We start from the raw sequence: 71,932 nt of genomic DNA, 5'->3' as shown, positions 1-71,932 counted from the left end.
CTGCTGTCTTTAAAATCGGAATTGATCTCCACATTTGGTACTAAATCTTAAGGAAACAGATTGCTTTCTGTGGTCCGTTGCACTCCCAAAATGGCTTTATTTGGAGGGCCGGCTGGGCACGTTAGTTTCCGCCGCTCAGCCGGGCGGCGACTGGGAAGAGGGTAGGTATCCCAGAGCCTGCCACTCTCCTGGGCTCTCCTCAGGGCTACCGAGGAGAGGATCGCCACAGCTGCCTGGGAAGTGGAGACAGAGAGAGGTTGACTCAACAATCAATCGAGCCAGTCCCCGTCTGACGGGTGCATTTACTCACAAGATTCCCTCGGCAGATCTGAGAGGCTGCAATTGTATTCCAGAGTCGCAGGTATCCCGATGGTTAGAGCGGGGGAAGAAAGCCGAGAGCCCCCCCCCGGTTTCCTTTTTCCTTCTCCTCCTGGTCTCTCCCACTCCCTTCTTCCCTCCCTTCCAACACTGGGTTCTTCTCTTTTGTTTCCCACCCCCAGACCGGTTGCAAAACTAGAGAACATGACTGCTTCCTCTCCCAGTTTGAGAAGCAGTGTGGCCTAGTAGAAAGAGCATGGGACTGGGACCCAGAAGGATTTGGGTTCTAATTCTGACTCCACCACTTATCTGCCGTGTGACCTGGGGCAAGTCAGCTCACTTCTCCGTTACCTCAGTTACCTCATCCGTAAAATGGGGATTAAGACCGTGAGTCCCACACGACACGTGGACTGTGTGCAACCTGATTAGCCTGTGTCTACCCCGGGACGTAGGACAGTGACTGGGCACATAGTAATCTCCTGAGAAATACTTTAAAAAATACATAAATGTATATCTACTTGCCCCCCTACGAGAGTGGGAGCCCTGAAAGATAAGGACTGTATCCAATCTACTTTCACTGTAATCATCCCAGATCTTAGCTCAGCGCTTGGCACGTAGTAAATGCTTAACAGATACCACATTCGTTATGATTTTTAACATCATTTTTATTCTCATTAATAAGAATAAAAAATTCGAGTCCTTGAATCTAATCTCTCTGACCGGACCCACCGTTCAATGAAGATGTCTCCAAGCTCTCCCCGGTTTCCACACAGTCAGCGCTTGGCACACAGTAAGCGCTTAACAAATACCATCCTTCTAAATCTTCAGTAACGGAGGCCGAAAATTCAGGTCATGGACCTCCAAGTTGGGGCTTTCATTTAGCCGAGCACTCTCCTCTCTGGCCCTCGGGGGTCCCACCCTCCTGGCTCAGGGCGAGCTCCAGACTGTTCCAGGAACAAGCCTCCCGGGAGAAAGGGATAAGAACCGAAAACTATCTCCTCCCCGCCACGGGGTCAAGGGGAGAAAGTAGATACGGACCCCACCTCCCACCGGGGAGAAATGCAGCTGACCAGATTGAGTCCCCGCTTTCAAGGGAAGAATTTCAGGCCTGGAAGCTGAAGTTCGTCTCTTCTAATGAGGCTATTAGGCTCAGTGGGGGCCTCCAGAGATATTTCCATTAGCGTGATTGTTTTATCGACCGGGCGGGAGGGAACCAGGGGCTCGGAGGCGGGGCCGTCCGGAGAGGCCGGTCGGTCACTCTGGAGCGGAACGGGGGTCCGAATGGACGAGGGAGACTCTTCCTTCTGGATCTGCGTCCCCCCACCCCCATCTTTCCCCGGGTTGGAATCCATGACTTCTGATGCTTGGGTCTCTGCTTTCCCAGGGGAGCTAAGTCATTTACTGGCATTTACTGAGTGTTTATTATGTGCAGAGCACTGTTCTAAGCGCTTGGGAGAGTACAGTATAACAACACGCAGACACATTCCCTGCCCTCAGTGAGCTCTGCAGTCTAGAGCTAAGTCTCTGCCCAGAGCTCTGAGGCAACGAGCGGGAAGGGGCTGCGGTGAAAGTATGAAACCCCTAGCTTTTGGGAGGATACTCTTGGATAAATAGAGAAGGAGCGTGGCGTAATGGGGAGAGCACAGGCCTCGGAGTCAGAAAGTCGTGGGTTCTAATCTTGGCTCTGCCACATATCAGCTGTGTGACCTTGGGCAAGTCGCTTAACTTCTCTGTGCCTCAGTCACCTCGTCTCTAAAATAGGGATTAAGACTGTGAGCCCCAACCAGGACAGCAACTCTGTCCCATCCGATTTGCTTGTATCCACTCCAGTGCTTAGTACAGTGCCTGGCACATAGTAAGCGCTTAACAAACACCACGATTAGTATCACCGTTACCTTCGCCCTGAACAGCCTGCCCAGGGGAGATAATAATTAGAGAGGTAAGTCAGAAAGAAAGTCTCTAGACTGTAAGATTCCCTTTTGTATGGTACTTTTTAAGTGTTTACTATGTGCCGGGCGCTGTGCTGAATCCTGGGGTAGATACGAGACAATCAGGTAAGACCCAATCCCTGTCCCATAAGGGGCTCATAGACTAAGTTCATTCATTCAATAGTATTTATTGAGCGCTTATTATGTGCAGAGCACTGTACTAAGCGCTTGGAATGTACACATCAGTAACAGATAGTTGGTAGAGGAGGATTTAATCCCCATTTTAGGGAAGAGATAGAGGAACAGAGAAGTGAAGTGACTTGCTTAAGGTCACACAACCGACACATGGCGGAGCCGAGATTAGAACCCAGGTCCTCTGACCCCCAGGCCTGTGCTCTGACCACTAAGTCACGGTGCTTCCCTCCTTGTGGGCAGGACATGTGTCTATTAGCTCGGTTGTACCGTACTTTCCCAAGCACTCGGTATAGCGCGCTGCACACAATAAATGCTCAATAAATACCATTGATTAATTTATCAATCGACCAGGTCTGGGCCCCAGGAGCCTCTCCTTCTTCCCTTAAACCACACACCGTTCTTCCCCGATTTGACTTCACTCCCTGGAGGACAGAGGAAGCTGTCCCATGTCAAGAAATCTCAGATGTTTGGTGATCTTAAATCTTCTTTTCTCCAGTCGAAACCCTGATAAAGCAAATGTGCTTTAATGAGCTGGCTCGTTTCCTCCGGTCAGTAAGTAGTCCATGGCTCAGTGGAAAGAGCCTCACTATGGGGATTAACTGTGAGCCTCACGTGGGACAACCCGATTCCCCTGTATCTACCCCAGCGCTTAGAACAGTGCTCTGCACATAGTAAGCGCTAAACAAATCCCAACATTATTATTATTAAAACCTCTATACGCCTAGTTCGTTCTTTCTTCTCACAAAATCTCTTGTGCTCCGTCGCAAGCTTCGAATCTAGGTCCCTTGGTGTAGCGCTTGCTCCCTTTCTTATGGTATTTAAGTGCTTGCTATGTGTCGAGCACTGTTAATAATAATAATAATAATAATGTTGGTATTTGTTAAGCGCTTACTATGTGCAGAGCACTGTTCTAAGCGCTGGGGTAGACACAGGGGAATCAGGTTGTCCCACGTGGGGCTCACAGTCTTAATCCCCATTTTACAGATGAGGTAACTGAGACACAGAGAAGTGAAGTGACTTGCCCAATAATAATAATGTTGGTATCTGTTAAGTGCTTACTATGGGCAGAGCACTGTCCTAAGCGCTGGGGCAGATACAGGGTCATCAGGTCGTCCCACGTGAGGCTCACAGTCGATCCCCATTTTACAGATGAGGTAACTGAGGCCCCGAGAAGTGAAGTGACCCGCCCACAGTCACACAGCTGACAAGTGGCAGAGCTGGGATTCGAACCCATGACCTCTGACTCCCAAGCCCGGGCTCTTTCCACCGAGCCACGCCGCTTCACGTTCTAAGCTAGTCAGGTTGGATAGAGTCCCTGTCCCACATAGGGCTCACAGTCCAAGTAGGAGGGAGGAGTATTTAATTCTTATTTTACAGTCGAGGGAACTGAGGCACAGAGAACTCAACCGACTAGCCCGAGGTCACCCAGCAGACTAGTGGCGGAGCCGGGATTAGAACCCAGGTCGCTTGACTGCCAGGCCCAGCGCCCTTTCCCCTAGGCCACGTCGCTGACTTGCCCGCCGCATCCGGGGCTCCTCTACTCCATTGGACGTTTACGCCATCTTGCAGGGTTGATTTTTCTACATCTATCGGGTAATAGCCCTTATTGGAGCGTGGGAGCCGTGCAGCCGGATCATCGTTCTAAATCAGAGCCGCTCGGTGATCTCTCCCGGTTAGGTAGACGACACGTTACTTATTTACCGTTGGAATTAGCTGCGGGTGGGGAGAGCTTGCTGGAAGAAAGCATAAACTCCACAGTTTCTGCCACCTCCACTCTGGATTGTGGTAATGGGACTGTTTTCGTCTAATTACCAAACGGTAAAACAACTCCTCGCTTATAAATAGTTACACATTCGCAGAGTGACTGCAAACCAAGGGGTCCGGCGGTTGCGATTTTCTCCACGTCCAAGCCCCAAGACTCATGGCAACAGTAACGCTGGTAATAGGAGTAAAAGTAGTATCTAGTGAGCGCTACTTGGTATGGCGCACCGTACTAGACGCTTGGGAATAACAACGATATTTATATTTAAGTGCTCACTACGTGTTAAGTACTGTTTGAAACACAAGGGTGGGTACAGGTTAATCGGGTTGGATTCGGTATTTGATCTCCCTCCTAATAATGATTATGTTGGTATTTGTTAAGCGCTCACTATGTGCAGAGCACCGTTCTGAGCGCTGGGGGGGGATACAGGGTCCTCAGGTCGTCCCACGTGAGGCTCCCGGTTAATCCCCATTTTCCAGATGAGGTCACTGAGGCCCAGAGAAGTGAAGCGACTCGCCCGCAGTCACACAGCTGACAGGCGGCAGAGCCGGGAGTCGAACCCGTGACCTCTGACTCCGAAGCCCGGGCTCTTTCCGCTGAGCCGCGCTGCTTCCTACTTAGACTGCGAGCCCCATGTAGGACCTGATGATCTTGTACCTACTCCAGGGTTTAGTAGAGCGCTTAGCACGTAATAAGCACTTAAAGAATGCCAGAGTTGTTAATCCCAGCTCTACACCCCTTGTGTGAACTGTGGGCCTCTGGTGTGACTTCGGGGGAGTAAATTAGTTTCTCTAACCTCAGTTTCCTCATCTCAGTGGAAAGAGCACGGGCTTGGGAGTCAGAGGTCACGGGTTCGACTCCCGGCTCTGCCGCCTGTCAGCTGTGTGACTGCGGGCGAGTCGCTTGACTTCTCTGGGCCTCAGTGACCTCATCTGGAAAATGGGGATTAACCGGGAGCCTCCCGTGGGACGACCTGATGACCCTGTATCTCCCCCAGCGCTCAGAACGGTGCTCGGCACATAGTAAGCGCTTAACAGATACCAACGTTATTATCTGTTAAAAAATGGAGATTGAGTATCTCTCCTCACTCCCCCTCACACTGGGAGTTCCATGTGTGATGGGGACTGATTATCCTGGATCTACTCCAGTGTTTGACGTGTATTCATTCATTCATTCAATAGCATTTATTGAGCGCTTACTCTGTGCAGAGCACTGGACTAAGCGCTTGGAACGAACGAGTCGGCAACAGGTAGAGACGGTCCCTGCCGTCCGACGGGCTCACGGTCCGATCGGGGGAGACGGACGGACGAGAACGATGGCGACGGATAGAGTCGAGGGGAAGAACGTCTCCTAAAAACAATGGCAACTTCTCCCCTTTGAGACAGTAAACTCGCTTTGGGCAGGGAATGGGGCTGCTAATTCTGTTGTAGTGTACTCTCCCGAGTGCTAAAAATCCACCCTCTCCTCTCCGTCCAAACTGCTTCCGTATTAAGAATAATACTAACGTTGGAATTTGTCAAGCGCTTACTACGTGCGGAGCACTGTTCTAAGCGCCGGGGTAGACACAGGGTTGTCCCACGTGGGGCTCACAGTCTTCATCCCCATTTTCCAGATGAGGTAACTGAGGCCCAGAGACGTGAAGTGACTCGCCCACAGTCACCCAGCTGACAAGTGGCAGAGCCGGGAGTCGAACTCGTGACCTCGGACTCCAAAGCCCGTGCTCTTTCCACTGAGCCACGCTGCTTCCCGTTAATCCAATCACTCATCCTATCCCGCCTCGATGACCGTATCAGCTTTCCTGCTGACCCCCACCCCCCCGGCCTCCTCCTCCTCCCTCCATACTTCACTCTGCTGCCCGGCTCATTTTTCGACGGAAACACCCAGGCCGTTTTTCCCCGCTCAAGAAACACCAGTGGTGCCCATCCATCTCCGTGCCAAACAGAAACTCCTCACCCCTTGCTTTAAAGCATTCGATCACCTTGCCCCCTCCGACCTCACCTTGCTACTCTCGGCGTGGCTCAGTGGAAAGGGCCTGGGCCTCGGAGTCGGGGGTCACGGGTCCGACACCCGGCCCTGCCACTTGTCAGCCGTGTGACCGTGGGCGGGTCACTTCACTTCTCTGGGCCTCAGTTGCCTCAGCTGTAAAATGGGGATTAACCGCGAGCCTCGCGTGGGACGACCTGATTGCCCTGTATCCACCCCAGTGCTTAGAACGGTGCTCTGCACATAGCGACATTATTACTCTCCTACTACAACCCAGCCCGCACAAACCGCTCCTCTAATGCTGACCTTCTCACTGTACCTCAAACCTGCCTATCTCACTATCAACCTCTCACCCGTATCCTCTCTCTGGCCCGGACTGCCCTCCCTCCTTAAAATCTAACAGAAAATGACTCTCCCTCCCTTCAAAGCTTTATCGAAGGCCCATCTCCTCCAGGAAGCCTTCCCTGGCTAAGCCCACCTTTCCTCTTCTCCCACTCCCTCCTGCGTCACCCTGGCCTGCTCCCTCTATTCGTCCCCGCCCCCGGCTCCGCAGCACTTACGTATACATCTGTCGTCTATTTATTTGTATGAATGTCTGACTCTCCCTCTAGACTCTAAGCTGGTGAGCCGGGAATGTTTATTGTCGTATCGCGCTCTCCCAAGCGCTCGGCACGGTGCTCCGCGCACAGTAAGCGCTCAATAAATACCTAGGGATCAAGTGCTTAACGAATATCGCGATAATAATCATTATTATTACGACTGTTACTGGGCTGCGGGTGGACCGTGTACTTCGAAGCGTATCTCTGCGGCTTGGGAATAGCTTTCTTGAAACTCTGACACTCAAAACCCATCACACGAGGTGGGACAATCAAAATCCTGCTGCCCCAGACGAATAGGGCTATGAACAGCTCCTTCTCCGAGAGGACCACGGACCGTATACGAACAGCTGCTGTGCGGCGAGCTGAAGTTGGATGACTTCAAGATGGGCCAGGGCAGTGCTGGAAAGCCCAACCTCAGACATTGGAATATCACAACTGAAAATAGGGAGACAGCGGCAGCAGGCAGAACACCCTGGCATCCCGCGGTCGAGGAAGTAGGATGGCCCAGCGGATAGAGCGTGGGCCCGGGAGTCAGAAGGACCTGGGTTCTAATCTCACCCTGCCACTTGTCTGCCGGGTCACCTGGGGGAAGTCTCTTCATTTCTCTGGGCCTCAGTTATCGAGTCAGAGGTCACGAGTTCTATGACCTCATGAATAGTGAGTCAAGAATAGTGAGTCTATTCTTCACTCCACTGCCCGGCTCATCTTCCCGCAGAAACGATCTGGGCCTGTCACTCCCCTTCTTAAACAACTCCAGTGGCTGCCCATCGACCTCCGCTCCAAACAAAAACTCCTCTAGGCTTCGAGGCTCTCCGTCACCTCGCCCCTTCCTACCTCTCCTCCCTCCTCTCTTTCCACCGCCCACCCCGCACGCTCCGTTCCTCCGCCGCCCGCCTCCTCGCCGTCCCCCGGTCTCGCCCGTCCCGCCGTCGACCCCCGGGCCGCGTCCTCCCGCGGTCCCGGAACGCCCTCCCTCCTCACCTCCGCCAAACTGATTCTCTGCCCCTCTTCGAAACCCTACTTAAAACTCGCCTCCTCCGAGAGGCCTTCCCAGACTGAGCTCCTCTTCTCCCTCTACTCCCTCTGCCACCCCCCCTTCACCTCTCCGCAGCTTAACCCTCTTCCCTCTGCTCCTCCCCCTCTCCCTTCCCATCCCCTCGGCACCGTACTCGTCCGCTCGACTGTATGTATTTTCATCACCCTATTTATTTTGTTAATGAGATGTACATCGCCTCGATTCTATTTGGTCGCCATCGTTTTTACGAGACGTTCTTCCCCTCGACTCTATTCGTCGCCATCGTTCTCGTCCGTCCGTCTCCCCCGATCGGACCGTGAGCCCGTCGGACGGCAGGGACCGTCTCTACCTGTTGCCGACTCGTTCGTTCCAAGCGCTTAGTCCAGTGCTCTGCACAGAGTAAGCGCTCAATAAATGCTATTGAATGAATGAATGAATGAGTTCGAATCCCGGCTCCGCCACTTGTCAGCTGTGTGACTGTGGGCGAGTCACTTCACTTCTCGGTGCCTCGGTTACCTCATCTGGAAAACGGGGATTAACCGTGAGCCTCACGTGGGACGACCTGATTGCCTGTATCTACCCCAGAGCTTAGAACAGTGCTGGGCACATAGTAAGCGCTTAACAAATACCAACATTATTATTATTATTATTAAGCGCTTACTATGTGCCCGCCACTGTACTAAGCTCTGGCACTGTACTAAACGCTATGTGAGCCCCATGTGGGACACGGACTGTGTCTAACTTAATTATCTTTTATCTATCCCACCGTTCAGTACAGTGCCCGCTACAAAGTAAGTGCTTAACAGATGTCCTAAACAAAAGGAAGGAAATACCTCGGCAGGAGGATAAGGGAGGGGAAAGTAGGAGAGGCTCCCCCTTGCCCCCCGAAGATGGATTTCTGTGGCTCCTCCTTTGGACAAAGGAGTTGAGCTCCTTACTCTTCTCTGTGCTCTTAAGAATTGCAAACGCAACCTTCCTCTCACTTTGTTTTTGATCGATACATCAACGATTCGGGTGGTAGGACTATTCAGCCAGAGTTTCTCACAGAATAATAACGTTGGTGTTTGTTAAGCTCTTACTATGTGCAGAGCACTGTTCTGAGCGCCGGGGTAGACACAGGGGAATCAGGTTGTCCCACGTGGGGCTCCCGGTCTTAATCCCCATTTTCCAGATGAGGTCACTGAGGCACAGGGAAGTGAAGTGACTCGCCCACAGTCACACAGCCGACAGGTGGCGGAGCCGGGATTCGAACTCATGACCTCGGACTCTGGAGCCCAGGCTCTTTCCACTGAGCCACGCTCTCTGTGCCTCAAGCTCCTCCTCCCTCAACTCAGCTTTGCTCGGAGGAAACCGCCTTCCGTGTCCTCGACCGTTGTTATTAAAGACTGCAGAGCCGAGGAACTCAGGTGCCCCCCGAACCCAGATGGCTCACACGCGGTCCGTTTAGAAGGCAGTTCGACGTGATGGCAATGCCATTTGCAGGAGTGCTTTCTAAAATGAGTTAGCGAAACTAAATTGTATTTGTATAAGGCTCTTGTCAGCTGGCACTTAAATCCTAGCATCCTCCACTCCCGTTGCTCCCCTGCCTAGGGAGAAGATGCGGTCAACAGAGGGGACGTGATAATAATAATAATGTCGGTATTGGTTAGGCGCTTACTGTGTGAAGAGCTCTTTTCTAAGCGCTGGGGGAGATCCAGGGTCATCAGGTCATCCCACGTGAGGCTCACAGTCCCATTTGACAGATGAGGTAACCGAGGCCCAGAGAAGTGAAGTGACTCGCCCACGGTCACACAGCCGACCAGTGGCAGAGCCGGGAGTCGAACCCATGACCTCTGACTCCGGAGCCCGGGCTCTTGCCCCTGAGCCACGTACCTAGCCGGCGAAAACTGGGCCATATTGAACGGGGAATAGTTACTCACTGTGCCTCTATCTTGTCTATCTCATCACTGACCCCTTTCCTACACCTTCCCCCTCGCGTGGTACTTCGTCCCCCTCTACGCGTGCCAGACGACCGCAGTCCCTCCCCCCCCCCCCCCCAAAGCTTTATTACGGTCACATCTTCTCCAAAAGGCCTTCTCTGATTCAGCCCTCGTTTCCCCATCTCGCCCTTGCTTCTGAGTCATCCGTGAGCCCCGCACGTTTGATATTCGATATTTGCCCCACCCTCACCCCCAAAGCATTTACGTCTTGTCTTTTGCCGTCGAGCCGTTTCCGACCCGTGGCGCCACCGCAGAACGCGCCGCTCTCCGTCTGCCATCGCCCTGGTGGTTTATCCGTCGAGATTTCTCGGTGAAAGTTCGGAAGCGGTTTACCGTCGCCTCATTCCGCGCGGTGAACTCCGGTCTCCGTCCTCGACTCTCTCCCGTCCCGCTGTTGCAGATGGCCTTCCACTCGCTAGCCACTGGCCGCGCAAGGCGTGGAATGGAGAGGCCCCTGCTTGACTCCCTCTCCCGTAGCCGAGACTGGCGGAGTACTGGAAACTCTCCGGGTGCGACCCTGAGAGGGGCGGCGCTCGTGTACCTATCTCTAAATCATATATTATAAATGATTCATATTAATGTCCGGCTCCCCTCCCAGACTGCAAGCTCACTGTGGTCGGGGGACGTCTGCTAATTCTGTTCTATCGTAGCCTTCCAAGTGTTTAGTACAGGGCTCTGCACCTATTAAGCGCTCGGTAAATATCACCGATTGAGGAAGACTGCTGAAATGTACATAGGGGAAGCAGAGCGTGGCTCAGCGGGAAGAGCCCGGGCTTCGGAGTCAGAGGTCAGGGGTTCGACTCCCGGCTCTGCCACGTGTCGGCTGTGTGACCGTGGGCGAGTCACTTCTCTGTGCCTCAGTTACCTCATCTGGAAAATGGGGATTAATCGACTGGGAGTCTCATGTGGGACGACCTGATGACCCTGTATCTACCCTAGCGCTTAGAACAGTGCTCTGCACACAGTAGGCGCTTAACAGATACCAACATTATCACTGGCTTCCAAAGACCTTAGGGTTGTTTGTTGCGGCATTAAACGGGAGCTTGGTCTCCCAGCATCCTATAGGGACAGATCGTATGCTGAATTCGGGTATTAATAATAATCATCGTCACGGTCTTAGTTAAGCGCACACGATGTGCCGGGCACCGTTCAAGGTACTCGATAGTGACTGTGGTATTTGTTAAGCACTTATTTGTGCCGGGCCCTTTATTAACTCCCGGGCTAGGTAAAAGACAATCAGGTCAAATACAGTCCCTGCCCCACCACGGGCTCAAGTCTGAGTAGGCGGAAGACGAGGTATTGAATCTCCATTATACAGATGAGGTAACTGAGGCCTGGAGAAGTTAACTGACTGGTCTAGGCCCCTGCTTTTTCCACCAGGGCACGGTCTCTTGCCTCGAGTAGCCAAAAGCACCCAGTGCCCACAGCGCTAACGCAAAGAACTCAAGGTGGAAAAAAGTGGCCTTCTGGGACCCAGTGCTAGCCCGGTTACTGGCCACACTGGCCACGCTTACGCAAACTGGAACGGTGCATCAGATCCATACAGGAGCTCGATTTGGATGAGATGACCTAGATGAGCCCCTGCCCCCTCTTTTTAAATGATATTTGTTCCGTGCTTACTATATGCCCCACACTGTTCCAAGCCCTGGGTTAGATACAAATTTGTCACATTGGATACAGTCCATGTCTCGCATGGCGTTCACCGTCTCGATCCCCGTTATACAGATGAGGTAACTGAGGCACAGAGAATAATACTGTCCGTATGGGTGAAGCGCTTACTATGTGCAGAGCACCGTAGACCCAGGGGAATCAGGTTGTCCCACGTGGGGCTCACAGTCTTAATCCCCATTTTACAGAGGAGGGAACTGAGGCACAGAGAAGTTAAGCGACTTGCCCACGGTCGCACAGCTGACAAGGGGGAGGGGCGGGATTCGAACCCGTGACCTCTGACTCCAAAGCCCGGGCGCTTCCCACTGAGCCACGCTGCTTCTCGATTTTACATTCCCCATTTCCCAGATGAGGTGACTGAGGCACAGAGAAGTGAAGTGACCTGCTCGAGGTCACACCGCAGACAAGAGGCGGAGCTTTTCCCCAACTCGGAGAGTCGGTTGCCCTAAACTGTTTGGGAAACGTCCGTATTTCCACTTTATTTCGCAAGTGTAGAAGCATTCAGGATTTATCGGCCGTGCTGAAGCCAGAGCACTAAACTAGCCGTGCAACCTCAGGAAAGTCACTTGCCCTCTCGGGGGCCCAAGCTTTCCGTCTGTAAAAATCATTTCTGCTCCTGTCCTATTAATAACGATAATAATAATCTTAATTAAGGGCTTGCTATGTGCCAAGCACAGTACTGAGTGCTGAGGTAGACAAACACTGCTGGTGAGAAGCAGTGTGGCTTAGTGGAAAGCGCACGGGCTTGGGAGGCGGGGTCATGGGTTCGAATCCCCACCCTCCCCCTTGTCAGCCGTGTGACTGTGGGCAAGTCACTTCACTTCTCTGTGCCTCAGTCCCCTCATCTGTAAAATGGGGGTGAAGATTGTGAGCCTCACATGGGACAACCTCATTCCCCTGTATCTACCCCAGCGCTTAGAACAGTGCTCGGCACGTAGTGAGCGCTTAACGAACGCCGACATTATTATAAACCTGGCTCGCCGCTAATCAGCTGTGTGACTTTGGGCAATTCACTTAACTTCTCTGTGCCTCGGTTACCTCATCTGGAAAATGGGGATTAAGACTGCGAGCCCCACCTGGGACAACCTGATTACCTTGCATCTACCTTAGGCACTTAGAACAGTGCTTCGCACGTGGTAAGCTCTTACCAGATGTCATTATCAAGTGCTTAGTACAGTGCTCTGCACACAGTAAGTGCTCAATAAACGCGATTGTATGAATGAATGATGGATTGAACGGAATGAATAATCAAGTCCCACATGTGGCTCACGGTTTAAATCGGAGGGAGAGCAGGTATCGGATCCCCATTTTGCAGATGAGGGAGCCGAGACACGGAGAAGTCAAGTGACCTGCCCAAGGTCACGCAGCAGGTAAGCGGCGGAGCCGGCATTGGAACCCGGGTCATCCGACTCCCAGGCCGGTCCTCTTTCCACTTTTCTCTTTCCTCCACGGGGATGCTGCGAGGATAAGTAAGATCACACAGACAGGGTTTAACTTCCTGAGAAGGAGGCCACTGTGGAATATCCAAGCATTATTAAGCTCTGTTCAAACCCAAATCCCTAAATGACAGTGTAACTAAGTCTGCATAGACCGATTTGGATTATGGCCTTTTGTCTCTCATTACCAGTGCCTTGCATTGTAATGAAACGTATAAGCAAGGCCGTTGGTCGCTGTAGAAAAAAAGAGAAAAAAAAAAAGCATTTAAAATTACCGACGTCAGCCGAGACCAGTTGCAGCTGAATTCGACAGGGAAAGTGAGGAGTCAAAGCCAGTCTCCTCTGGAACTGAATTTGGAGAAGAAAGGCAATCTTTTGTAACTAATAACAATGATGATGATGTCGGTATTTGTTAAGCGCCTGCTATGTGCCGAGCACTGTTCCAAGCGCCGGGGCAGATACGGGGTAATCGGGTGGTCCCACGTGAGGCTCACAGTCTTCATCCCCATTTGACAGATGAGGTAACTGAGGCACAGAGAAGTTAAGTGACTTCCCCACGGGGGCGGAGCGGGGATTCGAACCCACGGCCGCCGACTCCCAAGCCCGGGCTCTTTCCGTTGAGCCACATAACTGAAACATTTCCATCAACTTAATACTACGTGTTGGTGCCCAGCCCTCCGTAGCGATGGGAACCGTTTGCTTTGAGAGTCTAGGAGCCCCCTCCCAAATCACTTTCTGATGGTGATGAAAGAAAGCAGGTGGCTATCAGACAATCTACTGTGTACCGTAAAGAACAAGCCAAAGTCAAGGGTCAAATCTAGCGGAAAGAGCACGGGCCTGGGAGTCAGATGACCTGGGTTCTAATCCCGGCCTCGCCGCTCGTCTGCTCTTTGACCTTGGGTGAGTTACTGAACTTCTCGGCGTCTCGGTTACCTCATCTGTAAAACCGGGATTAAGACAGCGAGCCCGTCTGGGATGAGGACTGTGTCCAACCCGATGATCTTGCATCCATCCGGCGCTCAGTACAGTGCCTGGCATTGAGTAAAGTGCTCAACAAGTTTCATCAAAAAGAAGATGGCCAAAGAACTAGTTCAGCTAAGGCTGAGCGTGAAAGATGGAAAAATCGCCTGAAGAAAAGCAACGGGACCTAATGGAGAGAGCACGGACCGGGGAGTCAGAAGTCCTAGGTTCTAATTCTGACTCTGTACCTTGTCTGCCGTGTGATCTTGGGCAAGTCATTTCGCTTCTCTCTGCTTCAGTTACCTCATCTGTAAAATGGGGATTAAGACTGTGAACACTATGTGGGATAGGGGGTCTGCCCAACCTGAATATCTTGTATCTACCCCAGCACCAAGTACAGGGCCCGGCACAAAGTGAGAGCTTAACAAATACAGTGAAAAAGAAAAGGAAGACAAAGATGAGGGGGAGGATGGGGAGAAGGGGAATTGATAAATAATAACAGCAACTGTGACATGTGGGAAAGACTTACTACTACTAATAATTATGGTATTTGTTAAACGCTTACTATGTACCAAGCACTGTTCTAAGCGCTGGGGTAGATACAAAATAATCAGGTTGTCCCACGTGGGGCTCAGTCTTAATCCCCATTTTACAGATGAGGTAACTGAGATACAGAGAAGAAAGTGATTTGCCCAAGGTCCCACTGCAGACAAATGGTGGAGCTGGAACTAGAACCCAAGTCCTTCTCATTCCCAGGTCTGCACTCTACTCACTAGGCCCCGCTGCTTCCCGTAAGGAAAAGCTGCTGTCAACTGACTTATCTCTCCGCCGGTCGTCTCCTCTCATGAGTCTGTCCCTCCCCAGTTTCCCTGTCCACCGTGCCTCATCCTCACCGATCCGTCTCTGGCCCCTTGCTCATTTCTCTCTCACCGTGCCTCGATCTCCCCTATCTCACCGCTAACCCCTCGCTCTCATCCTGTCTTTGGCCTGGAACACCCTCCCTTCTCAAATCTGACAATTAATCGCCCCGCCATAAAAAGCCTTAATTGAAGGCACATCTCCTCTAGGACTCCTCCTCTTAACTAAGCCTCACTCCCTCTTCTCCTTCTCCCTTCCGTGTCACCCTGACTTGCTTCCTTTGTTCTTTTCCTGCCCAGACCCGTGACGCTTATCTAGATATCTGTAATTTATTTTTATTAAAATCTGTCGTTCCCCCCCGTGGCTCAGTGGAAAGAGCCCGGGCTTCGGAGTCAGAGGGCATGGGTTCGACTCCCGGCTCTGCCACTCGTCAGCTTCACTTCTCTGGGCCTCAGGTCCCTCATCTGGAAAATGGGCATTAACTGGGAGCCTCACGTGGGACGACTTGATGACCCTGTATCTCCCCCAGCACTTAGAACAGTGCTCTGCACGTAGTAAGCGCTTAACAAATACCAACATTTGGAGAAGCAGAGTGGCTCAGTGGAAAGAGCACGGGCTTTGGAGTCAGAGGTCATGAGTTCAAATCCCAGCTCTGTCACTTGTCAGCTGTGTGACTGTGGGCAAGTCACTGAACTTCTCTGTGCCTCAGTTACCTCTTCTGCAAAATGGGGATTAAGACTGTGAGCCCCACATGGGACATCCTGATTCCCCTGTGTCTACCCCAGCGCTTAGAACAGTGCTCTGCACATAGTAAGTGTTTAACAAATACCATCATTATTATTATTATTATTATTAAACGGTAAGCTTGTAGTGGGCAGGGAGGGGTCCTTTTATTGTTGTTCTGTACTCGTCCACCGCTTAGGACAGTGCTCTGCACGCCGTAAGCGCTCAATAAGTGCGATGGAATGAACGAATGAATGAATTGTTATCGTTCCCGACGTTCTGGGTCTTTCTTTCCTCTCAGAGGCCGTTCAGGTTGGCAGATTAGGCAGGGTGACGGAACTCGGAGCTTCTCGCACAGCGAAGCGACCCCGAACCCCCGAGCGGCTAGAGACTGCCGTGCTCTCTGAGAGCACTGAGCAGCTGAGTGTCTGAGAGCGTGGCCTAGAAGAAAGAGCAGAGGCCTCTGAGTGAGAAGGAGCATGGCCTAGTGGATAGAGCCCAGGCTTGGGAGTCAGAGGGACCTGGGTTCTAATCCTGTCCCTGCCACTCTTCCGCCGTGTGACCTTGAGGAAGTCTCTTCACTTCTCTGTGACTCAGTTGCCTCATCTGCAAAATCGGGATTAAGACAGGGAGGCCCCCAACTGGACAGGGATTGGGTCCAACCTGACAAATTTGCATCTACCACAGTGCTTAGTACAGTGTCTGCGACTTTAGTAAGCACTTAACAGAAACAACAATCACTATTGTTATCACCGGGGTTCTAATCCCGGCTCCGCCGCGTGTCTGCCGACTGACCTTGGCAAACTTGCTTCCCTTCTCTGTGTCTCAGTTGGCTCATCTGTGAAATGGGGATTAAGGCACTGGGGCCTAAGCGGGACATGGATTGGGTCCAGATTGATTAGCCCGTGTCTACCCCAGTGCTTAGTAAGTACTCAACAAATAGCATACAAAAAAATACCTCCCCTTGCTCCCCGTGAGCACTGAGCGACTGAATATCAAACTGTATTTACTGAGCGCTTACTGTGTGCTAAGAGCTGGGGGGAGCGCGATATCTAAGTCATTCCATCCTCCCTTGGAGCAATGAGTCCCTGAGAGTCTAGGACCTCCCTTACTTACTTACTTACCTTACTCAGCCCCCCCGAGCATTTAAGGTGCGTCCTGCTCCCTGTGAGCACTCAGTATCTGAGAGCCTAGCGTGTTAATGTTGGCATTTGTTAAACGCTTACTTTGTGCCGAGCACTGTTCTAAGCGCCGGGGTAGATAAAGGGTCATCAGGTTGTCCCTCGTGAGGCTCACAGTCTTCATCCCCATTTCACAGATGAGTTAACTGAGGCCCAGAGAAGTGAAGTGACTTGCCCACAGTCACACAGCTGGCAAGCGGCGGAGGCGGGATCCGAACCCATAATAATGTTGGCATTTGTTAAGCGCTTACTATGTGCAGAGCACTGTTCTAAGCGCTGGGGTAGAGACAGGGTGATCAGATCGTCCCACGTGGGGCTCACAGTTTTAATCCCCATTTTACAGATGAGGGAACCGAGGCTCAGAGAAGTGAAGTGACTCGCCCACAGGCACACAGCTGACAAGCGGCGGAGCCGGGATTCGAACCCAGGACCGCCGACTCCCAAGCCCGGGCTCTCTCCACTGAGCCACGCTGCTTCTCCATCACCTCTGACTCCCAAGCCCATGCTCTTTCCACTGAGCCACGCTGCTTCCATGCTCTCCACGAGCACTGTATAACTGAACACGTAGGGTGTCCCTTACTCCCTGTGAGCATTCAGCCCCTGAAATGCTCCTCATGAGCCCTGAGCCGGCGTTAGCTGATGAATCGAAGAAATGCTTCCTTCAGACCAGTGCTTTCCGGGCTTCCTCTACGCTGTTTTCGTTTTCATGTCACACCTCCTCCTACCTCATCTGCGGCGCAACGGAACCGGATCTCCAACTTGGCAGATAGGGGATACGTGATACTGTTAGAGATCCAAATATGCTTCGGTTTGACATGGAAACGAACAGTCCAACTTTGCCTGTTACCCTACATTTTCAACACCAAATTTAAAAATAAAGGATCCCATCCCAAAGCGATCATTTTCAAAGATGGCTGTCACAGAAAATCTGTATGTGGAGGCAATCAGTGAGAAGTCTCCTGAGCATTTTATTCAGTGTAGAAGATGAAATTGTTGAGCTTTACACACGTCCTTGAGGCAAACATACACACATTTCTTCATCAGCTGCTTGCCCTACGTTCCCTCTGCCCTGGATGAACGGTTTCCTCCTGACTATTGACATCTGAAAAAGAAATGTCACATAGATGGGCTGAAATCAGGTATCTCAGTCTGTCGGTTTCAATGGGGAGGAGAAGGCCTAAGGATTCCAGGGTCGAAAAGGGCTGCAAGAGATCACCCTTTCCATTCCTCTGTCTCCCAACAAAATGGCATGTAAGGAAGGGAGAGTTGACTATTCTTCTAAGTGTGAGAGAAAAAGACAATCAGATTTCCTGGAACGTGACCCTCCACTGTTCAGTCATGAAGTTTTTGGAAATATCTACATTCTACATGCTACATTTTGAGCGCATTCTGCTCGGTTCGGCAGTGGAGAGCAGATATCCTCTACTAACGGTTCAGTGGCCCATTACGTGCCTGAAGCTCTATTATCCGTGTCTTTACTCAGCCTGTTCTTGCCTCTAAGTGCCCACAATTCTTTTAGGCTTCCCTCATGTGGACTACAACCCATTTCCTTCACCATTCTTCCTATGCTCCTTAACACCCACTGTCGGTTCCATACCTCTCGCTTACGTTATCGGGTCCCAAGCTGGAAACAATTCAATTCTTTAATAAAATCTAACAGCGCTGAAATCAGTGGAAACGTTACCCGCACACTGGAATCCCATTCAACCTCCCATTCACCTCCCATTAGGTATCATGCTTGATCTTTAGAAAGAAGCACATTCCACTGTGGACTGAGATTTCATCTGTGGTTCACTCAGACCTCCAGATTGCTTTCTGTCTCACTTACTGAGTTCAGAGCGGAGAAAAGAAAAGTTAAGGTGGTATTTCTCCATCTCTACTTTCCATGAGCTCGAAAACAAAGAAGATACAAAATTTGGTCATGGAATTGCCAGCCAATTCTCTTCTGGGAGACAAATCTGAAAAGCAAGAATGAAAGGGGATAGTCGTAAGCACAGGGAACTTTGGGACATCGATCTCAAAATGTGCTCAGTAACAGAACACCCTCCTGAGGACAAATCATTCATCTTTTGAGTTACTTAACTACTAAGACCATCTCTGATTAGTACCTTTTTCATAGTATTTGCTGAGCACTTACAACGTTCCAGGCACTGTACTAAGCTAATCAGATTGAACACAGTCCATGTCCCACATGGGCTTCATGGGCCTTGCTAAATGAGGCACAGAGAAGTTAAGCCACTCACGCAAAGTTACACAGCAGACAAATGCCAGATGGAGCCAGGATCGGAACCCGGGTTATCCGCTTCCCGGGCCCCTACTCTTTCCACCTGGTTGGGAACGGACTTTTTGCTGGCTTTAGGCTGGTGGAGTCTAGGATCTATTGAGTCTATTAACCTTTTGGATCATATCTAGTTTCTATGAACAAGTCGCAAACACCAGATTAGCCAGAATGTTTAGATGCTAGGGAAATAGGCTGATCATTTTTTTTCCACCTAGGAGGGAAGAGGGGTGGTTGAGAAATACGTGGGAGCGTCGGTAAATCTTAGGAGAACCCGAAGTGGATGTTTGTGTGGTAAAAACCCAAGGTGATGATCTATAAGGTGTAAAAACATCCCCGAAGCTTTGACTACCTTGACTAAATCAGCATGTGTCACTGTTCAGCCGCTGTGATCTACATTAGATCTAAAAGATTCAGCAACAAGTTTGGATCAAAGCAATTACCTGGCTGCCTATTCTTTAGGGTTTGTCTGAGGCATAGCAGTCAGAGAAATTGAACTGTCAGAAACTAATATAGGAATAATAACAGGATATTTTTTCTTCATTGGACACCAGAGATGAAGAGCAGGTAAAATAAAATTTTAAATTAAATTGAAAATGTATGCGACTTTACTTTTTGTTAAAGGACTGTAACATGAATAATGAATATATTAAAAAGAGAAGACCAGGCCTTCAATTTCTTTCAATAATGTTAGTGTTGTATATTCTGGTTTGAATAAAACACATTTCATAAAACACCTACACACAGTTCTGCTATGCATTATAGATGGCTTCTCTTGAGAAATCTTACGTCTTTCAATTCTGACATCGTGATAGAGCAATAATAGCAAATTGAGGCATACTATTAAGGCACATCTTTTTTTATATCTTACTTGGCTACACCGGCAGAACGGGAAGCCTCATCCCTGTGGCCTTTCAGATGGGGTTGTTGGTGCTTTCCCTTCGGCGTGTGGCGGACGGAGTCGTCCAGCTCGTCTCCTCTTCCTTTAGGAGGCTGAAGATTCTTGGCTGGGAGGCTCTTATTTGCTCGGCAGGATCTGAGCCCAGTTTTCTGTCGCTCTAACGTGGGGAACCACCGTGAAAATAAGCCCGCAGGCCTCCGGAAGACCTTCAAGCGGAGGGGAAGACACCTCTCCACCTATGTTGGGGGTGAAGCATTCAGTGAACACCCACCAACTCAGATGAAGATGCTTTGTTGGGCAATATGGCGGGGTGAGGGTGGGGCAGCGGACACGGCCTTCTGGAGTGTCAGCTGGGATCCCAGTGGTCATCACTCTGCTTCCCGATTCCCTACCGACAGGACTTCGGACATGGCCTTCAGGGAAGCAGCATGGCCTAGTGGGAGAGCCCAGGCCTAGGAATCAGAGGACCTGGGTTCTAATACCAGTTCTGCCATTTGTCTGCTATGTAACTTAACTTCTCTGTGCCTCATTTACCTCATCTGTAAAATGGGGATTAGATCTCCCTCCGACTAAGACCAGGAGCCCCTTGTAGGACAGGGACTTCATTATCTTGTCGCTACCCCTGCACTTGATATAGTGACTGATACTTGATAAGTGCTTAACAAGTACCATTAAAAAAATATATATGGTGGCCATGGGCCATTGTGCCTCCAGGTCTACACGTGAAATCGGCCGAACAATTAAGTACATCACTCAGTCACCTTTACCTCACTGATATCCTACTACAGCCCAGCCCACACACTTCACTCCTCTAGTGCCAGTTTACGTACGGCGCCCAAGTCTCATCTATCTCACTGCCGACCCCTTGCCCACGTTCTCCTCCTATCCTGGAACTCCCCCAACCCCGCCACATACACCGGACCACCACCGCTCCCTCCACCTTCAAAGCATTATTTAGGTCACATCTCCTCCAAGAGGCTTTCCCCATTTAAGCCGTCTTTCCCCCAGCTCCCTCTCCCCTCTGCATCAGCCTGTGCGTGCGGATCTGTGACCTTTGGGCATTTGATATCTGCCCCCCTGCCGTGTCACACCATTTATGTTCATATCTTTAAGTTGTATCATAAATATTAATGTCTCTCTCTCCCTCTGGACTGTAAGCTCATCGTGGGGAGGGAACATGTCTGCCAACTCCGAACTCTTCCAAACACCCGGGATAGTGTTCCGCGTAACGTAAGTGCTCAGTAAAAGCCACTGATGACGATCGATGATACGGAGGAGTTGCTAAGTCCTTGGGAGAGCACATTATCAAAAAGCCTCCTGGAGGAGAAAGAATTTCTGTGACTTACAATTTTCTATAAATTAACATGATCGTCCCCTTCAGACTCTAATGTGAGCAGTGAGTTGTCATCAGCAATGTGGCAAGCCGTAAAAGGTAAATATAGCCGGTAATTAGGAATCAAAATAGCATGTTTCTTCCCATCATACTGTCAATCTTAAATGAAGCGCTCACCATGCCAAATGACAGGATTTGGAGTGTCACCAGCCGACTCGTGGAGTTGCACAACCATTTTACAAAGAGAGAGCATAGTGGGTGCCTTTAGTTGAAACCATGTATGTGTCTCTTTCCCTGCACCGAATAGCTTCCCCCGATTTGGGAGATGAGGCTTTTTAAAAGGCACATTTCAAATGGCTTCTTGAGAGGGGCTAGGCCCGGCCAAGACGGAGAGTGGTAAGGAGGGGCTTCACAGGGGGTCGGCCTGGAGCTGATTTCAGAGTATCACCACGGCGTGGGCCCAGAGATTTTCTGGTTTTGGAGGAATCCCAGAAGCCCCTTGGGTCACCTGCCCCACCGCCCCTGTTCCTCCACTCGAGTGGCTTAAAACCTAAAGCTCAAAATATATGAACATGATACGATAAATATGACTGACTGAATGAATGGCAGCTGCAGGAGGAGAGGACGGAGCCCTCAGGGACTCAATTTTCTCCTCCCGGTCCGATCACAGAAGCTTGGCTCCCCAGAGATGACTCTGCCTCAGCCTTTCATTCATTCAATCATATTTATTGAGCATTTACTGTGTGCACAGCACTGTACTAAGTGGTTGGGAGAGTACAACATTCATTCATTCATTCAATAGTATTTATTGAGCGCTTACTATGTGCAGAGCACTGTACTAAGCACTTGGAATGTACAAATCGGTAACAGATAGAGACAGTCCCTGCCCTCTGACAGGCTTACAGTCTAATCGGGGGAGACGGACGGACAAGAGCAATAGCAGTAAATAGAATCAAGAGCAATAAATAGAATCAAGAGCAATAAATATAACAATAAACAGACACATTCCCTGCCCACAGTGAGTTTACAGTCTAGAGACAAGCTTATTTTTTGAGTGCTTACTATGTGCAGAGCACCTCTGGCCTCTCACCTGGCCATTCTGTATGCTTTCCAGGGGTGATGAAGTTCCTTTTCCCTTTCTCTTCACCAGGCTCCTCGGATCCGCTAAGCTTTCCCCACAGGAACCGTTTTCCATCCCTTTAATCATTCTGGCTGCTCTCCTCTGGATCCTCTCCAGTCTCTCTCGCTACATCATTTTCCAGGCATTTTAAGAATGTATTCACACTTCTGAAAGACCTTTTGAGACTCAACTGAAGAGTCATAAGAGGTAACTGACCCGTGCAGCGGGATTTGGCTTTCATGACAGCGTGAGTTTTTTCCAGGTAATTGCTCGGCCAGGACCAGGAGTGAGCCCGGGCCATCCTTGGGAGTACGATGCCGGGCTACGGACTCCAGGTTGATCAAGAAAATTCCACCAGGACCGGCTGGCCAGAGGCCTACCCTATGGAAACGGACAGAAATAGAACAGCGCCAGGTACGTAGTAAGCGCTTAACAAATACCAAAAAAAACCCCCAAAACCCAAAATACCCTTCCTGTGCAGATTTCCCAGGTTTCCAGAGAGCACAAATGGACCAGATTCTATTCCCGGCTCTGCCACTCGTCTGCTGTGTGACCTTGGGCCTTGGAATTAGAACCCAGGTCCTTCTGACTCCCAAGCCCGTGCTCCATCTGCTTGGTCACGCTGCTTCTCATGTGTGTGCACACACAGAGTACTGGTACGGAAAAAAAAAAATCTCTAGCCGAAAGACTGGCCGCCCCCTTTTCCCCCTGCTCCTCTGCCATGTCCCTTTTGCCCTAGGGGTGAGCTGGCTTTTTAGAGGTGTTGGTGACCAAAAAGACAGGAAAGCGGGTGCTGCTGTCATTCCCAGCCCTCACACCCTGGACTTTTTCTTATTCCAGAGCTGAGTTCCGGCTGGTTTTGCCTTACTTCAGCACTACTGACTTTTCGCTTTTCCTCTGTTCTGCCTTTCTGCTACCGTTCCAGTGGGGCCTTTATTTCTTTGCTTTTTTCCCCAGCCTATTTCTCCATCTCAACCCAACGTGGACGAAGGACTCTCGGAAGAACCTTTGCAGCTCCCCGCATTCCCTCATTCGGTGTTTGCAGGAGGGTCCTGGAGGTATTGGTTAGCGGCAGACACGTATTTTTGTTCTTTGAGCTGAGGGAGAGGGAGAAAGAGGAAGCTCCTTGTGGTCAGGGAACATATCTACCAAATCTGGTTGTAGTGGATGCTCCCGAGCGCTCGATACAGTGCTCTAAAAACAGTGCACAGTAAGTAGCACTGATTGACTGATGTATCCATGACGACAAGGCTGGAACAGGGTTAGACTGGGGAAATATGGGCAGTGACCAATCCAGACCCCATAGGCCAAAGGGAACCTGTGAGACCCCTTTGAAAATGATTTGCCAACTAGAAAGCAGCGTGGCCTAATGGGTAGAGCATGGGTCTGGGAGTCAGAAGGATCTGGGTTCTAATCTCATCTCTGCAGCGTGGCTCAGTGGAAAGAACACGGGCTTTGGAGTCAGTCAGAGGTCATGGGTGCGAATCCCGGCTCCGCCCCTTGTCAGCTGGGTGACTGTGGGCAAGTCACTTCACTTCTCTGGGCCTCAGTGACCTCATCTGTAAAATGGGGATTAAGACTGAGCCCCACGTGGGACAACCTGATTCCCCTGTGTCTACCCCAGCGCTTAGAACGGTGCTCTGCACGTAGTAAGCGCTTAACAGATACCAACATTGTTCTTATTGTCTCTGCCACTTGTCTCCTGGGTGACCTTAGGCAAGTCACTTCACTTCTCTGTGCCTTCGTTACCTCATCTGTAAAATGGGGATTAAGACTGTGAGCCCCATTGAAGACACGAACTGGGTCCCACCTGACTACTGTGCAACTCCCCATTGCTTAGAACAGTGCCTGGTACATAGAAAGAGCTTAGCAGATACCATAAAAAAAACCATACCTCACAGAGAAGTGACTGGCAAATGGTCACCCCACCTTTGACTACCTTTCCTGCTGCTGCAAACTCAACTTGCAGTGCAGACCAGTCCTCTGGCCCAACGCCAATCCAGGAAATCAGGAGGGAGAATGCACTTGTCTTCTCCAAGATCAGGATCCATTTCTACTCTCGGCAACCATCTCTTTGGGGGACGTGGGACGGAATCCTAAGATGGGGGTTAGGAATGTTGACTCTCTGATCGTTCTATTATTCTATTCTATTATTCGTTCTAATTCAATAAATAGAATTATCCTATTTGGGACCTTCTTGGGAAAGGGTAGGAGTACTGATATATCACTGTTAAAGAGGAGAGGGAGTGGAAACCTCCTCCTCTCTTTGCATCTCTGCAAGGTTGACCTGGAGATCCTCTGTCCAGCGCACTGTCCACTTAGAGTCTGATGAGATAATACGATCATTAGAGTTTTTGTTAAGCACTTATTGCACACCCAAACATTGTGCAAAGTGCTGGCAGTAGAATCAAGACAACCAGCTTGTCCCACCCGGAATTTGCCGACTTAAAAGGGAAGGGAGGTCCGGTCTCTTATCCCCATTTGACAGATGTGAAAATTTAGAAGCGGAGAGACTGAGACACGAGCTGACCCTAAGTCATACAGCGGGGCTGCAGAGCTGGGCCAAGAACCCAGGCCTCTTGCATCTCAGTCCCTTGATCTTCCTACTAGGCCACGGGAGTTGGGGAGATGGGGAGGGGAGAGGAAGGTCGGGATGAGGTGTTTGTGCATTTTTTTGTGTGTTGGTTGTTCCACCTGGTTACAAAGAGAACTTCAGTTTCTGGGCATTCCACCTGTAACTTCAAAAGCATTAAAGTTTCGTGGGTTTTTATTTTTTTTAAAGGTTGAAGTACGACTGCCTTGCGGAGGCCCATGTCTCAGAGAAGCAGGGAGACAAATGGGCAAAATTCATCATGTTGGAAAATTTCATTCTCCTATTTTAAAGTTTAAAAGCTTTAGTGAATGAAATGATATGAACCCAGAGATGAAAGCAAAATTAGAGTTCAGACTTCAGGGCCGCTCTGATGGTCTCTTCCCTTTTCTTGGGGGAAAAAGCGTCCTCTGCTAACTTCTATTTTCAGCAATCCAGTGCAGTTCAGTCCTTTTCAATCCCAAGGTCTTTTCGCTTTATTGATGTCATTTCCTATTGTTCTCTGGGAATGTAATGTATCAACTTGGTAGCAGTGCACTTGAAAAGAATTTGCGGCATTTTTTTATGAGTCTTTCGATAGAGAGGAGCGAAGAAGAGGGCAGATAAAATTGGAACCGTTCCCAACAGCATCAAATATGTAAATCAGCACTATAATCTACAATACTCGTTGAGAGCCTACCCTGTGTAGAGCACTATACTGGGTGCTTTAGGAACGGTCAACATATATTGATTACAGATAACATAAATAACGGCATGGTAACTGTGCTTTGATGTTTCTACTTTATGGTTTGATGTTTCTACTATATTAATTCAGGTTCCTGTATTTAAATAATAATAATAAGGATAATAATTGGGTGGGTTTTTTAGGTGCTCACTATGTGCTGAGGACTCGGACAGACACAGGATGATCAAATCGGACAGTCTCTGTCCCATAGAGGCGGATATTTACCCAACTGGGGTCTTGACCTGCTCTCTTCCCTCAGGGAATCCAGTAGAAGAAGTTTACAGTCTAATAATTACGATGGTACTTCTTAAGCGCTTATTATATGTCAAGTACTGCTCCAAACACTGGGATTGATATGAGATAATCAGGTTGGACATAGCCCCTGTCCCCCGTGGGGCTCCTAACCTATGGGGCAGGGAGAACGGGGTTTGAACCCCCATTTTACAAATGAGGAAATTGAAGCACCAGGAAGTTAACTGATTTGTCCAAGGTCATACAAGCAGGCAAGTAGCAGAGGTGAGATTAGAACCCAGGTCCCCTGGCCTCCATGTCTACGCTCTTTCCATTAGGCTTCACAAGTGGGCAAGTCACTTCACTTCTCCGTAGCTTGATTTGGTCATCTTAATGTATTCTCCCTCCTACTTATACCGTGAGCCCCATCTGGGACACGGACCGTGTCCGACATGGTTAACTCGTATATCTACTCGAGTGCTTAGAACGGCGTTTGACACATAGTAAGTGCCTAGCACATATTACGGTTATTATTATCGGTGCCCTTCATTCCAGTCCCCGTCCCCCTGAGGTCTTTAAACAGTAAAATCTTTTGGCGAGGAGGATGAAGCTGCTGCCAGGTTGAACACATTTTTATCTTTTAGCCTCAACCGAATCTCAATGAGGATAACATATTGCAGGGGTCAGAAGGTCCCAGATGAGAAGTTTGCTAGAGTCAGCAGCCCCACGGCATGTCAGGAATAGAGAGAGCTTGGCGATCAGACCGGAAGGGTCGCAGCCAGGTTTGGCAGAACGTATGGCAGCAGGCGGGGCCTGGAGATCCACTGTGTGCAAGAGACATCCTCAGCAGAAAACCAGAGTGGGTGGGTAATGAAGGCTGGAGTTGGTGGAATAAATTGTGAACACCCATGCTTCAGTGGAGCCTAGTATCAGGATCCTGCCAGGTTCTGGGTTTTCCACCAAGTTCCGACAGGCAGAGCGTAGAGAAATCCAATCTGGAGGTGATCAGAGTGTGAATCAGCAATTCATTGCCTTCTCCTTATCGAGGCTTTGTGCGGGTCGATCCGAAGAGAACCCTGAGGCAGCCAAATGATGTTTGAACCTCAAACCCGGGGAGAGGACCCTTCTGGACAGGCTGCTTTGGGCCAGTGGGGTACGGAGACCTTTTTTTATGGGGGAGGATCCTTCGCTGGATCTCTTGCTGGAGGTTTCTGTGACCCAGTTTCCTGTAGAGTAATAATCGTGATCTTTATTAGATGCTACGTGCCAAACCCCTCTTCTAAGCCTTTCACTAGGGACAAGATAATCAGATCAGACCTCACAGTTTAAAAGCTAGGGGATACAAGTATCTCCACAGTTGAGGAAATGAAGTACAGAGCGGCTAAAAGTCTTACCCAAGGTTACTATGCCAGCACGTGGAAGAGTTGGGAATAGAAGTGGGGTCTTCAGAGCCCACTCTAAAGTGCCTGAAGCAGTTCCAAAAATGTCTGCACTTTTGTGTTCTGGCGTCTAGTTCATGCTACTCACATTGGCAAATGCCAAAATGAATGCTTCGTGTCACAGGACTCCAACTGCCAAAAGTCGAGTGCCGTAACCCTCCGGCCTTCCACCCTTCTGTCACGCCAAGAAGACGGTAGGAGCCCCGACTCAGAACTGGAGCCCACCAGGAAGTATCTCCATCAGGGGATCATCGGACTAGACGGAAACGTCGGCGCCTCGGAGGTACTGACATTTGGAAATCACAAAGGATTAATCCAAAATGAGAGATACTGAAGATGCCACTAATAATCACTGACAATCCAGCCATTAGAAAGAATTGATGAAAAGACTACTGTATCAAAAATCCAAGTTCGTATGAGGAGATTAATGAGCCTCAGTAAAATTGCACTGTCAACCCCCCCCCCCAAACCCCATGCACCTCACCCCCCGGCCATCTAGACTACAGTGGGCTGACCCAGTCCATTCTGGGCCTAGATGATCTTTGACCATCATCAACATCATAATCGGTGGTATTTATCGAGTGTTTAGTGGATGCAGAGCACTTCCCGAGAGCTTGGGACGGCACAGTACAACAGAGTTGGTAGACATGTTTCCGCCCCACAGTGCTGTTACAGTCTAGGCAGGGAAACAGACATTAAAATAAATGAATAATTTACAATATATAATTTATAGGTGGGCCCTCCGGTGCTTGTCCATCCACCTCCACATCTAATAGCAGCTCCTTATGGTCTGCTTTGAAGCACTCCATCAACCTGCCCCCTTCTACCTCACCTCTCTGATTTCCTACTACGACCTCATCCACGCACTTGGTTCCTCCAATGCCAACCTACTCCCTGTACCTCAGCCTCGTCTGTCACGCTGCTGACCTCTTGCTTACACCTTGCCTCTGGCCTGAAGCGGCCTCTGTCTTCATATCTGACCGACGGTCACCTTTCCCATCTTCGAAAGCTTATTAAGAGCACATCTCCTCCAACGGGCCTTCACTGAGCCCTCATTCCCTCTTCTCCCGCTCCCTTCTGCATAATAATAATAATAATGATAATGTTGGTATTTGTTAAGCGCTTACTGTGTGCCGAGCACCGTTCTAAGCGCCGGGGTAGACACAGGGGAATCAGGTTGTCCCACGTGGGGCTCACAGTCTTAATCTCCATTTTACAGATGAGGTAAGTGAGGCACAGAGAAGTTAAGTGATTTGCCCACAGTCACACAGCTGACAAGCGGCAGAGTCAGGATTCGAACCCATGACCTCTGACTCCAAAGCCCGTGCTCTTTCCACTGAGCCACCCTGCACCCTTGCGGTTAGATTTGCACCCTTTATCCACCCCTTCCTCGACCCCACAGCCCTTGGATACATATCCATCGTTTATTCATTTATATTAATGCCCGTCTCCCCCTCTAGACTCGATTTGGACAGGGAATGTGTCTGCCAATTCTGTTATATTGTCCTGTCCCAAGTGCTTAGTAATAATAATAATAATGTTGGTATTCGTTAAGCGCTAACTATGTGCAGAGCACTGTTCTAAGCGCTGGCGTAGATACAGGGTCATCAGGTTGTCCCACGCGGGGCTCACAGTCTTCATCCCCATTTTCCAGATGAGGGAACTGAGGCACAGGGAAGTGAAGTGACTTGCCCACAGTCACACAGCTGACAAGTGGCCGAGGCGGGATTCGAACCCATGACCTCTGACTCCCAAGCCCGGGCTCTTTCCACTGAGCCACGCTGCTTCTCTGCACACAGTCAACACTCAGTAAAAATGATTGACTGATTGACTGATTGATTGAAGTGCTGTGGGGCTGAGGGTAGGGTGAATATCAAATGCCCAGAGGTTACGGATTCGAGTGCATATAGAATGCGGAAAGGAGAGGGAGGTGGGAAACCAGTTCCATCTGCTGAGTCAGATGGAGGCCTTAGTTTACGAGTCACAAAACTGAGGTTTGGACCCCAGACGGCTTCAGGGGATCATCATTGGCCTGATTAATGGTATTTATTGAGTGCATACTGTGTAGAACATTGTACTGAGCGCTTCTGAGAGTACAGTGCAACAGAGTTGGTAAACAAGTTCCATGTCCAAAACAAGTTTACAGTCTAGAGAAGAAGGAGAGCATGGTCCTGGGGGTCAGAAATCCTGGCTTCTCGTCCCGGCTCTGCCACCTGCTTCCTGCGTCATCTTGTACAAGCCACTTAACTTCTCTGCGCCTCACCTTCCTCATCTGTAAAATGAGGATTCGATATCGGTTCTGTCTCTCCCTTACACCGTGAGTCTCACAAGGGACGGGAACTGTATACAATCTGATTACCATGTATCTGCCCCAACATTTAGTACAGTGGCACATAGTAGGTGCTTAACAAATACCACGGTTAGGATTATCTCGTTAATTATCGGAAGTAATTTTTGATCTGCGGAGGTATTTCCACTCGATCCGAGTTGTCTAGAACTGGGCCGAGGAGGCTGGCCCAAAGAGAGGGAAAGGTCTTTCCTTTTTTTTTTTTTCTAAGATCGGTTTGGGATTTGGACGGTCTTGCCATTGGTCAGTCAGCATTGCAATGTCAGGAATCTCCCAGTCATCTCTCCCCTTCCCCTTTCCTAGCACGTATTGCAGGTTGATTTATGGGATGCCTGGTATGACTTATGTTCATTGATTGGACGGTTCGATGGGTAACCATTAGGCGCTTGACTGTCAATGATCTGATAGAGTGTCGTCAAGATTCCTCGAAGAATTTGGAAGGGGATAATCATTATGACCCTCATTCTACAAAGCGAGCAACTGGGGATTGAGAGGTTCAGTGAAATATCAACCTCCTTCTCCATCTTCACCAAGGCAGCGTATGAGGGAATGGGCTTAAAAATCGCACAACGAGGAATTTGGAAAAGAACTTCCCGACAGAGAAGGAGATTGAAAGCTGGAAAGGCCGAAGGCAGAAATGGGAAAGCAAAGTCCCCTGTTCCCCGAGGTTTGTGGTCTAAACTCATCGCGGGTCAGTGAGTTGGCCTCAGTGATTTCCAAACGTTCCATCCAAGCTGGCGGTCGTTGTTTGTAGATCCCAGTGTGAGGCCCTGGGGATGTCAGGATATCAAAGCCCATCTCTGCCACCAGCTCATGGGACTTGTTGTAAATGCTCTTCACTCTACCGAACTACAACAACAATAATAACTAGGAATTTTAAAGCCCTTACAGTGTTCCAGACACTGCACTGAACAATGGATAAGACACAAGCAGGGCTCTCAGTTGAAGAGGGAGTGAGGGTAGATATTTTATCCCCATTTTACAGAGGCAGTAACTGAGGCACCGAGAAATTAAGAGACTTACCTAAGACTGGACGGTAGGCAGTTGGCCGAGCTGGGGTTAGAATCCAATTCCTCTGATTCCCAGACCTGTGCTCCTTCCGCTAAGCCTCGATCCTTAAGAATTGGAATCAGGTCTATGAGCTCTACTGGACTTTCCCAAGCGCTTAGTATGGAACTCAGGACATAGCAAGCACTCAGAATTATTGATCGAATTAAATGTCACAGCACTAGAATCATTAGGACAATGTAAGAATAAATGACTTCTCAAAAAACCTTAGGTCGTGTAGCTTCTCCCAGAGACACTTCAATTCGACGACGAAAGCGTTCTGCTTCTGCTCACCTCCTGCACAGTTTTTGATCCTTTCTTTTCTTTATACCTTCTGTTCAGACAGGACTGTCAGCATTTAGAACCAGTACAACTTTTCTGGGAACCTATTGCTTACGAAACACAGCCGGCCGTTGTAGAGAAGTCATGGAGCTGAGCTGTTCCGTTTCACCTCTCTGATGAGTGTCAGAGAAAAAAGTAACGTGATCAGGGTGAAATGAAGCAGCCCAGAGGCAGGTAAGAAGGCGGAGGAGGAGAGAAGCAGTGACTCTCCATCACTTTGAGCAAGTTACCTAACTTTTAATCTTCACTTTCCTGTCCCTTCCTCTCAAGAGGGAAGCACAAAGCATGTTTCCATGTCAAGTGTCCCTCAAGTGTCCCCCTTTAAGGAAAATTTGCATTGTAATCGTGTGTCTTGATCAGGTCTGCCCCCACCCGCTCCACCGTTTCTTTCCACGCCGCATCCCCTTCTGTGCAGTTGGGCCGCATTAGCAGAAGGTCATTCTTTGGCAAGTGAGAGAAGCAGTGTGGCCTAGGGGAAAGAGCGTGGGCCTGGAAGTCAACAGTCCTGGGTTCTAATCCCGGCTGAGCGACTCATCTGCCGTGGCCGACCTCGGACATGTCATTTAAATTCCCTGTGCCTCACTTTCCTCATCGGTAAAATGGAGATCAAATCCTACATTGTGAACCGCACATGGGACAGGGACTGTGCCTGACTTGATTATCATATCTACCCCAGCACTTAGTACACCGCTTGGCACGTAGTAAGCGCTTAACAAATACCATAAAAAAAGGTGCTGAGGGATAACATACATTCTGGGAGTGCCATCCTGGTGGCTGAGGGAGGCTTGGCTGCTTCCCAGAACGGGCTGAGGGCCAACTGGAGAAGATCGGTGGAAGGAGAAAAGTCTTGGTGGAAAGGACACTCTTCTGGAGGTCAGAGGACCTGGGTTCTAATTCTGGCTCCACCACATGTCTGCTGTGTGGCCTTGGGCATGTCACTTAACTTTTCTGTGCCTCAGTTACCTTATCTATAAAATGGGGATTAAGACCGTGAACCCCATGTTGGGACCGGGACTGTGTCCAACCTGATTATCTTGTATCTACAACAGAGCTTACAACAACGCTTGGGACACAGTAAGTGCTTAACAAATACCACAGTTATTAATAGTACTGTTACTATTCGGCTGCCTTGGAGGGGTGGCCGGCAACGTTGGAAAGGAACCTGGTAATCTCTATTGACCTTATTCATTCCAGATGCAATTTGGGCTGCTTAGTTTGTTTCTGGGCTTCAGTTGCACGTCTAAATTGTTTCCTGATTGTCAGCTCTGCACTATCTTCATTTAGCATTTCTCAGCAGCCACCTAGTCACCTGGTCATCTGGTGGATTGTGGGCAGGGTCCAAAGGAAAAGGATTCGGTAACAAGGACTTGGACCAGAGAGAGACTGGGGGTGCGGGGAAGAAGAGTGAGGGGATGACGGGAAAGGCACCACAGTCATCCTCTCCTGACTTCTCTTCCTGTCTGATCATTTCTTTTCAGCTTTTTGGACATAAATATATCAACTAAAAAACCTGAAATGGGAGTTGAGACAGACCCTCCCCAAAAAGTGGAACTCTAGGGGTCTAGATGCATAAAAGGATGTCAGAATGCTGTCTTTGGGTTTTTTGACATCACTGACATTAATAGTAAAAATGATAATAATAAAAATGGTAGCATTTGTTAAGCGCTTACTATGCGCCAGGCTCTGCTCTAAGCTCTGGGGTGGATACAACAAAATGGGTTGGACACAGTCCCTGTCCCGCTCGGGGCTCCCATTCTTAATCCCCATTTTACAGTTGAGGTAACTGAGTCACAGAGGAATGAAATGACTTGTTCAAGGTCACAAAACAGACAACTGGCATAGCTGGGATTAGAACCCAGGACCTTCTGATTCCCAGGCCCGTGCTCTACCCATTAGACCACACTGCTTCTCTATGCCCTGAGAGCTCCGTCGATCCCCTACAGAAACAGCACTTACCCAGGCCCTTGGGATGATGGTTCACCTTGAACTCCTCGGTAACTTTGGCTTGTTTTGTGTCCGGTTTCCATAGCAACCAGAGTAATTGACTTTAATTACCACATCTTCTCTGTGGTTATATCTTGCTAATTCATTTTGTAATTGCCCTAAATTATATTAGGAGTCTATAATGGAGTCTCACTCTTCATTTTCTCCATACGTAGGCACAACCTTTTCTTCAGGGCCTCAGCAAATAGGATGACAACGGGCTGCCTATGGACACTGGCCATACCCACTGCTATAAACTGGGTCTGCTTCAGGGCCGTTCCATTCTAAGTGTGATGTCCGGTGTGTGTGTGTGGATTTTTGGGGGGTGGGTGGGAGGGGTGGGGGCAATGGTAGGTAGCACAAGTCCTGGAGGGTGTCAATTTTGCTGGCCAGGGAGGCAGTTGGCACTGCAGATGAGCTTCCCCCAAAGATGTCCAGGGCTGCTTTTGGATTCTCTTATTGCTAAGCAAGTCCCCAATCAGACATGTCACCTCAAAGTCCCCCTTAGGTGCCAACCCCCCCACCCCTCGCGCCCTAGGGTGCATAAAGCGGGCGCCGTTGACAGCGAGAGGTTTTCCCTGCCCACTCCTAGAATTAGCCGAGCCCTGAAATGCTGGAACAGCTCATAGTAATGGTAGCACTAATACTATTCATTCAATCGTATTTATTGAGAGCTTACTATATGCAGAATAGTAGATATAATGGGAATAGCAGTAGGAGAAAAGGCAAAGGCCTGGGAGTCACAGGACCAGGGTTTTAATCCTGACTCTACCACTTGATTGCCGTGTACGTCAGTCAGTTGTACCTACTGACCACTTCCTGCGTGCAGAGTGCTGTACTAAGCCCTTGGGAGAGTACGATATAACAATAAATAGACACATTCCCCGCCCACAGTTACAGCCAAGGGTGGGAGACAGACGTTAATGTAAATAAATAAATGACAGAAATGTGCATAACAGCTGTGGGTCCCGGAGAGGGGATGAATAAAGGGAGCAAGTTAGGGTGACGCTGGAGGGAGTGGGAGAAAAAGAAAGGGAGGCTTAATTAGTGAAGGCCTTTTGGAGGAGATGTGCCTTCAGACTTCGAAGGAGGAGAGAGTAATTGTCTGTTGGATATGAGAAAGGCGTGCAAGTCACGACTGCTCTGTGCCTCAGTTTCCTCATCTGCAAAACTTGTTGCCTTTCCTATGTAGACTTGGAGCCCTAGGTGGACAGGGACTGTGTCCAACCTGATTATCTTGTATCTACCCCAGTGATTAGTACAGGGTTTGGCACACAGTAAGCACTTAAATGCCATCATTATCATTATTGTTACGGTTAATAATCATCATGATAACAGTAATAATAATGGAATTTGTTTAGCGCTTACTAGGAGTCAAACACTGTACTAAGCCATCATTGTCATTACAGTTAATGATAATCAAAATATTAACAGTAATAATAATGGAATTTGTTAAGCGGTTACTATGTGTCAAGCACTGGGGTAGATCCAAGATCATCAGGTCCCACATGGGGCTCATGTGGTTACAGTGATATTTATTAAGTGCTCATTGTGTGCGAAAGAGTACACGAGTGGGAATCAGACCCAGATTCTATCCCTCAAGGGCAAGGGGCAATCTCTCAAGGGACAATCTATGAATACAGGTAGAGGAGCGGAGACGGACACGTCGGAAACGATGAAACAGCAAAACATTAAAACAGCGTAAAGGACAGGCACAGATAACCAACACACAAAAGAATAAAGAAAGTCGGTAGGGATCTGAGGCTAGAGGAGCAGAATTTCTGCTCGTGATTGAGAATCCACCACAAAGGCTGCACTGGCAACCAGCAGCTTTCCTGGGAATCCAAGCTTCTTCTAAGCCTCATGGACCCACGAGCTCTAGGGGCCAATCCGCAGCGCATGCGCTTGTGCAGGCGTGTTCTGTTATTTATTATTTTGCTGTTGCTGCTCTCCCTTCCCTCCCTCCTCTCCCCAGTGCCCCTCTCCCACCCCTCCCCACTGCCCCTCCCTGCCACCCAGAAAGCCCGCTCACCATCCAGCGAGACAATGATTTACTTCTCTTTAAATCTTTCCCCAGCCCTCCCTCTCCTTTCCTCCCAGGGACTGACTCCAGAGTTCGCTGATGCTTGGCAAATCGAATTGCATCGTACTTCAGTTCAGAGCCCGGCTGATACAATCTTCGAGAAGAAGAGGGAGAAATGGTCCGGCCTGGTTGTCTAATAAGAAGGAGCGGCGGTGACTATATCGCGACCTAATTTACTGCTTAGTACTTATGAATGTCCTCAATTAACATGTAAGACTATCTTAAATAATGACGCTTTGTAATAAAATTTCCGAATTGGCATCGGGCACCCTGGAGGATGAGTAATGGTCCATTACCTGGGGCCTTGCTGGGAAAATAGTACTCGGTGCATAGTTTTCGACGATAGCTTTAGGAATAGTTTGCAGTGCTTTTGGTTCTGGAGATACAGAGAGGAATCATTTCCCACTGCTTGGGATTTCATATTCATGGGGTCACTCTGTGCTAGGGAAAAGCGTGTCCTAATGGAAAGAGCATGGGACCTGAGAGTCAGAGGACCCGGGTGCTAATCCTACTCTTCACTTTCCTGCTGTGGGACTTTGGGCAACTTCTCTGTACCTCAGTGTCCACATCTGCAAAAGGATTCAATGCCTCTTCTCCCTCCTGCTTAGACTCTGAGCTCCATGTAAGACATAGACTTTGTCCAACCTGATCAATTAGTATCTCCCAATGCTTAGAGCAGTGCTTGACACATAGTAAGCGCTTACAGATGCCACAGTTAATTAATGAATCATCATCGCTGGCGGTGAAAGGAGGACACCCACCCGTTTCTTGTCCTCATAAAATGGCAGTTACCACAACAAAATAATCAAAATAGGTTCGAAGGGGATAACACCTTGGTGCTCAGAGGGTGGTAAAGTTTCATCTTTGTTTTCAAGCTGATGGAAGGGGTATTGGGAATTAGTCTTTTTTTTCTTCACAGTTTTAAAATCATAAATCAGGAATGAAGTCCAAGGAGGTTAGTTGGTCCTGTCGCCGGCCACCAGGCAAGTGAGTAACTTTTCGATGCGAGCTAGATAAATGTCTCTCCATTTCTTAGAGTTCTCCGAGGTAGCACAATCACGAGAGTCAAGGAAAAGGAAGTTCTTCTTTTAGTCCAACCAAATATCCCTCCTGCTTTCATTTTAACACCTTTCTTATCCAGAGACCAACGAGTCCTGATTCTCCTTAAAATTGAAGAGAGGTAGTAAGTCCCTCCCATCTAAATAACCCCTTTTTACCCTAACCTCTTTTCATCCACTTTTCTTATCCTTGATCATATCTGGTGTTTTTCTTGGGACCCAGCCTTGGGACTCTTTCCATTTATAAGGGTGGTGACTCAAAAAGGACAGGATCCTTTAATAATAAGATATGATCAATGAAAAATATTACAAGATTACTTCTTAACTCTTGCATGCTATTTTCCTCATACATGCCAGTACAGTGGGAACCTTTAAATAATGACCTGGAGTTGCTGACTCATCATCAATTTCATGGTCCACTAGGACCCTGGGATCTTTTTCTATTTAATGCTGGTATTTGTTAAGCATTTACTATGTGCAGAGCACTTTTCTAAGCGCTGGGGTTGATACAGGGTCATCAGGTTGTCCCACGTGAGGCTCACAGTTAATCCCCATTTTACAGATGAGGTAACTGAGGCATAGAGAAGTGAAGTGTCTTGCCCACAGTCACACAGCTGACACGTGGCAGAGCCGGGAATCGAACCCATGACCTCTGACTCCGAAGCCCAGGCTCTTTCCACTGAGCCACGATGCTTAGCTAGGCTTTCCTCTTCCTGTATGCCTATTTAAACATACCTCTGGCACTGGTCCTTATTGACAAGAACGGGTTTTCCAATTTCTCTAGGTCGCTTTCAAATTTTATTCCTGTCTTCCGAAAGAATCGACAGCCTTGCCCTGTTCAGTGTCCTGTGCCAGTTAAATGAGCATTTTCTTGTTTCTTCCATTCTCAGCGTCAGTGAAACTGGATAGGAGACACAGAATCCATTCCTTTTTTATTAATGTAGGTGGAACCTTGGAAAAATAGTCCTTTCCTCTGTGAATTTTATCAACCAGTCCACCCGGCTCCTTCTTCACATAGATGTTGGAGGTCTACTGGTGTAGACCGCTCTTGTTCAGCCGGTCAATAATAGTTATTGAACATTCATCCATTCAATCATATTTATTGAGCATTTACTGTGTGCAAAGCACTGTACTAAGCGCTTGGGAGAGTACAATATAGCAACAAATGGACACATTCCTGCCCACGACGAGCTCACAGTCTAGAGGGGGAGACAGATATTAATATAAATAGATAAATAAATTACAGATATATACAGGCATATACATATGAGCTGTGGGCATGGGAGGGAGGGTGAATGAAGGAGCAAGTAAGAGTGGCACAGAAGGGAGAGGGAAAAGAAGAGAGGAGGGCTTAGTCAGAGAAGGCTTCTAGGAAGAGTTGTGCCCTCAATAAGGTTTTGAAGTGGGAGAGAACAATTATCTTTCTGATACGAGGAAGGAGGGTATTCGAGGCCAGAGATAGGATGTGGGTGAGAGGACAGTGGAGAGAAGGATGAGATCGAGGTACAGTGAGAAGGAAGACGTAGTGTGCGCAGACCACTGTACTGAGCCCTTGGGAGAGTACAGTAGAATAATAAACAGACACATTTTCCTGACCACAGTGAGCTTACAGTCTAGAGGGGTGGGGAGATGGGCCACTGTTAGATCAAGGATACTATTAACAAGGAGAAACCACTCCGGCCTTTGGCCTGATAGATTGCAAGATCCTTTCCCTGGACACCCTGATATGACTGACAAGACATCAGTTTGCCTTGACTCCCTAAATCCGAACTCTACTAAATTGTTCTGGCTCTGAGTTCCTCCCACGCTTCCATGAAAATAGGGCTTTTCAGCCCAGCTGCTACTGAGAAGTTCACTGAACCACCAGGCTGGTTGGCCACACCGCTTCATCGGTTTCCAGATCCTGCCAGGAATCTTCTTCCTGACCCTTTCAGCTTCGGTCCCCGTTCCACCCGGTAGCCCAAGTTAGCAGAAGATTACAGATGCCTCCACCCTCTTTCCGTTATGCAGAGATTGGCTTCCTTCTTTGTAGCTAGGAGCGGTGGGTTCTAATGCGAAGAGCACAGGCCTGGCAGTGAGGAGACCCGGTTTTACACCTGGCTGCGCCACTTACCTCCTTTGTGACCTTAGGCAAAGCATTGAACTTCTCTGTGCCTCAGTTTCCTCATATGTGAAATGGAGGTTCAATCAATGAACCAATGGTAATATTTATTGAGCACTTACTCTGCGTAGAGCACTGTTCTAAGCTCTTGGGGGAGTACAATACAAGAGAATTAGCAGACCCATTCCCTGTCCACAGTGAGCTTACAGTCTAGAGGAGGAGGCAGACGTCAGTATGAGTAAATAAACTGGTTAAATGCCTGTTCTCCCTCTTACCTAGATTGCGAGCCCTCTGTGGATCAGGGACTGTTTCCCGCATGATTATCTTGTATCTACCCCAGAGCTTAGCACAGTGCTTGTTACATATGAAGCACTTAAATGTTATTAAAACTATGGTTATTAGTAGTATAAGTGGTGGTGTAATAATCCAAATTTTGGCTAGACAGTCACCCCAACTCAATTTTCGTATAACTATGGGGTCTCAGCCTAATTCCAGCTTTTGGACAATCCTAGAACTTTTGAGGATAATGGACCTAAAAACATAGGCACCTGAGAAATGGGACTGTCTGAGCCAACAGAAGGGGTGACACAGGCAAGGAGAAGCAGACCCACACGGGAGAGGCCGGGAGAACTGGGGCAGAGAGAGCAGGAAGGATGAAAAGTCAAGCTAGGAATGAGTAGAGTCTTCCTGGACAGACAAGAATCCATCAGTGACATTTATTGAGTACTTATTGTGTACAGAGCACTGTAATAAGTGGTTTGGAGAGTACAGTGTGGCAGAGTTGGTAGACAGGCTCCCTGCTGTAGTGGGGTTCGAGGAAGAACTCCGTTCCGGTCTGAAGGTATAGGATGGGAGAGAGGGTCTGAAGGCCACCCGGGCCCAGGCGGAAGCCTTTTCTAATTACCCTGGGTATCTTCACTAGATTCTGCTCAACGGCATCGCGCACAGTCAAATGGAACCGGCCTATTCCTGGGAGGGAGATCCCCATTAGGAATAACTTCATCCCGGTGTCAGGTGCAGAACGGCCCAACCTGTGGTAAGAGGGGGGTTAGGCGCCATAGAGCAAGGAGCGACCCAAAAGACTGGATTGTGGGAGAATTCTGGACTTGGTTGGGAGTCCTAACATGCCGTAGCCCCCTCTCTCTATTGCTGTGCACGCAAATCTCCAGCCCAAGGTGCCCTTTAGAGTAAACCGACATGCTTTATAAATCTACCCGGCTTAACCCTTGCCTCCTGGACTCAGGATGGTCCCTTTGGTGTCAGATCTCCCCCCCTCCAGCTGCCTCGCCTAGCTTTTGAGTCTCCCTCTAAGTGTGACGGAGTGTGACCACTTACTCTTCCTATTTCTGAATTAGCACGCGAAGTACTTACCTGTTGTCGGCTACGTGTGGTTGCTCTAACTCGCGGGTATTCCTCTTACGCCCACCCTAGTGGGAAGGCAGCACTGTGGGAAGCAGCGTGGCCTAGTGGGGAGCACTGATCTGGATTCTAATCCCGACTCCGTCACTTGTCTGCTGCGTGTCGTTGGGCAAGTCGCTTCGCTTCTCTGGGCCTCAGTTTCCTCAGCTGTAAAACGCGGAATAAGATTGTGAACCCCACGGGGGACAGGGACTCTGTTCAAGCTGATTCGCTTGTATCTACCTCAGCGCCTAGAACAGAGCTTGACAAATAGTATGTCCTTAACGAATACCCTTAGTGTTATTATTATCGTTGTTATTTTCTGATTTGGGAACCACCCCACCGACTCTAGTTGGGCTCCGGTGGTCTGAGTGCAGAGATGAGGCTGTTGTCCTCTTCCACTACCATCCGAGTGACCCACCCACTCTCCGCTCACCTGGGTCCCGGGCCAGGCCTAGGAGCCACTTTGGAGATAGCGGTGCTGGCAGGCAGAGGGTCGCAGAAGAGGGACGGCAGCAAAGGGTGAGGAGCCTTTCCTTCCCTCCTTCTCCCCTGTCTCCCTTTCCCCACAGTAGGTGACTGCAGAGGTCTAAGCAGACGTCCAACAATTACAGTTGAGACTCCCAGGCAGAGAGTAACCCAAGTCGGATGAATTCAAATGATTAAAGAACCCCCATGTACAGCATGATGCCGAAACCAATATCAGTGTAGGATCTTACTTCTGACTGTATTATCAGATGCAGCGTGGCTCCGTGGAAAGAGCACGGGCTTTGGAATCAGAGGTCATGAGTTTGAATCCCAGCTCTGCCATTCGTCAGCTGTGTGACTGTGGGCAAGTCACTTCACTTCTTCTCTGTGCCTCAATTACCTCATCTGTAAAATGGGGATTAAGACTGTGAGCCCACGTGGGACATCCTGATTCCCCTGTGTCTACCCCAGCGCTTAGAACAGTGCTCGGCACATAGTAAGCGCTTAACAAATACCAACATTATTATAACTCCCTAGAGCAGTGGTTTGACAAAGGAAAATCAAGTATTTTGTTAAAAAGCTTGAGAGTTCATTTTCCATGCCCGCCTATGCACTTAGATCTGTGACCTTTGGGCACGGTTTTTCGCCCCTCCCTCAACCCCACAGCACTTAGGTACGTGTCTATAAAAAATAAATGGTGGCATTTGTTAAGCACTTACTATCTGCAAAGCACTGTTCTAAGCGCTGGGGGATACAAGGTGATCAGGTTGCCCCAGGTGGGGCTCACGGTTTTCACCCCCGTCTCTCAGATGAGGGAACTGAGGCCCAGAGAAGTGAAATGACTTGCCCACAGTCACACGGCTGATAAGTGGCAGAGCGGGGATTCGAACCCAGGACCTCTGACTCCCAAGTCCGGGCTCTTTCCACTGAGCCACGCTGCTTCTCTGAATAATGCCTTATAAATCATCGATTTAAATAACTGCCTCCCCCTCTAAACTGTGAGCACACTGTGGACAGGGAACTTGACTACCAACTCTGTTATATTGCACTCTCCCAAGACCGTGGCTTGATTGATTGAGTGGAAAATGAATGCTTCTCTTTTCGATTCAGTTAACCAGCACCCTCGGAAGTCTCAGAGCTCTTGCCCACTCGAAAATAAAACTATCCGCTACCAATAAAAGTGGTTTTGGTTTTACAAAAGGCCCGGGAATTCACGGACCACGTAGAAATCACGTTACCTTGGGGAATATCCGATCTTTTCTATCGAAATATTGAACTTGATTCTTTTTCACTGTACAGAATCCACCAGTGGGCAGTAATCAGTCAATTGGTAGTATTCATTGAGCACCTACAGATGCTAAGCGTTGTCCTAAACACCTGGGAGGGTGGAATTTATGGTACGGGGGATAAGGTACACTGCTAAAGGCATCTCATCTCCGAAGTCAGGCTGGGCCGGACTATTTAAACTAAATACGTTTCCTAGGTTAGGTTCCCCCAAGGCTGAGGAAAAACCTGTCCAAACCTTCTTGTCTCGGTCTCTCTGGGAACCCAGAATTGGCCAGCGATTTGGGAAGAAAAAATTGACCTTCTTCAAAGCGCTTTCGGTTACTCCTGTAATAGGGCATAAGTACACACCTCAGAATAGACTTCCCCCAATCACTCGCCTACATAGTAGATTAGAGTTAATTAAACCTCTGCTTGCATAAACAGAAGAAGAACGGAGGTAAAAGTAATGAGCTGACAACCTAGTGTGTATTATGCTGTGGCTTCTAAGAGAATTTAATTTGGGGAAGAATTATGCACAAGCTGAAAGACAGTCTATTAAACCAAGCCAACTGTCTGGAAAGAGATAAAACAAAAATGTGTTCTGCCTCCTGTGAAATAAATAGCAGAGATGAACGTGTGTGGTACCTTGTAGTTTTCAGGGGCGTGAGCACAGAAATAAGCAGAGAGACAAAATGCTACATGTTCAGAAAAGTGAGCAGGGACAACAACGGACTAGGTGGTGTTTAGGAAGCCAGGATGGCTGCTAGAGACCTGACTTTGACCAACGGGCTACTCGGCTCCTCACCTCTCGTGCCACCTTGTCGTCGTGTGACGTTCCGGGTGGTCACTGCTGTTTCTTCACGCAGGGTTGGGTTAAAGCCGCCAGTGGTCTGAAGCAAGGCCGGACTGGGAGACCCCAGGATCCAAACAGGAAGTCGCAGGTAGGAGTAAGCTTGGGGAAAGACGGTGAGGAGCACAGACTCTTAAACTTCCACCGTGTCCCTCAGCCACCTGGCTCGGAGCGGCTTTCTGACTCGGGGTCATTAGACAGGACGGAGGAGGTCCGGGAACGTCCCTCTGCCCACCGACCCGATCCTCGTTGGTGCCCGCGAGCGGGTGCCCACTGTGTCCCATCCATGTGGCTGATCCGTAGCCGGGACCGTCCTGCCCTAGTGAAAGCCTTGGTAGAGGACTCTGGTTTGGCTTTCTCTGGGCAAGGTCACGGCTTACCCACCGTGGTTTTCTCTGGTGAGCTTAGTTTGGGTAATAATAATGTTGGTATCCGATAAGCGCCTACTCTGTGCCGAGCACTCTTCTAAGCGCTGGGGTAGATAGAGGGTAATCAGATTGTCCCACAGGAGGCTCACAGTTAATCCCCATTTTACAGATGAGGTAACTGAGGCACAGAGAAGTGACTTGCCCACAGTCGCACAGCTGACAAGTGGCAGAGCCGGGATTCGAGCCCATGACCTCTGACTCCGATTAGACCGTAAGCCCGTCAGAGGGCAGGGACTGTCTCTATCTGTTACCGACTTGTACATTTCAAGCGCACAGTACAGTGCTCTGCACATTGTAAGCGCTCAATAAATACTATTGAGTGAATGAATGACTCCCAAGCCCGGGCTCTAGGGAGACCTTGTCTAGGTCTCCCCTTTCTGCATGAACAGCATATTCTTGAATAGGGCTAGTTAGACTAATAATTAATGCTAATAATCGTGGCATTGATTTAATGCTACTATGTGCCAGGCACTTTTCTGAATGCTGCAGTGACACGGTCGAGACAAAGTGCTGGGTTAGTAGCTGCGGGGATAAAACCAGGAGAGAGGAGAGAGAATCGGAAAAAGCCTCCAGGAGGAAATAAGATTTCAGAAAGGCTTCGAAAATGAGGAGAACTTGGTTGGCGGATACGGAGGAGGAGGGAGTAAAGAGTACTGATAGTGCATTGCTCCTCATACAGTAAGTATTGATAAATACCAAAGTTGATTGAATGGAGATGGAAGAAACGAGAGCAAAGTACAATGAGTAAGTGAGCAAGAGCGGAATCAAGAGTGCGAGCTGGGGTCTAGTGGGAAAAGAGAGTAGAGGGGAGAGATCCGATCCAGCGGATATGAAAGGGGAGGGAGTTCCTGGCAGAGGGAAGGTGTGAGTAAGGTGTCAATGCCAAGAGACAAGAGTGTGACACAGTGAGTCGTATGTGATGCAACAGATGCAAAATTCGAAATGAATGTAATTCAACGTGCGATTTGTATGTGATACAATATACGCCTTTAGCGAATTTATGGAATCGAGAAGCTGATTGAGCGCCTTAAGTCAATGGTGAAGGTCTCCTTTAGACTAGTTTAGAAACTTGTCTCAGAAGGCTAATGAAGACGGAAACCAAGCCAAGAGCCTCTCGGGATCTCTGAGGGGCAGTTATTGGACCCCATCACTCCACCGGAGAGGAGTTTCAATGGCTCCACTCTCGTCACAGACAAGAAGGAGTGTTTAAAGAGATATTAACAGCACTTCAACAGTCCTCTTAATACCTCTTCCTCCACTGTGGATGAAGCCCTACAAAGAACAGCTACTTTTCCAGAATGCGTGGATAGGACCATCCTTTCCAGTTCAATGATGTTGTGAAGGTGATAGAGTACCAAATCCTGTGCCACAGTAGCCACTATCTGGAAGCAAATGGGGATTTTCTATTAGATACCTGTTCTTCAAAATATGGGCTTAGAGAAGCAGTGTGGCCTAGTCGATAGAGTACGGGCCTGCCTGGGAGTCGGAAGGGCCTGGGTTCTAATCCTGAATTTCTCCACTCGTTTGCTTTGTGCTGTTGGGCAAATCATTTCACTTCTCTGTGCCTCAATTACCTTATCTGTAAAATGGGCATTTAGATTGGGAGCCTCATTGAGAAACATGAACTGTGTCCAACCTGCTTACTTTGTATCTTACCCCAGCTCTTAGAACAGTGCCCGGCACATAATAAGCGCTTAACGACTACCAGCAAAAATGCCAAGCGATTCCAAATATACCACCAGAGGAAGGGTGGGGAAACCAGTTGTATAAAAATCCATCCGTCAGTGGTTTATACCGAGTGCTTGGGATCCTACCAGAGAGTCGGTGGACACATTCTACGCTCACGAGGAGCTTACAGAGATCACGGACTCTCACTGCTCTCCAAAGATGGCGTGATTCTTCCGGGATCCTTCCGTACTGGCCACTACTGAGGATGTTTTTCAAACAGCCACACTCAGAATTTCACCGAAGCTTCAGACCACAGCGGAGGAATGCACGTATGACCTTGCTGTGTGTCAAATTCAGGAGAAGGACCGGGAGTAACATCCAGATCTCTATGCAACGTTCTTAGACCTCTCAGAAGGAGTCGCCACCATCAGAAGACCTGGGCTCTGATACAGCTTGAAAATTTTCCTGTCCTGAAAAGTTTTTCAAGGTCCCAAGATTGACGGATGGAGCCTCGTTCAGAAGCGATGGATGTGCCTGGGTTCTGAGGCTTCATTCATTCTTTCAAACGTATTTATTGAGCTCTTATTGTGTGCATAGCACGGCACTAAGTGTTTGGGAGAGTACAATCTAACAGAAACATTCCCTGCCTACAATGAGCTTAAAGTCTAGAGGAAGAGACAGACATGAATTCTTTCAGTAGTATTTATCGAGCGTTTACTATTTGCAGAGCACTGTACTAAGCGCTTGGAATCTACAAATCGGTAACAGATAGAGACAGTCCCTGCTCTCTGACGGGCTTACGGTCTAATCGACATTAATATAAATAGATTACAGACATGTACATAAGCGCTATGAGAAGAATAAAGGGAACAGGTCAGGGCGACGCTGAAGGGCGTGGGAGAAGAGGAGGGTTTAGGGAACGCATCTTGGAGGAAAGCATCTTTTATAAGAGAGGCAACATGGCTCAGTGGAAAAGCAAGGGCTTGGGAGTCAGAGGTCGTGGGTTCTAATCCCGGCTCCACCACCTGACCGCTGTGTGACCTTGGGCAAGCCACTCAACTTCTCTGTGCCTCAGTTCCCTCATCTCTAAAATGGGGATTAAGACTTTGAGCCCCACGTGGGACAACCTGATTACCTTGTATCTACCCCAGTGCTTACAACAGTGCTCGGCACATAATAAGCGCTTGAAGAATACCATGATTATTTTTATAAGACTCTGTGCAGAGCAGTTGATTTCAGTCTAGTGGCTTGCCCAGAGCAACTCACGTTCTCTCACCTTTCCACTGGGGCACGGAGGGCTAGAGAAGCAGCGTGGCTCAGTGGAAAGAGCACGGGCTTTGGAGTCAGAGGTCATGGGTTCAAATCCCGGCTCGGCCATTTGTCAGCTTTGTGACTTTGGGCAAGTCACTTCACTTCTCGGTGCCTCAGTTACCTCATCTGTAAAATGGGGATGAAGACTGTGAGCCCCACGTGGGACAACCTGATTCCCCTGTGTCTACCCCAGCGCTTAGAACAGTGCTCGGCACATAGTAAGCGCTTAACAAATACCAACATTATTATTATTATTATTAGTAGCGCATGCCAGGGGTGATCTTCCCCAACATTAGCCCACCGCAGCCTGTACCACCCAGCTCTTCTGATTCCCCAGGAAGTGTTCCGCTGTTGGGCCGATATAGCAAGGCTGGATCCAAAAGTGGTCCGGTGGGTTACATCAGAATTGGAAGAATCTTGCCTTTCCTTTCTTTTCCACCAGTGGATTAAAGCAGGGTCATGTACGTGGCCCGGTCACAGCGAACGAATTCTCTGCAGCCTGGCTTAGCGGAAAGAACGCAGGCTTGGGAGTCAGGGGATCGGGGTTCTAATCCTGAAGTGCCAGTTACCTGCTGCGTGACCTTGGGTGAGTCACTTTACTTCTCTGAGCTTCCGTTTCCTCATCTATAAAATGGGGATTCGATGCCTGTTCGCTCTCCCTCCTTAGACTGTGAGCCCCATGTGGGATAGGGACTGTGTCTGACCCGATGAACTTGTATCTACCGCAGCGCTGAGAACAGGGCTTGACACTTAATAAGCACTTAAATATAACGATAATAATAGTCATTATTGTTATTTATAGTACCGTGCTCTACAGGTACATATGTACCTCTCTATGTGTATGTATGGATATGTATTGAGGTACATAGCCAACTTTTTCTATGGTTTTGACCCTTGCACAGAATCTAGGTATTATCGTTAGACTTCTATATCCTTTCCAACAGAGCACCGTATTCAGTATAATAATAATAAAAATAATAATAATAATAATGGTGTTGGTATTTGTTAAGCGCTTACTATGTGCAGAGCACTGTTCTAAGCGCTGGGGTAGATACAGGTAGTCCCACGTGAGGCTCACAGTTAGTCCCCATTTTACAGATGAGGGAACTGAGGCACAGAGAAGTAAAGTGACTTGCCCACAGTCACACCGCTGACAAGTGGCAGAGCTGGGATTCGAACTCATGACCTCTGACTCCCAAGCCTGTGCTCTTTCCACTGAGCCACGCTGAATCAATACCATTAATCAATTGATTGATATCAAATGACAAAGCAGGGTCACAACAGTGGAGCTCAGTAGAAAGGGCAGTGGATTGGGAGTCAGAATACGCTCACCTCCTCCAAGAGGCCTTCCTAGACTCCCTCTGCTCCCTCTGCTGCCCCTCTACCCCCCCTTCACCTCCCCTCAGCTAAGCCCCCTTTTCCCCCCCTTTCCCTCTGCTCCTCCCCCTCTCCTTTTCCCTCCCCTCAGCACTCTGCTCATTTGCTCATCTGTACACATTTTTATTACCCTATTTATTTTGTTAATGAGATGTCCATCCCTTTGATTTTATTTATTGCTATTGTTTTGGTCTGTCTCCCCCGATTAGACTGTAAGCCCGTCAATGGGCAGGGATTGTCTCTATCTGTTGCTGAACTGTACACTCCAAGCGCTTAGTACAGTGCTCTGCACATAGTAAGCGCTCAATAAATACTATTGAATGAATACCTGAGTTCTTGTTCAAACTCTGCCCTTCGTTTCAGTCATTCAATCGTATTTATTGAGCGCTTACTGCGTGCAGAGCACTGTGCTCGCAAAGTACAATCCAGCAACAAATAGAGACAATTCCTACACAACAACAGGTTCAGAGTCAGTTTGCTGGATGACCTTAGAAAGTCACACTACCACTCTGTGCCTAAATTTCCTAAATGGTAAGATGGGGATAAAATACCTGTTCTCCCTGAGTGGGAAACGGTCTGATCCAATTATCTTAATAATAATAATTATGGCATTTGTTAAGTGCTTACTAGGTGCCAGGCACTGTGTCTACCCCAAAGGTTAACACGGTTCTTGGGGCATAATAAGCATTTGATAAATCCCATCATTATTATTCAGACAGCCAGCATGGAAGGAAAGGCAGATCATAGCCTATTTTTGCTGGGTGGGACTTTCAAGGAGACGGAACCATATAATGGTCTGTGGGGGTTGAACCAGGGAACATGTAAACAAGAAAGGCACAAGAAATAAAAAAGGAACCATAGCAGCGGGTAGGTGAGGCAGAAGAACCAACCCAAATAGAGCAAAATAAAATGGGAGGTTACTGTTTGAGAGCAGAGAGTTTAAGATAATGAGCTTCCTCAGTCAGGGTGCAGCCAAGCGCAGTAGAAAAACCACGGGACGGGGCATTTAGGGGACCGGCTTCTGATCCCGCCTCTGTCACTTGCCTGCTATGCGACTTTGGGAGAAATCACTTCATATCTCTGCACCTCAGTTTCCTCATCTGTAAACTGGAGATGAAACTACTGTTCTCTCTCCCACGTGTGAACTCCCTGTGAGGCAGGGACTGTGTCCAACCTGATTATCTTGTATCTATCTCAGTGTTTGGTAGAGTGCTTGGGACAAAGTGAGCATTTAACAAATATTCTTCTTCATCTTCTTCTTCTTCCTCCCTCCTCTTCTTCCATCCTCTTCTTCCTCTTCCTCCTCTCTTCTCCATCTCCATCTTCTTCTCTTTTTCCTCATCCTCCTCCTTTCCTTCCTCCTCCGCTTCCTCATCCTTCTCCTTCTTATTCTCCTTCTCCTTCTCCTCTTCCTTTTCCTTCTTCTTCTCCTCCCCTTCCTCTTCCTCTTCCTCCTCCTCCTTCTCCTCCTTCTTCTCTTTCCTCTTCTCCTTCTCCTTCTTCTCATTCTTCTTCCCCAGACACTCTGGGTAACAGATGTGTTAATCCCAGAGGGGACACAATCTTTGCATGTGTGCAGTGTGGAAAGAATTGTTCATAACTGATAAATAAATGAACAAATTTAGCCCAGAGCTGTAAACTACTTTCATTTCATAAAACTAGATCATTCCTTTGTGAAATCTCTGAAAAGAATCGAAAAAGAAGAAAAATGGAAGAAATGTTTATTTTCAAATTCTTGATATTTTCCGATCTTTATCTTCCGATCTATAGTGCCCAATTCCAACAATCTGGATGAATGGATCAGAAAATGGTTTTCATTAAAAAAAAATCACAGCTATGACCAGCTGACCTCGAGCATCTCTGCAGCTTAGGGAATGTATCCTTGAGTTGCCATGGAAACCAGAATCCAGTAACCCCTCACGGATTCTCTGGGTCAGGCAGAGCCTGGCTTTTCAGACCACAAAACAACAGTTGGCTCTGAGACAAATGATGGCAGAGCTAATTTTCCATTATACATTCTGGTGATAAACAGACAATTACTGAATTCATGAGTAGTAAAAACTGACGAAGATGCAGAATTCTAGTAAATTCTGCTCTGGACTTCATCATGGCTCCTTTTCTTCTTCTATATTCCCCAGATCGATTTTATTTCTGCCCTTTGGGGTGAAATCTTAAAGGGCAAGCAAAACACTCCGCTCTCTGACTCTGGATGCTGCAGAGTTTATTTTCATTTTGTTAACATATCTCACTTGAGAAAATTCTTACCCTTCCAAATATACATCCTGCACCTAGATAGAGTGACAGCCTAAGTATGTCTTGGTTTTGTTGCCCCACTTTTCGAGGAAACCAAATTCAACCGAAGGGAAGAGTTCTGCCTGAAAAATACCTGCACGTTTCCAGATAAATTTAGCTTTCCCAGAATAGGTGGTGTACTCCACATTGAGAAATACTCATATTGTAATATTCCTGCCTTGTCTGTCACTGTATGCATGCACACAGATCTTCTAATGCCGCAACATGTTCATTCATTCATTCAATTGTATCTTTTGAGCGCTTACTATGTGCAGAGCACTATACTAAGTGTTTGGGATGTACAATTCAGCAACAGATAGCCCAGTGATGGGCTCACAGTCTAAACGGGGGAGACAGATAGCAAAGCAAAACAGAACAAAACAAAAACAAGACAACATCATCAAGATAAATAGAATCAAGGGGATATACACCTCATTAACAAAATAAATAGGGTAATAAATAATATATACAAATGAGCACAGTGCTGAGGGGAGGGGAAGGGGGAAGAACAGAGAGTGGCAGGGAGGGGAAGGGGAACAGAGTGAAAGGGGGGTCTCAGTCTGGGAAGGCCTCCTGGAGGAGGTGAGTGCTCAGTAGGGCTTTGAAGAGGGGAAGAGAGTTAGTTTAGCGGATGTGAGGAGGGAGGGCGTTCCAGGACAGCGGTAGGACGTGGGCCGGGGATCGAAGGCAGGATAAGCGTGAACGGGGGACAGTGAGGAGTTGAGCGGCAGAGGAGCAGAGTGTATGGGGTGGGCAGTAGAAAGAGAGAAGGGAGATGGGGGTAGGAGGGGGCAAAGTGATGGAGAAGTTTGAACCCAAGAGTGAGAAGTTTTTGTTTCGTGCGAAGATCGATAGGCAACCACTGGAGGCTTTTGAAGAGGGCAGTGACATGTCCAGAGCATTTCTGTAGGAAGATGATCCTGGCAGCGGAATGAAGAATAGACTGGAGTGGGGAGAGACAGGAGGAAGGGAGATCCAAGAGGAAGCTGACACAATAATCCAGTCGGGATATTATGAGAGCTTGTGCCAGCACGACGGATGTTTGGATGGAGAGGAAAGGGCAGATCTTGGTAATATTGTGAAGGTGAGACCGGCAGGTGTTGGTGACGGATTGGATGTGTGGGATAAATGAGAGACCTCAGTCAAAGACGACACCAAGGTTGTGGGCCTGTGAGATGGGAAGGATGGTCGTGCAGTCTACAGTGACAGGGAGTTAGGGAGAAGCCAGGGTTTGGGAGGGAGGATAAGGAGCTCAGTTATAGACATGTTGAGTTTTAGGTGGTGGGCAGACATCCGGGTGGAGACATCCTGGAGGCAGGAGGAGATACGAGCCTGAAGGGAGGAGGAGAGAACAGGGGAGGAGGTGTAGATCTGGGTGTCAACGGCGTAGAGAAGATAGTTGAAGCCGTGGGAGCGAATGAGTTCACCGAGGGAGTGAGTATAGATGGAGAACAGAAGAGGGCCGAGAACTGACCCTTGAGGAACCCCTACAGTTAGGGGATGGGATGGGGAGGAGGAACCCGTGAAGGAGACCGAGAATGACCGGCCAGAAAGATGAGAGGAGAACCGGGAGAGGACGGGGTCCGTGAGGCCGAGGTGAGATAAGGTGTGGAGGAGAAGGGTCACAGGGTCCACAGTGTCAAAGGCAGCTGAGAGGTCGAGGAGGATTAGGATAGAGTAGCAGCCATTGGATTTGGCAAGAAGGAGGTCATGGGTGACCTTTGAGAGGGCAGTTTCGGTGGGGTGGAGAGGACGGAAGCCAGATTGGAGGAGGTCCAGGAGAGTGTGTTATTTTCAGATAGATGCATGCTGTCAGAAGAAACTTTCCCTAATTCCCCAATAATGTCTTAACTACAATGCCTAGGGAAAACATGCATCATGGGAAAACTATTTTTTTTCTAATATATTTATTGGTCTGAAAATTAATAATAGTAATAATGATAATAATGGTACTTATTGCTTACTATGTGTCAAGCACTGTTCTAAGCACTGGGGTATATACAAGTTAATCAGGTTGGACACAATGCCCGTCCCACATTGGGCTCACACTCTTAATCCCAATTTTGCAGATGAGGCGACTGAGGCCCATTCATTCATTCATTCATTCATTCATTCATTCATATTTATTGAGTGCTTACTGTCAATAAATAGTCTCTGCCCACAACAAACTCAGAGAAGTGAAGTGACTTTCCCAAGGTCACATAGCAAACAGGTGGCAGAGTCAGAATTAGAACCCAGGTCCTTCTGACTCCCAGGCTGGTGCTCTATCCAGTAAGCCACCCTGCTTCTCTAATTAGTAAAAGTGCATGTTTTGCAGGTTTGCTCTCGGACCTGAAAGGTTACTGGGCGTTAAAAATTCATCAGTATTTCAAGAGGAACAAACAGATCAGTTCCAAAATTTTCTTGTCTTATGCTGTGGAGTCGTCTCCGACCCTTAGCGACTTTATGGACACAGTTCTCCCAGAACGCCCCACCTCCACCTTCCATCATTCCGGTAGTGGATCCATACAGTTTTCTGGGTAAAAATATGGAATTAGTTTACTTTTGCCCTCCTCCTTGCAGTAAACCTGAGCCTCTGCCCTTGTCTCTCTCCCGTGCCGCTGCTGCCCAGCACAGATGAGTTCTGATTTGTAGCAGATTGCCTTCTACTCTCTAGCTACTGCCCAAGCTAGGAATGGAAGGGGTATAAAATGATGGTATTTGTTAAGCGCTTACTATGTGCAAAGCACCGTTCTAAGCGCTGGGGGATGCAAGGTGATCAGGTTGTCCCACGTGGGGCTCACAGTTTTAATCCCCACTTTACAGACGAGGTAACTGAGGTACAGAGAAGTGAAGTGACTTGCCCGAAGTCACACAGCTGGCAAGCGGTGGATCCGGGATTCGAACCCATGAACTCTGACTCCCAAGCCCGGGCTCTTTCCACTGTGCCACGCTGCTTCTCGAGCACGTATGCCCCTGTTTGACTCTCCCTCCCATAGCCGAGACTGGTAGAGTACTGGAAACTCTCCAGGTGTGATTCTGAGAGGGGACTTCCGGAACTACTCCCTCCGAATTTGTGATATTCCGTGTTAGTCATCAAATTATTTGTGTCACTTGGATATTTCCTCAGTAGGTGAATTTGGATTTCTCTGTTCAACTCCATCCTCTGTTCTAATGATGATGATGATAAAAATGGTATCTGTTAAGCACTTACTATGTGCCAAGCACTACTCTAGCACTGGGTTAATCAGGTTATCCCATGGGGAGCTGCCAGTCTTAATCCCCATTTTACAGATGAGGTAACTGAGGCACAGAGAAATTAAGGGACTGGCCCAAGTTCACACAGCAGGCAAGTGGTGGAGCCTGGATTAGAACCCACGTCCTCTGACTTCCAAGCCCGTGCTCTTTCCACTATAATAATGACAGTGGTAATGGCAATAAAAATAATAGCAATAATAACAATAATAATGCCATTTGTTAAGTGCTTACTATGTGCCAGGCACTGTACTAAATGCTAAGGTCTATACAAAATAATAATAATTATAATAATGTTGGTATTTGTTAAGCGCTTCCTATGTGCAGAGCATTGTTCTAAGCACTGGGGTGGATACAGGGTAATCAGTTTGTCCCACGTAGGGCTCAAAGTCTTCATCCCTCATTTTACAGATGAGGTAACTGAGGCACAGAGAAGCGGTGACTTGCCCAAAGTCATACAGCTGACAAGTAGCAGAGCTGGGATTCGAACCCATGACCTCTGACTCCCAAGCCCGGGTTCTTTCCACTGAGCCACGATCGTGTTGGACACACTCCCTGACCTACAGAGGACTCAGGGTCTTAATCTCCATTTTACAGGTGAGGTAACCGAGGCACAGAGAAGTCAGTGTCTCGCCCAAGGTCACACACCAGACAGTTGGCGGAACCGATATTAGAACCCAGGACCTCTGCCTCTTAGGCCCGTGCTCTTTCCATTAGGCCACACTGCTTCTCGTCTCCTAGCCACAGTCCCTCCCAGTAGCCATGGGGAATCCATCCTATGGGGGCCCAATCTAGTGGGTATGGAAGCTTCAGAGAAGGGAGAACCACCGAGGCAGCTGCTACGATGCCCTCCCCGGGTCACTCTTTGGTTCCTCTTTGATTCCAACAACGTCTTGCAGTTAGAGGAGCAGCAGTAGGAACGGTAACAGGAAGAGTGGAGGCAGGCTTGGGTGACTGCAGTGATAGCAAACCTCAGCCTCCGCTTCTCCACAGTCCCCTCCAATCGATCGATCAATCCATCGATCAAATTATCATATTTTTTGAGCACTTACTGTGTGCAGACCACTGTACTGAGCAGTTGGGAGAGTAAAATATAACAAAAAAACAGAATTGGTAGACACACTCCCTGCACACAATGAGTTTACCCGCTAGTGGGGAAGGCAGACGATCTAAATGAATAAATTACAGATATGGACATAAGTGCCGAGGGGCTGAGTGGGTGGAGGTGAATAAAGGGAGCAAATCAGGAAGAAAGAAGGGAGCGGGAGAAGAAAGAAGGGCTTAGTCAGGGAAGGTCTCTTGGAGGAGTTGTGCCTTCACCAAGGCTTTGAAGGTGGGGAGAATGATTGTCGCATATGAAGGAGGAGGGTGTTCCAGGCCACGGGCAGGATTTGGGCGAGAGGTTGGCGGTGAGAAAGACGAGATGGCGCTACGGTGAGTAGGTCGGCACTTGAGGAGTGAAGTGTGTGGTCTGGGTTGTAGTAGGAAAGTAGTGAGGTGAGAAAGGACGGGGCAAGATGACTGAGGGCTTTAAAGCCCGTGGTGAAGAGTTTTTGTGGATTGATTCTGTCCTTCTCCTCTCACAGTCTCGTGCCAGAGTCGGGAAGCCTGTAGATGGGTGGCTAGAAAGTGTACAGGAAGCCTGGGGGAAAGGGAGGCTGAGGAAAAGACAAGGGGAGCAAATGTGGCCATCTTGAACTGAAAATGTGATTCTTTTGTTAAAAACAGGCCTTGATTGCTCATCTTGACTGTTCTCATCTTGTCTATTTCCAATAGACACTGGAGAGATTTCCCCACTTTCTGCAAAACCTTCAACTCATTTAGTACAGCGCTGTGCACACGGTAAGCACTCAGTAAGTACCATACCATTCACGAGAATCAGCAAAGCCCGGGGGACTTAGGTTCTAATCCCAGCTCCCTCACTTGTCTGCTCTGTGGCCTTGGGCGATCCACTTCACTTCTTTGTGCCTCAGAAACCTCATCTGTAAAATGGGGAAACCCCTTGTGGGACATGGACTGTGTACACCTGATTAGTTTGGATCTACCCCAGAGTTTAGTACTGTGCCTGGCACGTAGTAAGCACTTTATAAATACTATTAAATAAAAAGTTCATCCAGGAGCTGCAGGTCTGCCAAAGTACACGCTTTAACTCTCTGCCGACTTCTTGCTTCCCGTCCAGATTCTGCTCTGCCTCCCATGTCTGCCCGGGAAGCCCAAACTACCCTCCCTTCTGCCTGGATCTTTATTTTGGGGGGTTTGTTATCTGCAACACTTTCCTCCTCCATAATTAGCTGAGGTGATCAAGGGTTATTAAAATCTTTTCTCTATTCTTCATTTTGTCACAGTATGGAGAGTTGGTTTTCACAATAACATCTTTGTTTAACTTGCTGTTCAACCTGTTTTCTCCCTCCATATGGTCTAGTCAGAACCCCTTCAGAAGGCTTTTCTTGCTATTAACTTGAATCTACCCCCATGCTTAGAAATTGTGTCTGACACAGACTAAGCCATTATTAGAATACCAGTACCGTTATTAAAATTATCATTACTTCCAGATGGTCAAGAGATTAGTGATCTGGGCCTCGTGGCACCTGTTTTCAATCAGTCAATCAATCAATAGTATTTATTGATCGCTTACCATGTGCAGAGCACTGTACTAAGCACTTGGGAGAATACAATACTAGGGAGAAATAGCTTGGACTAATGGAAAGAGCACAGGCCTGGAAGTCAGAGGACTTGGGTTCTAATCCCAGCTTGGCCAATATCTTGCGGTGTGACTTTGGGTAAGCCGCTGAAGTTCTCTCTGCCTCAGTTTCCTCAACTGTAAAATGGAAATTAAATACCTGTTGTTCCTCTTACTTGGACTTTGAGCCTCATGCAGGACAGGGATTGTGCCAGCTCATAGAACAGTGTTTTTTTAATGTTATTTAAGTACTTACTATGTGCCTGGTACTTGTACTAAGCTCCGGAGTTGATACAAAATAATCTAGTTGGACACATGAGGCTCACAGTCTTAATCCCCATTTTACAGATGAGGTAAAAATGATGATAATAATTATGGTGATTTTTAAGTGCCTATTATGTGTCAAACACTGTTCCAAGTGCTGAGATAGATACAAGTTAATTAGGTCAGACACGGTTCCTGTCTTACATGAGACTCACACTCTTATCCCCATTTTAGAGACGAGTGTAATTGAAGCACAGAAAAATGAAGTGACTTGCGCAAGGTCGCACAGAAGACCAGGATTAGAACCCAGGTTCTTCTGACTTCCAGGCCCACGCTCTATCCACTGGGCATGCTGCTTCTCAATGTTTGACACATAGTAAATGCCTAACAAATCCATAAAAAAAAAAAAATTAGAGTTGGTGGACCCATTCCCTGTCCACAAGGATTAAGATTCCAACCAAGATTCAAGATCTCCCTTGAACAGGGCCTTTTGCTCCGTTTTCATTTTGTTTGTTCCTCTCTCGCTCTCTGGGCCCACAGGACTCCCCTGGGAAAAGTTATTTGAGTCAACTGGCTGAAGCTATGCCAAACCCAAGTCTAAACTTCAATTTGACTCACTTCCGTGCTTGGCCAGCAGCTGGTTACAAACCTTGTTCCCTTTATTCATCCCTCATTTTAGCCCTACGGCCCTTATGTACATATCTTTAATTTATTTATATAATTGTTCGTCTCCCCCTCTAGACTATAGGCTCGTTACGGGCAGGGAATGTGCCTGTTTATTGTTATATTGTGCTCTCCCAAGTGCTTAATTCAGTGCTCTGCACAGAGTGAGTTCTCAATATATATGACTTGCCATCTGACTGGGGTAAAAACAGTTCCAGACTCCTGAGATCTGTAAAGTGATTTGTGAACCTAAAGGTACAACTGTGCCTTGAAACAAGCTTCCTGCTTTGGCTTCTTCTTCGTTTGAGGGACATGAATGGGTGTGCGATTGCTCCCTCAAAATAATTTCCCTACCTAGTCTGGGATCATATTCTGTGGAGGGGGAGGAGGATAGATTCCAGTACAACTGGCTTATTTCTCTCTTGACAGTAATCACTGTGTTTCTGAAATAACAAGCCTCCTAGAATAAATATTAGATGAAGGAGGAGCATACCTGTGATTAGACACCTACTCTGACTTTCTTCTAGAAGTGAATGGCTTTGAAATAGGAGAATATTCTATGTTTTTCTGATACATAGGACAAGAGTCAGGACCCCTAGGATAAGTTACTAGAACTACTATAAGCCTCAGGCTCACTATCTGGGTACTGAAGAAATAATCACAATAATTCGTTCAGAGCAGAGCTCTGCTTAACTATTGAGAATCAGGGGCAACGGCCACTGAGCAAAGAGACAAACAGGTGAGATCATTGTTATTTTAATGCCTTAATAGGATCTGACTGTTGGCAGTAGCCTCATTGCTTTATCCGAGGTGGGTCTTACCACCAGATCTGGCCCACAGATCCTTCTTCGTTGGTGTCTGTGGCTAATCACAAGTGTAAAATCCTCGTCCAGGTTGACTCCACACATCAGAACCAGTTCAGCCCAACCCAAAGATGGAGTGATCTGAAGGTAGCTGGTGGCTAAGAGAAGAAGGTAAGGTCGCGTTATCTCTGTTAGAGGAATTTCTCTTAGCAGTGACTCCAGTCAGGTGATGGGGCTTGGCTAGCTTGCTGGGACTATTCCCAAGAATGAAAGGGACCACAACCTTCAGCGGACGGACTAGTTATTTTCAGCTTGATCTTACACAAGTTTTCAGGTTGGTGCTATTTTTAACAGTTGCTCACTGTGGGCTCCATCATCTTCCATTCTCCAAGGAGCTCAATGCTGATCTGAAACTCTGGGTCCTTCGGTTAGATCTTTAGCTTTCAGGGCCATTGTCTTGTTTGTTATTAGTGAGGGATTAGAGGTTTAAAGCCTCCCAGCTTAATGGCCCCAGCAGGTGGAGAGCCGAGCGGTAGCTGCCGGAAAGGACAAAAATCAATAGCTAATCCAGTTCAGTCAGTCAACCTTTTCAAAGCTTCATCAGTATTGATTTCTATGGGCTACTCTTCCCAATTCTTGACGCAAGCGGCCTGTTTGCTCAGCAGACAAATTTGTGGTGTCTCTCTCTGCCCGGCGCACTTAGAAATGGATTAGTTAGATCCTCCGAGGTTTTAATCTCTTAGCCACCGAAAGCGGTCCGATGATCCGATTTTCACTTCTCTCCCGTGTGTCTAGAGCAGTGGCTTGGTCAGTGCTTTCAGCCCACAGTGGGCTCTCCATAAAGCCCACTGACCTTGGAGAGGAAAATCTGAAAAATGAGGAGTGAGCGAATTGGAAACCACAACCTGCTACCTCACCTCCCTTCTCTCTTTCTACTGCCCACCCCGACCTCCCTTCTCTCTTTCTACTGCCCGCCCCGCACGCTCCGCTCCTCTGCTGCTCAGCTCCTCACCGTCCCCCGTTCACGCCTATCTCGCCGTCGACCTCTGGCCCATGTCCTACCGCCGTCCCTCCTCACCTCGGCCAAACTAACTCTCTTCCCCTCTTCAAAGCCCTACTGAGAGCTCACCTCCTCCAAGAGGCCTTCCCAGACTGAGCTTCCCCTTTTCCCTCTGCTCCCTCTCTGCTCCCCTTCCACCCTCTGCTCCCTCCCCCTTCCTCCCTTCACCTCCCCTCAGCTAAGCCCCCTTTCCCTCTTCTCCTCTCCCCTCCCTTCCCCTCCCCCCTCAGCACTGTGCTCATTTGTATATATTTTTATTACTCTATTTTGTTAATGAGGTATACATCCCCTTGATTCTATTTATCATGATTAAGTTGTCTTGTTTTTGTCTGTCCGTCTCCCCCGATTAGACTGTAAGCCCATCACTGGGCAGGGGTTGTCTATATCTGTTGCCGAATTGTATATTCCAAGCGTTTAGTACAGTGCTCTGCACATAGTAAGTGCTTAATAAATACTACTAAATGAATGAATCTGGGACAGAGGCAGAGGGTGACATACCTGGGTATACAGCTAGGGCTCTCGAGCCCTCTCCTTTTCACCTACTTTATTTCTTCAGTGTGGGCATTATAGCACATATGCAGGGTTGTCCTTCAGTAAAAGTCTCCCTGGACATTTCCTCAGCGTCCAGGCACAGTGCGCAGAATGTCTGGGCCTCTAAAAGAGAAGTTCATCCATTCAGTCAAAGACAGAGCCTTCCATTCCTGAACCTCCTGCCACTGTTGGACTTAAAGGTAATGTCCCTCACTTCAATGTCCCCTTTAAGAGAACAGCTGCCATTCTGTCTTCCACATGCCAGACAGAACCCATTTCTGGATTAAAATACAAATTTTTTTGATCAAAAATATAAAGTAGGAAAAGGTGTTGCTAAGGCTCCCTTTCCATCTCATATATAGAGGTCTGTTTTCAATGGCTTCTCCCCTGTGGAGTGGTTGATCTCCATTTTGTCCTTTATGACCACTCTGTAGGTGTATGCCTCCGTTTCCTCATCTATAAAATAGGGATTTAATACTTGTTCTCCCTCCCCCTGAGACTGTGAATCCAGTGGGGCAGGAAATGTGTGATCTAATTGAATCTATTCTAGGGTTTAGTACAGTGCTTAGGCACATAGTATGCTCCTAACAAATCAATTAATTGTATTTTTTGAGCACTTACTCTGTGCAGAAGACTGTATTAAGCACTTGAGAGATTACAGTATAACAGAGTTGGTAGACATGTTCCTAAATGCCATTATTATTATTAGATTTTGGTTGGGAATACTTTCAGTGGCCCTGAGCATTTTCATTCATTCAGTCAATCGTATTTATTGAGCGCTTACTGTGTTCAGAGCACCGTACTAAGTGCTTGGAGAGTACAATTTGGCAACAGAGAGACAATCCTCTCTAAACAACGGGCTCACAGTCTGGAATGGGGAGACAGACAATAAAATAAAATAAGTAGACAGGCAGGTAGACTGGTTTTGCTTAGCAAGATATGCAGACGGTTCCATTTGCCCTCACAGATCCAGTCCGCAAAGTGAAAAAGCTCTCCAAAACTGGCCTAAAGCCGTTCCTTCATTTATTCAACCATATTAATTTATCACTTACTGTGTGCAAAGCACTCTACTAAGTGCTTGGGAAGGTAAAATATAGCAATAAACAGACTCATTCCCTCCCCACAGCAAGGTCTTCAACATCCCTCCTGAGATCCCTGAGATGCAGAAGCCCTGGATTTTGCTAGAGTTTCAGGTTGGCTGACTTAATCGATAAATGATATTTATTGAGCACTTATTGCATTCAGAGGACTCTACTAGTGGGAGAGAATAATACAGTAGAGTTGGAAGGCACGTTCTCCATCTGGAAGGAGCTTACAGACTAGAGAATAATGGTGGCTTTTGTTTAGCGCTTACTGTGTGCCAAGCACTGTACTAAAGTGTTGGGGTAGATACAAAATAACCTATTTCCACCTGGGCTTTACAGTGTAAGTAGGAGGGAGACCGGGTATTGGTTCCCCATTTTGTAGATGAGGGAATTGAGGTCCGGAGAAATGAAGAGACTTGTCCGAAGTCAAACAGCAGACCAGGGGCAGAGCAGGAATTAGAAGCTGAGTTCTGACTCTCTCTCTTTCTAAGCCGCACCGCCGAACAGACTGTAAGCCCGTCAGTGGGCAGGGATTGTCTCTATCTGTTGCCAAATTGTACATTCCAAGCGCTTAGTACAGTGCTCTACACATAGTAAGCACTCAATAAATACTACTGAATGAAAACAGCTAGCAGGAAGAGATTCCTGGACACATTAAAGCTCTATGGGAAGATGAAAACTGTAACTGGGTTGTGAAGGGTGGAGACAAATCCATAGATGCAGGGATTATCCTCCTAAAGAGAAATTGGTGTGGAGTCATGGGAGCAAGTTCACTTTCAGCTGGGTGCGACAGTGCGTGTGGGCCTCTCTCTCTGAAAATGCCGGACTGCGTCAGGACTTGGGGTTAATGCGTAACAATAGGCTACACCATACAAATAGAACCTTTTTATTCAGGCACTTTAAAAGGGTCCCCAAGACGACAAACAAATTTCATCTGTCAAACCTAGTCCCGCCATCTCCCATCTCCCGTTAGCCAGGATTTGGGGGAGAACATTTATCAGACAAGCCGTTGAACTGCCAAATCACGCTTGGATAACAACGGACGAACCAGCCAACCGGCGAGAGGCTCTGTTGCCGTTGTTCCCTCAGTCCCTGGGCGCTCTTCTCCCTCTCTGTCCCGTGGAAGAGTCCCGCGGGGATCAGAGCCCCGGACGTCGTTTCGGATCTGAGCTTCTGAGGCTGACCCCTCAGAGGAGGAAATGCCGCTGGGGAAGACCTCTGGGTTAATGGACGTTTGAGGCTCTTTCTCCCGCTAATGAGCCGTGACATCAGGATGCTGTGTCTTCCCCAGGCAGCCCAGACTAGATGCTGGCTCCTACCAACTTCAATAACGGACGACTCCTTTCTCATAGTAATAATATGGTATTTAAGTGCTTACCATATGCCGAACACTGTTCTAAGAGCTAGGAAAGATACAAGGTAATCAGGTTGCACACAGTCCCCGTCCCATGTGGGCTTCCCATCTTAATCCCCATTTTACAGATGAGGTAACTGAGGCACAGAGAAGTGAAGTGTCTTACCCAAGATCACACAGCAGAGATGGGGCAGAGATGGGATCCTCTGACTCCCACGTTTGTGTTCTTTCCACTAGACCATGCTGCTTCCCTGATATTCAAGGAGGCCATGGATTCTGGCCAGATTTCGATACATCAGTGGTTTTTATTGAGCACATAGTGCAGAGCACTGTATTAAGCACTTGGGAGAATACAGTGCAACAGAGCTGGCAGATATGATCTCTGCTCACCAGGGCCTTATAGTCTAGAGCGAGGGTGTAAATCAGTCTGTTAGTGATAGACAAACAATAATAAGGAGCAGTGTGGTCTAGTGGTATAAAGCCCAGGTCTGGGAGTCAGGACCTGGGTTCTAATCCCAGCTCGGCCAGTTACCTGCTCTGGGACCTTGGGCAAGACACTTCTCTGCTCTGTGCCTCAGTTTCCTCATTCGTCAAATGGCGATTAAGATTGTGAACCCAATGTGGAACAGGACCTATACTTACTTGTATTCCCCTGCTGGTGCTTAGAATGGTGCCTGGTGCATAGTAAGCGCTTAACAAATACCATAATTATTATTATTTTCTCTGCCTCTTTTCCCTCATCTGAAAAATGGAGATTAAAGCTGCGAGCCCCAAATGAGACAGGGACTGAGTCCAACCTGAATATCTTGTATTTGTTAAGCGCTTACTATGTGCAGAGCACTGTTCTAAGCGCTGGGGTAGATACAGAGTAATCAAATTGTCCCACATGAGGCTCACAGTCTTAATCCCCATTTTACAGATGAGGTAACTGAGGCACAGAGAAGTTGTGACTTGCCCACAGTCACACAGCTGACAAGTGGCAGAGTCAGGATTCGAACCCATTATCTCTGACTCCCAAGTTCGGGCTCTTTCCACTGAGCCCAGCCCTTAGTACAGTGTCTGGCACAAAACAAGCAACCTAACAGATACCATAAAATAAAAAAACAAAAACAGCAAAAAAAAAAAATTACCTTGCTGTTGGATAGGGAGAGTGGAGAAAGTAAATGGAGAAGTGCACTTTTAACCATAGAATTTCCATGTGCTATTCAACAATTTTCTTCTGCATTTAAAGAAACTTATCAGATATTCATAAGGACATCTTCCTGAAAGGCCTTTTTATTATCTTTTCCAAGACTGGGGGGAAAAAAGTGTCAAACTCACCAAAGTACAATTATTACTTCAGATCAGGATACAAGTTGGAAATGTAGTATTTGGTTGGAAGGGTGTTTTAAACATATAAGATTTAATTAAGCTTCCTTTATCATAATACGACCTGGAGATTGGTGTGGGGAGAAGAGATTCATTCAACAACTAAGATAGATACCTCACATTGGAAATTTTGGAGTTGAATGATGTAATTGTTAAATAGATAAGGCGGCGATGTGATTAACTCACCACTACATAAGCAGTGAAGTGGTAATTAAATTTTAACCAATTAATTAAAATATTTCAATAGTATTTGTGCCTACAATGGGGCTATAACAAGGTAGAGTGAGTGGTATCACTTTTTATTCAGTTTTTAAAGATTCTAATTGGCATTTAATAGTTTTGACATTGATATCTATCTTCTAGTGCCACGAAATGCCCAGACATCTTTCAGCAGAATGGGAAACATTACGATTAATGTAATATGCAGAATCGAACTACAGTCGATCTGTTTTGTCACTTTATAATTTTAAACTTTAATACACAGAAAATTATTCAGGCATAATCTTCCCCCAAGCCATTTTTTTTAGATCGCAATGAGAATTCTGAAAGATGCCCGTGTCAGAAGACATTCGAGCATTTACATTAATTGTGGAATAGGTTACTTCATGGAGAAAAACATCTTCACTTGAGAACTAATGTCTTACACGTACCTTATGTATTACCTCCTACTCTTTTCGTAATTATTGGATGAATGAGATGACCTGATGATGACTGTGGTCTGTAAAGTGTTTAAGATATACCAGGTTCAGCGATAGATAAAACAGAAGGGGATTGGATACGGTCTCTGTCCCACGTGGGGCTCACAGTCTATGAGAAAGAGAGAATAGGTACCTTATCCCCATTTTAAAGATGAGGTGAATGAGGTATGAAGTTAAGTGACTGGCCCAAAGTCACACTGTAGGTAAATGGTAGAACTAATATTAGAACCCAGGTCCTCTGACTCCCAGGCCTGAGCTGTTGCATTTCTCTCTGATCAAAGTCAACAAACTTCATTTGTTCTGCTGATGATAATAATTGTGGTATTTGTTTATGATATTTGTCAAGCTCTTATTATGTCCTTTGCACAGTATTAAGCTCTGGGCTGGATACAAGCAAATTGAGTTGGACACAGTCCCTGTCCCGCCTAGGACTCAGTCTCAATCCCCATTTATCAGATGAGGTAACTGAGGCATAAAGAAGTAAAGTGACTTGACCGAGGTCACACAGCAGACAAGTGGCAGAGCTGGAATTAGAACCCATGACCTTCTGACTCACAGGCATGTGCTCTAGCCACTGGCCACGCTGCTTCTCATTTGTTAAGTGCTCATTTTATATCAAGCACGGCTGGACGTTCTGGGGAAGATACAAGATAATCGGATCAGACCCAGCTTCTGCGCCCTACAGAATTCACGGTCTAAGTAAGAAGTATTGAATCCCCATTTTATAGATGAGGTGAGAAGCAGCGTGGCTCAGTGGAAAGAGCACGGGCTTTGGAGTCAGGGCTCATGAGTTCGAATCCCAGCTCTGCCACTTGTCAGCTGTGTGACTGTGGGCAAGTCACTTAACTTCTCTGCGCCTCAGTTCCCTCATCTGTAAAATGGGGATGAAAACTGTGAGCCCCACGTGGGACAACCTGATTCCCCTATGTCTACCCCAGCACTTAGAACAGTGCTCGGCACATAGTAAGCGCTTAACAAATACCAACGTTACGTTAACTGAGGCACAGAGAAGTTAAGTAACTTGCTCAGCAAGTTACAGCAGGCGTATGGCAGAACCAGGATTAGAATCCAGGCCCATGCACTTTCCATTAGGTCATGTTGCCCTCTCTACCTTGTGTTAGACACATTCCTGTTCTGTAAAAAGTATGTGTGTGTGTGTGTGTGTGTGTGTGTGGAGTAGAGAACACTTAAAGTGTGGGAAAAAACATTCCTGCTTGGCTTTAAGATATGGCTTTGCTAGCCAGAAAAAAGTGTTGGCCAAGCTATGGTGATTGCAACTCTTAAAAATAGAAGCACCATGAGAACAAAGAAGTAGTTTTGTCTGTTTTCAAATCTCCAGGAAAAAAGGAACCAGGAGGCTCTGCCGCTGTGTGAGGTCTTTATTTTAGTTTTAACAGTCATCACCCATGAAGTTCCTCTGCTTTGCTTCTAGTTGCTGGGCAGCTGGACCCATTTGCAGGACCATCTGTTTGTTATCTCTTTAAAACAGACAGATTATAAATAAACCTCCCACTCTAATTTTACACCCGATTCATGTTCTAGTTACCGTCCCATTGGGTTTAAGCAGTGAAGAAATTTCACGTCGTAGCAACTGAAATATTAGAACGCCAGCTATGATGACAGTTTGGCAAAGGTGGAATTAGCCATGGGTTTCACACCTCCGATCAGTCATTCAATCACGTTTATTGAGCACTTACTAGGTGCAGAACAGTGTACTAAGGGCTTGGGAGAGCACAATAATAACACAGCAGAATTTGCAGAGTGTTCCCTGCTCACAACGAGTTTACAGTCTAGAGGGGGAGACAGACAATATGGATAAAACAGACATGAGTGTGAATAAATTACCGTTCAAGTGTCATATCACTGATGGGAGCAGCGAGAGTATTAAGGACTTATTGTGTACAAACACTCTACTAAGCACTGGAAAAAAAATGAAGCTGGAGAATTAGCCACTGTTCCAGGCCTCTAAGGAGTTAAAAACCTAAGAATTAGCAGGGGGTGAAGGAACTGGTGATGGATCCAAAAGGAGAGATGAAAGAGTAGCAACATAAAAGGCCAGGACAAAGATAAATACAATGAAAGTCATAGGGAACTCTAGTTAGAGGAGCAAGATTTCCTAGCCCTCTTGGCTCAGGGTCCAACAGCCACAATAATCCAAGCTGTAGCCACAATCCCAGACTTCCTAATGTACTAAGAATAGTAATAATTGCAGTACGTTAAATGCTGATGCACGAGGCGCCAGGGTGACTATGAGATAATCGGTTCAGACACATGCCCTGTTCCACATGAGGCTCACAGCCCAAGTTAGAAGGAAGAACAGGTATCGAACCCCATTTTAATAATAATAATAATAATGTTGGTAAGCGTTTACTATGTGCCGAGCACTGTTCTGAGCACTGGGGTAGATACAGGGGAATTAGGTTGTCCCACGTGAGGCTCACAGTCTTCGTCTCCATTTTACAGATGAGGTAATTGAGGCACAGAGCAGTTAAGGGACTTGCCCAAAGTCACAGAGCTGACAGTTGGTGGAGCCGGGAATAGAACCTATGACCTCTGACTCCCTAAGCTCTTTCCAATGAGTCACGCTGCAGTAACTGAGCCCCAGAGAAGTTATCTGATGTCCAAGGTCAACAGCAAGCAAGCGACAGAGAGGTGGGATTAGAACCTGATTCCCCTGACTCCCAGGCCCACGGTCTTTCCACTAGGCCACGCCGCTAGACGAGTTACGTTGTTGTTGGTGTGTCTTCTCCCTGTCATGGTGACCCAGAGTAGGGGATGATGGGAAGTCCCAGCGGCATTGGAGCGGGGCAGCTTTTCTCCCGGTTTGAAGGGCGGATGCAAGTAGAGATGCTCATTCTTGAGGTAAGGGAGACTTGTTGGTGATATGGCAGGGAGTGCAAGCTCTCACAACATCAGCACCCCCTCTTTTGCACCCCAATGTTGGAAGATGTAGTGATAGTTCAGAGAGAGAGAAATGAAAGAGGAAAGGAAGAAGAAGAAGGATGAGGGAATGGAGAAAATCGCCATCCAGATTCCCAGTAGCTGGTAGCATCAAACTTGATCCAAAGGCCAACTCAGCTACTACCATGAGCCTTTGGAACAGGATCCCATTTTCTAATAATATTCTCAGCATTTGTTTCGATTTCGACAATATTTGAGAGCCAACCGTGGGCAGAGGACTGAATTAGGAATCCGAGAGACATGCTAAAGAACTGGCAGCTAGAGCTTTTCTCACACACACAAAAATCCCCTTTTAATGTATTTGTTAAATACTTACTATGTTCCAGGCATTGTACCAAGTGGCAGGGTAGATGCAAGATAATCAGGTTGGACACGGTCCATAGACCACATGGGACTCTCCATCTTAATTTCCATTTTAAAGATGAGATAAATGAGTCAGAGAAGTTAAATAACTTGCTCACGGTACCACAGCAGACAAGTGATAGACCTGGGATTAGAACCCAGGTCCTCTGACTCCCAGGCCTGTACTCTTTCCACTAAGCACTCTGTTTTTTTAGAGGCCAGAATGTGCTCCCTCCATTTCGCATTTTTTAAAAATACTATCTAAGAGCTTACTTTGTGCCAGGCACTGTACTAAGTACTGAGGTAGATACAATCTAATCGGGTTGGACTCAATCTACGTCCAACATGGTCTTAATCCTCATTTTACAGATGAGGTAACTGAAGCAATTAAGTTAAGTGACTTATCTAAGGTCACACAGCAGACAAGTGGTGGAGCTGGGATTATATTAGTCAATTGAAGAGGCTAAGGCCCAGAAAGACCAGGGCCTTAACCAGAATTTAGGGTGGGATGTCCAAACTCTCAGGCCAGTTCTTTCTTGACTCCTCTTACATGGCTTGAATTTGCTGAAAGTTTCATCTCCTTCTTCTTACCAGGTACAGTAAGCCTCAAAAACTAGTTGAAGAATATCAGTATTCTGTCCTTATCAGGAACGAGATGCCTTTGCCATTATTTGAGACCATTAATGATCAAACTCTTGTGGTATCGAGCTGTTTTTGTTTCTCATTATGTACTTTGATTTCTTGTATAAATCATCTGTTCATCATGACTCTTTACTTGCTCTTTCATTCTCTCTCTGTTTCTCGACAGCAAACACATGATTCGTAATCATCAAGGACTTTTAATACCAAAAGTCAGAGGATAATAATTTAAGTAAAAAATATGAAGGTTCTATTCTACATCGATTTTTTTCTTAAAAAGAGAATACGAGCGAGGTTGCGAAAGGCTTCAAACTGAAGTGTCTTTGTCTCCCTGCTCTGCCTCTTTAATTATAAGGTCCTTGTAAGTCAGATACTAAAGAACATAGTCCCCACTGCCTTTATATTTTTCAGGATTAGAGAGCTAAAAACAACTATGCAGTTAACCCCTGGTCTAATGTCCAGTGTCCAATGCTCTCCCCTCCTCCCTACGATAACCCCACTAGACTGTAAGCTCATTGCCGTCGGGGAATGTGCCTGTTTCTTGTTGTATTCTCTCAAGCACTTAGTTCAGTGCTCTTCACACAGTAAGCACTTAATAAATACGATCGAATGAGTGAATGAATAAAGGATCATGATGATGTTGGTATTTGTTAAGCGCTCACGATGTGCCGAGCACCGGGGTAGAGGCAAGGTAATCGGGTTAGACACAGTCCCTGTCCCACATGGGACTCGCAATCTTAATCTCCGTTTTACAGATGAGGTAACTGAGGCACAGAGAAGTGAAGTGACTCGCCCAAGATCACCCAGTAGACAAGTGGCTGAGGCGGAATTAGAACCCTGTCCTTCCGACTCCCAGGCCTATCCTCTATCCACTAGGCTTCTTCCATGGGAAGCAGTGTGGTATAGTGGATAGTCACTTCACTTCTCTGGGCCTCGGTTACCTCATCCGTAAAATGGGAATTGAGACTGTGATCTCAACGAGGGACAGAGACTGTGTCCAATCTGATTTGCTTGTATCTATCCCAGCGCTTAGTACAGTGCCTGGCACATAGTAAGTGCTTAACAAATACTATTATTATTATTGCTATTTTGCTACACTGCTTGCGGTGGCTACGTGGACTGGTGCTGTCCAGGCCTCTTCGGGGCTCTGGTCCCAACTGTGAAACATCAAGTCCTCATGGGTACAGTGGGATCAGTAAGTAGTATTTACGGAGCACCTACTCTATCCTCAAGCTCTTGCTCATACCCTGCCTTCTGCCTGAAACTCTGCTCTCCACTTCTTCAAGCGAGAAGCAGCATGCCCGTAGAAAGAGCAAGGTCCTGGGAGTCAGGAGACCTGGGTCCTGCTCTCACCACTTGCCTGCTGTGTGACTTTGAGCAAGTCGCTTAACCTCTCAGTGCTTCAGTTTCCTCATTTATAAAAATGGAGATGAGAGTCTTGGTCTTCCTTCCCCATTGACTATGAACCTCAATTGATTGGGTTCGGGCTGGGATGAATCCGCTTATTGTATCTATCCCAGTGCTTAGTTCAAATCTTGGTGCGTAGTAAGAGCTTAACAAATACCATTATTTAAGCCCTTTCAAAATTATTATCTCCAGGAGGACTGTCCTGCTAAACTCTCATCTCTCCACCCTCTTTCTCCACCATTTCAGCAGTTTTTCCTACACTTACTACTTATTTCTATGCTCAGTTGCTTCCTTCTACCTGTATTTTTTTTGGTCAGTCTCTCCCACTAGACTACAAATTCCCTAAGGGCGGGATCAGGTCTTCTAACTATTGTATTATCCCAATCACTTGGTACAGTATTATGCATAGAGAAATATGTCCAAAAGAGAACTCCTCTTCCCATCCAAATCCTGTCCTTCCCATAACTTTCCCATCACTATAAACAGCCCAGCCATCCTCTTTTTCTCACAGCCTGTATCCTTGGTGTTATCCTCCTCATATTTCATTCATTCATTCATTCAATAGTATTTATTGAGCGCTTACTATGTGCAGAGCACTGGACTAAGCGCTTGGAATGGACAAATCGGTAACAGATAGAGACAGTCCCTGCCCTTTGACGGGCTTACGGTCTAAATCGAGGGAGACGGACAGACAAGAACAATGGCAATAAATAGAATCAAGGGAATCTTTCTCATTCAACCCACATATTGAATGTCACCAAATCCTGTAGGATCAAACTTCACAACACTGGTAAAATCTGCCCTTTTCTCTCCATCTAAACTGTTACCACATTAATCCAAGCACTTATCCTACATCTTGATTACTACATCAGCCACCTTGCTGATCTCCCTGCCTCCTGTCTCTCCCCACTTCAGTCCATACTTCACTCAGCTGTCTGGATGATTTTTCTACAAAAGTGTGCAATCCATGTTGCACCACTCCTCAAGAACTTCAGGTGGTTGCCCATCCCCCTCCACATCAAAGAAAAACTCATTATCACTGGCTTTCAAGCACTCCATCACTTTGTCCCCTCCTACCTTACCTCTCTGGTTTCCTACTACAACCCAGCTGGCACACTTCACTCCTCTAATGCCAGTGTACTCACTGTAAATTAATCTCATCTATCTTGCTGCCAACCCATTTCCCACATCCTGCCTATGGCCTGGAATTCTTGTCCCCTTCATAGCCGACAGGTGATCAGGCTCCCCACCTTCAAAGCCTTTTTAAAATCACATCTCCAAGAGGCCTTCCACAACTAAGCCCTCATTTCCTCTTCCACGTCAGACTTGCATTTGGATCTGTGCCTGTATTCAACCCACCCTCGTACTTACGTACGTAACCTTAATTCATTTTAATGTCTATCTCCCCTTCTAGACTGTAAGCTCATTGTGGGCAGGAAAAGTGTACACCAATGTTGGTATGTTGTACTCTCCCCAGAACTTAGTACAGTGCTCTGCACACAGTAAATCCTCAATAAATGTGGTTAATTGGTCAATAAGTACCTCTATTTGGAATGTAGAACACAGTACTAAAACCTTGGGAGAGTACAATGTCTTTAAATGGTTCACCATCCAGTAGGGGAGACAGGCACTACAATATATCACAGGTAGGAGGAAGAAATTGTGTTTCCAGTGACAATCTGTGGATCTGAAAGCTGGACAGTGGAAAAAATAGGATAGAAAGAACATCGAGTCTTTAGAAACGTGGTGTTGGAGAAGGCTTTTGCGAATACCATGGACTACCGGAAAACCAAACAAATGGATTTCGGAGCAAATTAAAATAAAGTGGTCTTTGGAAGGGGCCAAATGACTCGACTTAGATTAGCATATTTTGGACACATAATCAGGATGGCCTATTCTCTGGAGAAGACAGTAATGCTAGGAAAAGTCTGGCAAAAACGTGGAATAGGCAGACTAGCAGCTAGATGGATAGAGACCATTATAATGATAACGGAAGAACCATCAGAAAGGTTGCAGATTATGGCAGAGGACAGGGCACTGTAGAGAAAGTACATCCATGGAGTCGTTATGAATCGGAAGCAACTCGACGGCACTTAATGACAATAATAATGATAACAGGAAGAAAGAAAAGAAGAATATGTACATGAGTTGTGGCTTAGTAGAAAATATATGAAGGTGCTTTGGGTGGTTTTTAGTTCCTAAGAGAGGAGGCGCTCCCCCTGTAATTTCATAAAGGATTTGAATAAATCAATCAGTGGTAACTGTGTGCAGAACACTGCACTAAGCGCTTGGGTAAATTCGAAACAACAGAGTTGGGAGATGTGATTGCTACACAGAAGGATCTTACAGTCTACAGTGGGGAGTCAGAGATTAAAATGCATTACGGATAAGGGAAATAGAAAAAAATTTAAGTAAGTGATGTGGGGCTGGAGTTTGTATCAAAGTGTTTAAAATGTACACAGTCAAGTGCATAGTTAGCCAGTCAGTCATATTTACCGAGCACTTATTGTGTGCAGAGAGTACAATATAATAATATAACAGACACATTACCCACCCACAATGAGTTTACGGTCTAAAATGGGAAACAGACATTACTATAAATAAATAAAATTACAAATATATCCATAAGTGCTGGGGGGCTGAGAGTAGGGATAAATAAAGAGAGCAAGTCAAGACAGTGCATAAGGGAGTGGGAGAAGGAGAAATGAGGGAAAGCTTCTTGGAGGAGATGTGCCCTTATTGAGGTTTTGAAGGTGGAGAGGGTAATTGTCTGTTGGAGATGAAGAGGGACGGCGTTCCAGGCCAGAAGCCTCAAGTGGGTGAGGGTTTGGGGGTGAAATAGGCAAGACTGAGGTACAAAGAGAAAGATGGCATTACAGGAGTGAAGTGTGCAGGCTGGGCTGTAGTAGGAGAGTAATGAGGTGAGGTAAGAGTGGGCAAGGTGAGTGAGTTTAGCTGACATAGAGGGAGGGCATATAGGGGAAATAGCGATTTAATCTGGAAATACTTCTGGAGTTGATGTAATTAAAAGTGGGTTTTGAAGGTGGGAAGTTGGGTGAACTGTCGGATGTGAAAGAGGAGGAGGTTCCAGTCCCGAGGGAGAATGTGGTCAGTGGAGGGGTAGACGAGACTGAGGTCCTGAGAGTAGGTTGGTGTTAGAATGTGTGGAGATTAGCAATGTTACGTAGGTGGGAGAGAGCCGATTGAGTGCCTTTAAATGGAGATTTGTGGTCTTTGAAGGGGGAATAAAGTTCTGGAGAGAATGAGTAAAAAGGATGTCTGTGGGAGAGATGAGAGACATGGTGAATAGGTCAGCTAGACAGGAAGGGGGAGTGTGAGGTGGGATATAGTTGGGGAGTGGAGTTCTTTTTATTAACATATGTCTCCCCCTCTAGACTGTGAGCTCATTGTGGCCAGGGAACATGTCCGCCAACGATGTTGTACTGTACTCTCCTGAGCGCTTAGCACAGTACACCCACACATAGTAAATGCTCAATAAATACTACTGATCATGATGATGATGACCAGTAGGCAGAGGAATGCTGACTGCTTTGAAACCTTTTAAAATCAAATGTTCAGGAGTTTCTAGTTGAATGGAGAGGA

The 71,932-nt window shown here is 47.5% G+C and overlaps 3 long non-coding RNA genes across 4 annotated transcripts; 1 reads left to right on the top strand and 2 right to left on the bottom strand.

The window, feature by feature from the left end:
• Positions 1 to 17,553: 17,553 nt before the first annotated feature.
• On the bottom strand, positions 17,554 to 18,532 carry LOC114813675. The gene is made up of 2 exons (XR_003761393.2): positions 18,434 to 18,532; positions 17,554 to 17,707 (listed from the first exon to the last, which is right to left on the bottom strand). It is a non-coding gene; the product is annotated as an uncharacterized LOC114813675 (long non-coding RNA).
• An 11,548-nt stretch (positions 18,533 to 30,080) lies between these two features.
• LOC114813848 lies at positions 30,081 to 35,298 on the top strand. Its single transcript, XR_003761608.2, has 3 exons — positions 30,081 to 30,235; positions 30,958 to 31,131; positions 35,018 to 35,298. It is a non-coding gene; the product is annotated as an uncharacterized LOC114813848 (long non-coding RNA).
• Positions 35,299 to 56,821: 21,523 nt separating this feature from the next.
• LOC103169266 lies at positions 56,822 to 60,725 on the bottom strand. Of its 2 annotated transcripts, none has more exons than XR_485670.3 (3): positions 60,609 to 60,725; positions 58,443 to 58,598; positions 56,822 to 57,752 (listed from the first exon to the last, which is right to left on the bottom strand). It is a non-coding gene; the product is annotated as an uncharacterized LOC103169266 (long non-coding RNA). The 2 variants fall into 2 exon arrangements; XR_485669.3 differs by lacking the exon at positions 60,609 to 60,725 and adding an exon at positions 60,504 to 60,556.
• Between the last annotated feature and the right edge of the window lie 11,207 nt (positions 60,726 to 71,932).

The sequence above is a fragment of the Ornithorhynchus anatinus genome, chromosome 8, assembly GCF_004115215.2.
Source record: "Ornithorhynchus anatinus isolate Pmale09 chromosome 8, mOrnAna1.pri.v4, whole genome shotgun sequence".
NCBI lineage: Eukaryota > Metazoa > Chordata > Mammalia > Monotremata > Ornithorhynchidae > Ornithorhynchus > Ornithorhynchus anatinus.
This window is presented reverse-complemented; position numbering and strand designations above follow the sequence as displayed.